Here is a 72089-nt window from a genome sequence, read left to right as displayed (position 1 = left end):
TTTAGTATTTTTGTGAAATTAAGGGTTTTGAGGTGATTTTATACGTCGGGACGTAAATTTTATCGGTGTGGGTTTTTCAACTAAAATACGAGCTTTTTGGCAACCCGGCTAATAAATTCACAACTAAATTAAAGAAAAACTTGGTTATTATTTTATTTAATCCTAATTAAAACTAATGGGCTTAAATTTTATGGCTTAATAGGCCTAAAGCCTACTTAGTAATTAAATTAGTATTTAATGTGTTAAGAGATCCCAAAACCCTACACTCTAGACACAACACACGGCCACACCTCTTCAAAAATTCAGAAACTCTTTCAAGCACACCACACACACACCTCACTGGCTGCCCACTTCTTTTGGAGGGGTTTTCGAAGGTTCTAGCATCAAACCAAGCCATCGTCGCGTCCCGTTCTTCGTCGTCAACGGTTTTTCGTGCGTATAAAACGCAAAGGCACACCTTAATCTCCTTTTTCTCATTCATTATATCATAATATTGTTTAAATTATGTGTGCATGAAAAGCTTGAAGTTCATATATGTATATATTAAGAATTTTCGAAACCCATCTTGTACATGCATTGGATTTGTGATTTTTATGCCACTTGTTGATGCTTCGATTCACGTCTCTTTCATACTAAGGGGCTGCCATGATCTAGGCCATGATTTACAAGGGTTTACACGTGAGTTAGGGTCCTGTAAGCGCACCACACACGCTGGAATTTGAAGCGCACCAAAGAAAACGTAAGTTGCTGTCATGGGAAGAACATGGGTTCGGTTAGGGGTCCTCACGACCGGGCTTGGTGCGGCTCTTGTCCAGGGGCTAGCCAGGGGCGTGGGGGAGACCAGGGAAGAGTCCTAGCCATGCTAGAACTCGAGAGGAGAGGCGGCGAAGAGTCCATCGCAGGAAGGACTCAACCCGAGAGAGTGGCACAAAGCTGCTGCATGTTTCGCACAGCTTCAGGGGTCCAGGGGCTCGATGCATGGGGCACGGGCTGGGCAAGGGTGGTTCACTAGGGTCCTAAGGAGGTGCACAACACAGTGGTTTGAGGCTAGGGTCGTTGGCTAGGGTCCCTAACACAACAAACAAGAGTCCACACGATTTAAAACTCTCGGCCATATTAGGTGTCACTTGGGCTGCTTCGTTTTTTGATTTTGGGCGGATATTTTGACAAACTTAGAGTCCAGTAGGGTACTTTGGCATGTTGGGCAAGTTTTGGTTCGACATGGCTCGGGAGTAACTCGTGAAAATCAAAATATGGCTCGGGGTCGAAGTTTAGGTGTCAAATAGGGTATTTAAAAGAAGAAAAATTGGAAAACGGCTCACGGGGGTCGAGTCATGGTCCATAAGGGCTAAAATAATATAAAAAGACTAATTTTAGAATTTAGGAATTTTATATTAAAGTTTGGTATTTTTCGGTATTAAAACACTGTCAAAAAAATTAAGAAAAGATAATTGAAAAAGTCTAACATTTAGCCAAATAAAATTATGAAAAAATTCACGTAAGCTTAAATAATTATTTGGGACATGTTAGAGTCATGAAATCAAGAAAAAAAAAAGTCAAAAAGGTAAAATTTTACGTCTAGGGGTAAAACGGTCTTTTTGCACCTAGAAAATTAGTAAACGTCATGGCAGTGCCCTAAATACTGTTTTTATGATATTATGATTATTTTTAAATGTTTATGAAATGCTTATGATTAAATTATGATTTTTTAAAAATGTCTATTTGATTTCTATGATTTAAGGAAGACATTTAAAAGACATGTTGCATGCTTGGTTTCAAAAATAAAATGTTATGTTATGCATGATTTTTATAAAGTGGTGAGAATATAAATGTTGAAGGAAGTGAAGTGATTGTGACTAATTCGTTAATGATGGCGACGTCGTGAGGGTTATGGTCCCAGTGGGAGCCCGACGATCGTGTTTCCATTATTACGAATATGAGGTTATGAGGTTTGAGGTAAGAATGGGAATATCGTGAGGGGAGAAGGCCCCAGAGGGAGCCCATTCATGGGAGAAGGCCCTAGAGGGAGCCCCGACGATCGTATTTCTATTCGATCATGATAGGCCAGGGCCCAATTGACCGGTGAGAGTGTTGCTGGTGTCCCCCGCCGCCCAGTACTGTGGTTTTATGTAGATGGATCCATCGTCATGTTATGTCATGTCAGGAAAGTCACAATTAACGATCTGAATTCAACAAAGGAAAAAGGAAAAAGAAAATGTTTATGATCATGTTAAAGGTTCTATGTCATGTCATGTTGAGGAAAAAGGAAAAAGTTAAGGTTTATGATTGCATGTCATGGAAAAGTATTTTATGAAAATGTTTATGTTTAAAGTTTTATGCATCATGAAAATATTTACGAAAATGTTTATGTTTATGCATCTTCATGAAAACGATATTTTAAGTACAAATATTTTTCACCGTTATATGTTGACTGTATTACGTATTACTCGTTATCAAGATTATGGTGTGTTGAGTCTTTAGACTCACTAGGTATGATGGATGCAGGTGGTATTGAGGGAGGACTTGATGGGTGATTTGACTGGACTGAAGGCGCACACAACCCGAGGATCAGCGCTTCTACTTTTTCCGCATTATGACTTTTGACTCATGCTTTATGATTAAAGATTTTTAAGATTATTTATTTATGCTTTTGAGAGATTTTTGAGAGGTTTAGTATGGGCTTTACTTTTCAAATTATTGCTTTTTAGGTTTGGTAAAATGTTTGACGATTTTATGCTTTAAAATATTTTCCTTTGGATTTTTAAATAGCAGTTGGATGTTTATTTTTAAAATGATGTCAAAAATATTTTATGGTCCGGCCGATGTTAAGTGAGGTTTAAAAAAAAAAAATTTCTAGTACTTTTAAAGCAATAAAAAGGGCAGGACGTTTCACGATCAGTTAGCTCAACTGGATCAGTTGCATTATTGGTTAGTGCAGATTCATCAAATACAACATGAGTCGATTCTTTTACATTTAAAGTATGCTTATTGAACACTCTGTAAGCCTTGATAACGGAATAATACCCAAGAAATATTCCTTTATCAGATTTAGCATCAAATGTTTAAAGATAATTTTTGCCATTATTGTGAATAAAACAATCGCAACCAAATATCTTGAAATAAGACACCACACTTTTCTGTCCATGCCAGATCTCATATGACGTTGTCAAATGATTTTTATTAATCATTGATATGTTCTGAGTATAGAACGCAGTATTTACTGCTTCTGCGCAAAATCTCTGAGATATACCGGAATCAGCAAGCATTGTTCTAGCTGCTTATTTAAGAGTACGATTTCTTCTTTCAGCTATACCTTTTTACTGAGAGGTTCAAGCTGCTGAGACAAAAACTCATGCTTGATTCCAGTATTTTCTAAAAATTGAGAAAGATGATTGACAAATTTAGTCCCTCGATCTGACCTTATTCTTTCAATTCCAACTGATTTCTCATTTAAAAGTCTTTTGAAAAGCTTAATCAGTTGTGTAGCAGTTTGGTCTTTTGTTTTGAGAAAAATAACCCAAGTAAATCTTGAAAAATCATCAATTATTACCAATGTGTATTTCATTCCCCCTCAACTCATGACTGGTATAGGACCAAAAAGTTCCATGTGCAACAGTTCTAAGCATCTGGAAGAAGATTTAATACCCTTATTTTTGAAAGAAGATCTTACTTGTTTACCAAACTGACATGCTGAATAAACTATATCTTTTGAAAAATCGATCTTAGGCATACCAGTCACAAGATCAGGATTCTCAGATGAGCGATGGATTTGAAATTTAAGTGGTTCAACCTTTTATGCCACATCCAATTCTTGGAAGAGTTTGAAGTTACAAAGCAAACTGGTGCATCAGGTTGATTAGTCCAACTTATTTTGTAAGTATTACCACATCGATTACCAGTTATGGTGGTGTCATCAGTTGAGTTCTTAACTGTGCAGGTGTGCTTGTTGAACAGAACTAAGAAATTATTATCACGTAACTGACTAATACTAATCAAGTTATATTTCAGATTGTCAACGATTATGTAACGCCCTCGACTGATTTCATAAAATAACAGCGGAAATTGAAATAATTTACTTAGAGGAAAGAAGGATTTAACAATTCTCTTGACATGAATACATTTTCAAAATATATACAATCAAAAGTATATACATGATCAATCAAAAGTTGCATTAAAATACAAAATATCATTTTTTATCATGTCAAAATGTTAACAAAATATCTTTCTTCCTTCCATCTCTTGTATGCATATGACCTCGGCTCCAATCAACGTCCCGGCTCGTCATTCTTATCCGCATCACATGAATAACTGGAAGGAGTATAAAAACTCAGCAAGTGAAACTCTTACATAACAATCTGTACATATCATACTCTGTAAAACATGACTTTGAAATCATTAAATACCATCTAACTCTTTAAACATGAATAATATAGTAGAACATGAACATAACAATGATATTTCTCTTTTCTCTGGTGGATTGATATTTCAATAGTATCTCTCTCTATGTATCTATATCCCATCGATGTAAATCGATTACTCTGTTGGGATATAAGCCTATGGTCGTTAATCAACTAATTGCATGCAATCTCTGACTATCTCTTTATCAATCTAATAAATCATTTGAACTCTCTCTTTGGCATTAAATCAAACACTTTGAAGACTCTTTCTCTTTTGCATTCCCTTTTTACATAATTGAGACATAAAAATGCCTCTAATATACAACAAAGTGTATCTATACATAACATGAATCAAATGGAAGGGAATAGCATATTAAAACCATTGAAATACAATACATATACTTCATGTGAGCACAAGAAACAAATTCCACTTACAACCAATAGAAACCTTGATTCTAATATCTTGGTACAATTCCTACAACAATAAACCATGAATTGAATCATCAAAAACTTAATAATCACAAACCCATACCATAAAACCAACACAATCAAACATTCCATGATTTCCCCCAGCACCATAAACCAAGAATAACTAAAGCCACAAGATTACCTTAGCTCCTTGAACCCAAAATGATCTTGTTCTCACTACAAATACCCAACAAGATGCTTGAATCAAGGAAATAGAAGAAATGAATTGAGAACCCCAGGTCTCCTTGAGCTGAAGAACCGAGAAGTGCAAGGAAAGAATGAGGGAAATGAACCAACTCTTGTATTATATCACTTAAATCTCGAAAACACGACTTCACTGTTCGTCGACCGCGGGTGCGCTAGTCTTCTTACCTGCGGGTGCGCTAGGCATGCTGAACAACTTCCAAATATCCAAAGGCGACGACCGCGGATGCGCTGCCCTTCCTACCGCGGGTGTACTGAAAGTTCTGCCCAAACACCGCGGGTGCACTGCATAATGGACCGCGGGTGCACTATCCTCTGTAGCTAACAATATACTCTTTGCAACTAAAATCGAATCACAACGTCGCTTCTCCTCATAATTTGACAACACTCTCAACATGAAAGTTGCACCACTATGTCTTATCTAATCACTACAATTGTCCTCATACCAATTGGCTCAACATACAAATTATCATGAATTAAATCGTAACGACACTACAATAAGACTACACACCATCTAAAATCAACAATACCATAAATTATAAATCCAAATTCTTAACATCTAAACTATACTTAAACTTAACCAAATAGTCCATAAACATAAGAAATCTTAAACCGTACCGTTCACCAAGCTTGGATATTACAATCTCCCCTCCTTAAAGGAATTTCGTCCCCGAAATTGATGTCACTGCGCAAGCAACTCAGGATACTTTCCTTTCATCTCATCCTCTGGTTCCCACGTGGATTCTTCAATCAATTGATTCCTCCAAAGGACTTTAACAATGCCAATCTCTTTGTTTCTCAATACTTTAACTTTGCGATCCAGAATCTGGACTGGAATCTCTAGGTACGTCAAATTCGACGTCAAATCCAATGGCTCGTGACGAAGAACATGGGAAGGATTCGCATTATACTTCCTGAGCATGGAGACATGAAAAACATTATGAACTCTATCAAGATCTGGTGGTAAGGCTAACCTGTAAGCTCGATCACCAACTCTGTCCAATATCTCAAATGGGCCAATAAACCTTGGACTCAACTTTCCCTTTTTGCCAAACCTCATAACACCTTTAGAGGTGCAATCTTCAAGAACACGTGATCGCTAATCTCAAACTGCAATGGCCTTCGCCGTACATCTGCATAACTCTTCTGTCTTGACTATGCTTGTCTTCATCCTCTCTCGAATAATAGCTACAACATCAGCTGTCTGTTGGACCAACTTTGGACCAAACATATTTCTCTCACCAATCTCGTCCCAATATAAGGGGGATCTACATTTTATGCCATAAAGTGCTTCATACGGTGCCATGCCAATCGTCGCTTGGTAGCTGTTATTGTACGTGAACTCAACCAGAGGCAATTTGGAATCTCAACTACCAGGATAGTCGATAGTACAAGCTCTGAGCATATCCTCTAAAATCTGAATAACTCTCTCTGATTGACCGTCGCTCTAGGGATGATATGCTGTACTGAATGCTAACCGTGTACCCAAGGCTCTGTGTAAACTCTTCCAAAACTCTGAAGTAAATCTAGGGTCACGATCAGACACGATCGACACAGGAACACCATGTAGTCTGACAATCTCTGCCATGTACTCTTCGGCATACTGGTTCATGGAATACGTTGTCTTAACTGGGAGAAAATGCGGTGACTTGGTCAGCCGATCAACGATAACCCAAATAGAATTATAGCTTTTCTGCGTTCTAGGAAGACCAATCACGAAGTCCATTGTAATGTGCTCCCATTTTCATTGAGGAATCAGCAATGAATGCAATGTCCCGAGCAGGTTTCTGATGCTCGATTTTCACCTGCTGACAAGTTAGACACTGAGAAATAAACATGGCAATATCCTTCTTCATACCTGGCCACCAATAGAGTCTACGATGATCCTGATACATCTTGGTACTACCTGGATGTATCGAATATGGCGCGGTATGGGCCTCTATCAAGACGTCTTGCCGAATATCATCACCAGTAGGAATACATATACGGCCTCTGAATGTCACCAAACCATCTTTATTCATCCCAAACTCTGAATTACCTCTCTCTTCTACTCTGGCTCTCATCTCTGTCAACTGTGCATCATTGGCCTGCTTTCTACGGATTCTGTCCGTCAATGTAGCCCGAATAACCAACGCTGAAAAGCGAGCAATGGTTCCCGGTACTACTAAAGCTATCTCTTCTCGTTGCAAGTCTTACAACAACGATTTCTGGATCATAGAACTCAAAGAGGAACTCGACTTACGGCTCAATGCATCCGCTACAACATTCGCCTTCCCAGGGTGGTAACTAATCGTCACATCATAATCTTTGACAAGCTCTAACCACCGTCTCTACCGCATATTGAGTTCTTTCTGGGAAAACAAGAACTTTAAACTCTTGTGGTCCGTGAAAATTTCACACTTTTCGCCATATAAATAGTGTCTCCACATTTTCAGGGCAAATACCACAGCTGCCAGTTCCAGATCATGCGTAGGATAATTTTTCTCGTAATATTTCAACTGACGAGAAGCATAAGCTATAACATTTCCACGTTGCATCAGTATTGCACCGAGGCCCTTCTTCGACGCATCGGTGTAAACAACAAAGTCTTCTGTACTACTAGGCAATGCAAGTACCGGAGCTGTCGTCAACCTATCTTTCAACTCTTGGAATCCACTTTGGCATTCATTGGACCACTCAAACTTCACAGTCTTCCTCATCAGATTTGTTAACGGCAGGGCAATTTTGGAAAAGTCTGAAATAAAACTGACGATAATAACTCGCCAAACCAAGAAAAATGCGTACCTCTAATACAGTGGTAGGGATAGGCCATGTAAAGGCCCGTATTTCGTATTCATATTTTTGCGGAATTATTAAAATTTTCTAAATAATTAATCATCTTGCCTCATTTATAAAATAAACATGTAAATAATTTTAACTTTAAAATAACAGTAGAAGTAAATAAAATTTTCTAGCAACAATTTAAAAATAATCCAACTGTAAACAACAATTTATAAATAATCTAACGTATTAAAACTGAGTTTGAATAATAAAAGATGCATAAACTAAATCATGAGGTCCTCGGGTTTACTACTACTGTCCCAAGATCGCTCATTGGTCTCAGCCCGCAGTCTCAGCCTCATCAATACCTACAACAATCAAGTCTAGTGAGTCTAAAGACACAACATGTATATATCGTGAATAACAAGTAATATATACCATAAAACCGCATGCAACGTAAAAATAAAGTATCGTAAAGCGTACGGTGAAAATCGTATCATGAATAATTATATCTACGTGCATATCTGAAAATCATACGTAAAAGCTTTGCTCAATAGAGCTCTGTCATAACATATCATAACTTTCTGGTAGAGATAATGTTTTAAGCAAGTGGCCCATAACATAACTGTAAGCGCCTGATCAGACTAAACCACAGTATACTGGGCGGTAGAGATCAATCACAGCCCTTGGACTGGATGTCCATACCCATACATAATCATAAACCGATCGTAAGTCACCGGGCGGAGAGGTCCTCAGTTGCGCCTACCGACTTCCAAACCCATAAGCATAAGGTGGCCACAAGACATATAGCATATATCTCAAAAATAAACATTTTATATTTTTATGCACGTAATATCATTATAACCTTATTTTTACCGATGAGTTGAATCGTTCCCAGGCTTGCTGCGACTTTATTCTAATATGTGACACATGCAATAAATCTTAACTTGACAAAAACTTAACAATAGAAAAAAAAACGAGACGATTCGGACCAACAACTTGATTTTTGACCAGGGCTTCGTACCAACCCGAACCAATATTAAACCGACGTTTAACCATGATTAAAAATACCCCAAACATACTGAAAAATATGCATAATAACTGTAAAACACGAAAATAGGTGAAAGAAATCCAAAAACATAAAACACTCTTTCGAGAGTCATTTTGGCACCTTTCACCGTAAATTCTCGTACGACCTTTAAACTCGACCAAATCACGAACGGCCAAAAACATGACTTTTCTAACTCATTAGGGTAGTTGGAGGAGTCCATGTCCATGCGCTAAAAGCCAACCAAGAACTCAAACCACCACTCAAACCACCACCAAAACCGTGACCCAAAGCTGCTGTCAAAATTCAGAAAATACAGCAGTGGCAGCTTGCTTGTTTGTGGAGCAAACTCTGAAAATAATGGCCAAGGGCTTGAACCACCGCCCAATAACTCTTACCAACATCCTAAGGCATGGCTTGGACCATGGCTAAGGGCTATAAGCCAACCACAATCCAAGGAAACACCTAGGACAATTACAGCATACCAACCGAGAGCTCCACTTGCTGCATAGTGTGTTGTATTGAACTGTTTTACTGTCTTGTCTCGTTCCAAGGGCCATTTTATTGACAATAGCTCGATCTAGAAATGATGGAGTGTTGTATGAACCATGGCTACAGGCTAGGAGCCAACCAGAATCCAAGCAACACACCCCAAAACCGAAACCCACTCACACAGAAAATGAAAAAAACCGAATTGCACTTGTGTTGTTGTTGTGAAATTCTGATGGATCCGTGTATCAAGCTTGGAAAGGACACCTTGGTCACGTCCTAGACATGTTAATGGAGTGTTCTAACCAGTGGCTAAAGTCCCTAGGACAGCCAAGATTCGAACACCCCTCAAACAACTCAAGGACAGAAAATTGTGACTCATATCTGCTGCTTATGTAAAGTTGCTTGTCATTGGTTCGTTCTTGAGTGTATGGACTGAAACAACTGACCCAAAAACACCCTAACACATTCTAAATTATGCCTAGAAGAAGCCATGTGTGCCTGGAACCTGAGCAACTCCCTGAAAGCAACAAAATACACCCAAACCGTGACATTGAAAACAATGAAGCCGAGAACTTTTGTGCAGATTTTTGCTTGGACATTTGCTGTCATTTTCGTGACGTTGTTTGAATCATGCATATATAATGGTTTAAAAATATCTATAGGACTTAATTGAAGAGAAAAGAAACAATATATACATACCTGGAAATTTGTTTTGACAAAACAAATCAAAACGACAACACGACGCGACGGGATCAGAGTTGAGGATTCTTTTCTTTCTTACTTTTCCTGCTGCTGTTCTTACGATTTTCTCAGCTGATTCTTCTGCTAATTTTCGAGCATATGGATGTAGGAAATGTAGGTAATGAGGGTGAATGATATAGGAGATGTTAAAGGTGCTATAATATGCATTTAGTTTGGGAGTTACAAGTCGAATTTGAATGGTTTTGCATTGGTTCTCATTCCTATGTTGTATCTGTTCTTATTCTTTTACTTCACAATTTCAGTAGCCTTTCTTCTGATTTTTTTCGAGTATATGGGATGAAGAAATGTTATGTAATGGAGGATTTAAAGGTACCATAATATGTATTAAGTTTAGGGAGGTTACAAGTGAATGCTTTGAATGAAATTTGAAATGCTTTCTTGTTGCCGTTGGGTATTGCTTCGAATCCTTGCTGCATTTTCTAGTTAATTTGCTAGGTAATTAGTTGAGGAAAATGAAGTGTAATATTGTTTTTAATTAGTGAATTAAAATGATCAAAGGAATGAACACATCATGAAGTCTCATTATAGGTACTTTGAACGGAAAAGTTACTACACCTTTGAATTGTATTGACCAAATTCCAACTTATTTTGAATGGTATTTTATGGTTTAAATTTGCATTTTAATTGTTTAAGATTTTAAACCTCCAATATATATATTGTAATGCATTAACCAATTAATTTAGTTTAGAGTCTTGCATGGCATTCATGACTTCAAATTTAAATGTTTAAAGGCTATGTTTACTTTCTTGAATATTTTATACCTAGATTAATTCACCTTCATTTGTTCACATATTTTAATTTAAGCCTTAATTAAATATTGAATCTAAAAGAATTTCTTGAACAACTTAGCTCGAATTAATTTAAATTAAATTTAAGAATATATTTCTTAGTATTAATCTTATTTCTAATTTCCAAACTCCGGTCCGACCTCGCGTATTTATCTTAAAAAAATAAAACTAAACATCTACTTTTAAAATAATTACAACATTTCATATTTATATAAAATATTCATTTTTAATTTAAATAGTAGCAATTATGCATGGCTTATACGTAATCTGATTTTCGGGTTCTACAACTCTCCCCCCTTAAAAGAATTTCGTCCCCGAAATTAAAACTTACCGAATAACTCGGGATAACGACTCCTCATCTCTGGCTCAGATTTCCACGTAGCTTCCTCCTCCGAATTATTCAGCCACTTGACTTTCACTGGCTTGACCATTTTGTTCCGAAGCCTTTTCTATTGGCTGTCTAGGATTTGCACTGGTCATTCCTCATAAGACAAGTTCGGAATGAGCTGTAACGGTTCAAATTTCAAGACATGCGATGGATTCGCCATATACTTCCTCAACATGGAGACGTGAAACACGTTGTGTACTCCGGCCAGATTCAGTAAAAGAGCAACACGATAAGCTAACGTAGCAACTCGGTCGAGGATCTCAAATGGTCCAATGAATCTCGGACTGAGCTTTCCTTTCTTCCCGAACCGCATGACGCCTTTCATCGGTGCTATCTTCACGAAAACATGGTCACCAACAGCAAACTCTAAATCTCTCCTTCTCTGATCCGCATAACTCTTCTGTCTACTCTGAGCAGTCCTCATCCTATCACGGATCTTGACTACTACATCAGCAGTCTGCTGCACAATCTCCGAACCCAATTCTGCTCTCTCCCCTACTTCATCCCAATGAATAGGCGATCTACACTTACGATCGTACAGTGCTTCATATGGCGCCATACCTATAGACGACTGAAAAATTTTGTTATAGGTAAACTCCACCAATGGCAACTTTGATTCCCAACTCCCGGAGAAATCGAGAACACATGCACGGAGAAGATCCTCCAAAATCTGGATAACTCGCTCGGACTGACCATCTGTCTGTGGGTGGAAAGCTGTGCTAAACAACAACTTCATACCCATAGCTGAATGCAGACTCTTCCAAAACGATGAAGTGAATCTATGATCTCGGTCAGACACTATAGAAACGGGAATACCATGAAGTCTGACGATCTTTCGGATATATAACTCTGCATATTGGATCATGGAGAAAGTCGTATTAATAGGCAAGAAATGAGCTGACTTCCTAAGACGATCAACAATCACCCATATAGCATTCGACCATCTGACTGACTTCGGTAGACCGACAACAAAGTCCATGGTGACATTCTCCCACTTCCGTTCAGGAATAGGAAGAGGCTTGAGCATGCCTGCTGGTCTCTGATGCTCCGCTTTCACTAGCTGACATGTCAGACACTCGGATACAAATCGTCTGATATCTCTCTTCATTCCTGGCCACCAATATAATAACTGCAGGTCTTTGCACATCTTCGTACTCCCAGGATGAATAGAGCACGACGACATATGGGCCTCAGCTAAAATATCTGCTCGAATAAAATCGCTGTTAGGAACCCATATTCTGTCTAGATATCTGACAATACCGTCTCTAACTGTGTACAAGATACTGCCCTTGGCTTCATCTCTCTGTCTCCACTTAGCCAACTGCTTGTCTGCTAACTGCCCACTGCGAATACGGTCTAGGAGAGAAGACTGGATCGTCAAAGTAGATAGACGTGGAACTCTACCTCGAGGATATGTCTCCAGATCAAACCTCTGCATCTCAAACTGAAGAGGTCTCGAAACCACCAAATGAGCCATCCCTGCGACTTTCCTGCTCAACGCGTCTGCAACTACATTGGCTTTGCCAGAATGATAGCTAATGTCACATTCATAGTCCTTCACTAGCTCCAACCAACGCCTCTGCCGCATATTCAACTCTTTCTGTGTAAAGAAGTATTTGAGAATTTTGTGGTCCGTGAAGATCTTGCACTTCTCTCCGTACAAATAATGCCTCCAAATCTTCAATGCAAATACTACGGCTGCCAACTCTAGATCATGGGTAGGATAATTCTTCTCATTAATCTTCAACTGACGAGAAGCATATGCTATCACCTTCCCATGCTGCATCAATACTGCGCCTAACCCGAGTTTCGAAGCATCGGTATACAGAACAAAATCTCCGGGTCCCGAAGGCATGGCCAACATCGGTGCTGAAATAAGCTTGCTTCAATGTATTAAAGCTCTTCTGACATTCCTCGCTCCACACATACTTAACATTCTTCTTCATCAATGACGTGAGTAGAACTGCGTTGGAGGAGAATCCCCAAATAAACTTCCGATAGTATCCTGCTAGCCCAAGGAAACTACGATCTATGATGCATTTTGTGGCACAACCCAATCTCTGACTGCTGCAACTTTCGCCGGGTCTACCTCAATACCGTTGCTAGAAACGACGTGGCCTAAGAACGCCACCTTCTCTAACCAGAACTCGCACTTGCTGAACATTGCGAATAAATTGTGCTTTTGTAGGGTCTTCAATACTGTGGTCAGATGTCTGCTGTGATCCTCTTGATTCTTTGAGTAGACGAGAATGTCGTCTATGAATACTATCACAAACTGATCAAGATACGGATGAAATACGCGATTCATGAGATCCATGAAGATCGCTAGCGCATTCGTCAAACCGAACGGCATCACAAGGAACTCGAAGTAGCCATAACGAGTCCTAAAAGAAGTCTTGAGAACATCAGCGTCTTTCACTCTCAACTGATGATAACCAGAACGCAGATCAATCTTGGAGATTACTGAAGCTCCCTGCAACTGATCAAATAAATCTTCAATCCTCGGGAGTGGGTATTTGTTCTTCACTGTAACTCTGTTCAACTCCCGGTAATCAATGCAGAGCCTCATCGAACCATCATTTTTCTTCACAAACAAGACCGGTGCGCCCCATGGCGAAAAGCTCGGGCGAATGAACTCTTTTTCAAGAAGTTCCTGAATCTGTTTCTTGAGTTTTGCCATCTCTGTCGGTGCTAATCGGTATGGTGCTTTCGATATCGGTGTGGTACCTGGCATAAGGTCAATAGAAAATTCCACATTTCGCACAGGTGGTAAACCAGAGACGTCATCAGGAAAAACGTCCAGAAAGTCCCGTACAATAGGAACATTGGATGCTGACTGTTTGGGCGTCTCGGGACAGATACAAGAGTAGCTAGAAATGCTCGGCACCCTCGATGCATGAGTTTCCTAGCCTGGACGCAAGATATCATACACTGTAAATTAAAATACCTGTCTGGCTCGAATAAGAATTGTTCCATCCCAGGCGGTCGGAGGAGAACAGATCTCCGCTGGAAATGAATCAAAACTCTGTTCCTCAATAGCCAGTCCATCTCCAGAATGATATCAAATTCTGGTCGGCAGAACGATAAGATCCGCATACATGAGATTACCATGAAGTTCAAGGTCTATATCTCGGATCACATTAGTAGTTGTCATCTCCTCTCCAGAAGGCAATGCTACTGAATACGCTATGTCTAGCCCAATTGTCTTGATCTTGAGAGAATTTGCAAAGGTTTTTGAAATGAATTAATGAGTAGCCCCTGAATCTATCAAGGCTTTCGTAGCTGAACCGGCTATAAAGATTCTCCCTGAAAGATTAGAATATTATGCTAAACCCAATAGTTTTACAAGAACTATGCTTATAGGCAGACAAAGGACAAAGTTCTTCTAACCTAAATTCCCGTAGCTAACACTGATTATAACATGCAATCCTATCATAAATTCTAAGTTCAAAATCTTAACCCAAAACATTAAACTTCAAATACAACTTAAAGATTTAGGATACCTGTCATGAGCATCGTCTCCGGGTTAGTCTCCGCAGCATGAAGAGCAAAAACTCTGCCTTGGGTAGGCAGATTCTTCTGAGGGCAATTATTCAATATGTGGTCAGTACTACCACATTTGTAACACTTTCCCGAACCATACATACAAGTCCCAGCATGACGACGCGAGCACTTGGCACAGACTGGATACTCCACTGTCCTCGGGACTGCTCTTCCCTGCTGTTGCTGCTGCGGCCCTCTGTTCGTAGGTGGCCTGTGGAACTGTCTCTTATTCTGGTGCTCCGGCTGAGGGGGACGGTGTGGTGCCTGAAATGGTCGTTTACCCTGGCGATCGTGCTCAATATCCTGCTGGTCCTGCTATGCAGCTAGAGCTCTTGAAACAGCAACATCACAGGTAGTAGGGCCTGCCACCCTTAACATCACGGCGCAAGATCGGCCGTAGACCATTCAGAAAATGCCTCAATTTAGCTCCAGCATCATTAGCAATTAGGGGTACAAAATGAAATCCCCTCTCGAACTTACAGATGAACTCCGTAACAGTTAAATCTCCCGGCCTCAGGGTCATGAACTCCGTGGTCAACCTCGAACGCACCTCTTCAATAAAATATTTAGAGTAGAATACCTCTGTGAAGCGCGCCCAGCTCAAAGTAGTCAAATCCAAAGCCACTGATGCTCCTTTCCACCATAGGCGAGCGTCTCCTCCGAACAGATAGGTCGCACATCGAACCCTATCTCCATCTTCAAGCCCCATAAACTCAAAAATAACCTCAAGGGACTTAATCCAGCCCTCGGAAGCCATAGGATCGGACGTCCCTAAGAACTCCTTTGGTCGCATCTTCATGAACCGCTCATAGATTGCTTCCGGTCCCGTTTGTCTGGCTCCCACTGTATTGTTCCCCGCAAACTGTGCGAAGAACTGAGTCTCCTAGCTAGCATCTGGGTATTCATGTCTGGTGGAGGGGGTGGTGGCAAATCTCTCTCCTCGTTCTCCCCTTGTCTCTGATCCTGACCGTCCTCATGACGGCGCTCATCATCACCTCTTGGGCGTCCAACACGGCGTCTAGGAGGCATGTTGTTCCATAATTATAACCCATACGTAACCAACATGCATAATTCACTATTTCTTTAAATTTAATTAAATAATGCATAATCGTAATCTTGACATAAAATCTTTCATGCAATCATTATGTAAAAATATTTCAAGCTTTAAAATAAATGCGTAATCGTAAAACTTACAGACCGAAGACGTGACTTCATGAGCTTCTCGAGAGCAGTAGTAGTACAACCCTTTACAAGATCATAGGCTCTGACACCAACTGTAAAGGCCCGTATTTCGTATTCATATTTTTGCGGAATTATTAAAAATTTTCTAAATAATTAATCATCTTGCCAAATTTATAAAATAAACATGTAAATAATTTTAACTTTAAAATAACAGCGGAAGTAAATAAAATTTTCTAGCAACAATTTAAAAATAATCCAACGTAAACAACAATTTATAAATAATCCAACGTATTAAAACTGAGTTTGAATAATAAAAGATGCATAAACTAAATCATGAGGTCCTCAGGGTTTACTACTGTTGTCCCAAGATCGCTCACTTGTCTCCGCCCGCAATCTCAGCCTCATCAATACCTACAACAATCAAGTCTAGTGAGTCTAAAGACTCAACATGTATATATCGTGAATAACAAGTAATATATACCATAAAACCGCATGCAATGTAAAAATAAAGTATCGTAAAGCGTACGGTGAAAATCGTATCATGAATAATTATATCTACGTGCATATCTGAAAATCATACGTAAAAGCTTTGCTCAATAGAGCTCTGTCATAACATATCATAATATTCTGGTAGAGATAATGTTTCTAAGCAAGTGGCCCATAACATAACGTAAAAGCCTGATCAGACTAAACCACAGTATACTGGGCGGTAGAGATCAATCACAGCCCTTGGACTGGATGTCCATACCAATACATAATCATAAACCGGTCATAAGTTATCGGGCGGAGAGGTCCTCGGTTGCGCCTACCGACTTCCAAACCCATAAGCATAAGGTGGCCACAAGACATATAGCATATATCTCAAAAATAAACAATTTATATATTTATGCACGTAATATCATTATAATCTTATTTTTACCGGATGAGTTGAATCGTTCCCAGGCTTGCTGCGACTTAATTCTAAGTATGTGACACATGCAATAAATCTTAACTTGACAAAAACTTAACAATAGAAAAAAAAAGAGACGATTCGGACCAACAACTTGATTTTTGACCATGGCTTTGTATCAACCCGAACCAACATTAAACCGACGTTTAACCATGATTAAAAATACCCCAAACATACTGAAAAATATGCATAATAACTGTAAAACACGAAAATAGGTGAAAGGAATCCAAAAACATAAAACACTCTTTCGAGAGTCCTTTTGGCACCTTTCACCGTAAATTCTCGTACGACCTCTAAACTCGACCAAATCACAAACGGCCAAAAACATGACTTTCCTAACTCATTAGGGTAGTGTCCAGTCCGAGTCCATGGGCTAAAATCCAACCAAGAACTCAAACCACCACCAAAACCGTGACCCAAAGCTGCTGTCAAAAAGCAGAAAATACAGCTGTGGAAGCTTGCTTGTTTGTGGAGCAAACTCTGAAAATAATGGCCAAGGGCTTGAACCACCGCCCAATGGACTCTTACCAACATCCTAAGGTATGGCTTGGACCATGGCTAAGGGCTAGAAGCCAACCACAATCCAAGGAAACACCTAGGACAATTACAGCATACCAACCGAGAGCACCACTTGCTGGATAGTGTGTTGTATTGAACCATTTTACTGTCTCGTCTCGTTCCAAGGGCCATTTTATCGACCATGGCTAGATATAGACATGATGGAGTGTTGTATAACCATGGCTACAGGCTAGGAGCCAACCATAATCCAAGCAACACACCCCAAAACCGAAACCCACTCACACAGAAAATGAAAAAAACCGAATTGCACTTGTGTTGTTGTTGTGAAATTCTGATGGATCCATGTACCAAGCTTGGAAAGGACACCTTGGTCACGTCCTAGACATGTTAAGGGAGTGTTCTAACCGTGGCTACAGTCCCTAGGACAGCCAAGATTCGAACACCCCTCAAACAACTCAAGGACAGAAAATTGTGACTCATATCTGCAGCTTATGTAAAGTTGCTGTCATTGCTTCGTTCTTGAGTGTATGGACTAAAACAACTGACCCAAAAACACCCTAACACATTCTAAATTATGCCTAGAAGCATCCATGTGTTCCTGGAACCGAGCAACTCCCTGAAAGCTACAAAACACACCCAAACCGTGACATTGAAAACAAAGATGCCGAGAACTTTTGTGCAGATTTTTGCTTGGACATTTGCTGTCATTTTCGTGACGTTGTTTGAATCATGCATATATAATGGTTTAAAAATATCTATAGGACTTGATTGAAGAGAAAAAAAAACAATTTATACATGCCTGGAAATTTGTTTTGACAAAACAAATCAAAACGACAACACGACGCGACGGGATCGGAGTTGAGGATTCTTTTCTTTCTTACTTTTCCTGCTGCTGTTCTTATGATTTTCTCAGCTGATTCTTCTTCTAATTTTCGAGCATATGGATGTAGGAAATGTAGGTAATGAGGGTGAATGATATAATAGATGTTAAAGGTGCTATAATATGCATTTAGTTTGGGAGTTACAAGTCGAATTTGAATGGTTTTGCATTGGTTCTCATTCCTATGCTGTATCTGTTCGTATTCTTTTACTTCACAATTTCAGTATTCTTTCTTCTGATTTTTTTCGAGTATATGGGATGAAGAAATGTTATGTAATGGAGGTGTTAAAGGTACCATAATATGTATTAAGTTTGGAAGGTTACAAGTGAATGCTTTGAATGAAATTTGAAATGCTTTCTTGTTGCCGTTGGGTATTGCTTCGAATCCTTGCTGCATTTTCTAGTTAATTTTCTAGGTAATTAGTTGAGGAAAATGAGGTGTAATATTGTTTTTAATTAGTGAATTAAAATGATCAAAGGAATGAACACACCATGAAGTCTCATTATAGGTATTTTGAAAGGAAAAGTTACTACACCTTTGAATTGTATTGACCAAATTCCAACTTATTTTAAATGGTATTTTATGGTTTAAATTTGCATTTTAATTGTTTAAGATTTTAAACCTCCAATATATATATTGTAATGCATTAACCAATTAATTTAGTTTAGAGTCTTGCATGGCATTCATGACTTCAAATTTAAATGTTTAAAGGCTATTTTTACTTTCTTGAATATTTTATACCTAGATTAATTCACCTTCATTTGTTCACATATTTTAATTTAAGCCTTAATTAAATATTGAACCTAAAAGAATTTATTTAACAACTTAGCTCAAATTAATTTAAATGAATCTTAAAACATTCTATTTCTTTAAATTAAATTATTCTTTTACTTAAATTAAATTTAAGAATATATTTCTTAGTATTAATCTTATTTCTAATTTCCAAACTCCGGTTCGACCTCGCGTATTTATCTTAAAAAAATAAAACTAAACATCTACTTTTAAAATAATTAGAACATTTCATATTTATATAAAATATTCATTTTTAATTTAAATAGTAGCAATTATGCATGGCTTATACGTAATCTGATTTTCGGGTTCTACAACTCTCCCCCCCTTAAAAGAATTTCGTCCCCGAAATTAAAACTTACTGAATAACTCGGGATAACGACTCCTCATCTCCGGCTCAGATTCCCACGTAGCTTCATCCTCCGAATGATTGAGCCACTTGACTTTCACTAGTTTGACCATTTTGTTCCGAAGCCTTTTATATTGGCTGTTTAGGATTTGCACTGGTCTTTCCTCATAAGACAAGTTCGGAGTGAGCTGTAACGGTTCAAATTTCAAGACATGCGATGGATTCCCCATATACTTCCTCAACATAGAGACGTGAAACACGTTGTGTACTCCGGCCAGATTCGGCGGAAGAGCAACACAATAAGCTAACGTCCCAACTCGGTCGAGGATCTCAAATGGTCCAATGAATCCCGAACTGAGCTTTCCTTTCTTCCCGAACCGCATGACGCCTTTCATCGGTGCTATCTTCACGAAAACATGGTCACCAACAGCAAACTCTAAATCTCTCATTCTCTGATCCGCATAACTCTTCTGTCTACTTTGAGCAGTCCTCATCCTTTCACGGATCTTGACTACTACATCAGTAGTCTGCTGCACAATCTCCGGACCCAATTCTGCTCTCTCCCCTACTTCATCCCAATGAATAGGCGATCTACACTTACGACCGTACAGTGCTTCATATGGCGCCATACCTATAGACGACTGAAAACTGTTGTTATAGGTAAACTCCACCAATGGCAACTTTGATTCCCAACTCCCGGAGAAATCGAGGACACATGCACGGAGAAGATCCTCCAAAATCTGGATAACTCTCTCGGACTGACTATCTGTCTGTCGGTGGAAAGTTGTGCTAAACAACAACTTCGTACCCATAGCTGAATGCAGACTCTTCCAAAACGATGAAGTGAATCTAGGATCCAGGTCAGACACTATAGAAACGGGAATACCATGAAGTCTGACGATCTCTCGGATATATAACTCTGCATACTGGATCATGGAGAAAGTCGTCTTAATAGGCAAGAAATGAGCTGACTTCGTAAGACGATCAACAATCACCCATATAGCATTCGACCCTCTGACTGACTTCGGCAGACCGACAACAAAGTCCATGGTGACATTCTCCCACTTCCATTCAGGAATAGGAAGAGGCTTGATCATGCCTGCTGGTCTCTGATGCTCCGCTTTCACTAGCTGACAGGTCAGACACTCGGATACAAATTGTCTGATATCTCTCTTCATTCCTGGCCACCAATATAATAATTGCAGGTCTTCGTACATCTTCGTACTCCCAGGATGAATAGAGTACGACGACATATGGGCCTCAGCTAAAATATCTGCTCGAATAAAATCGCTGTTAAGAACCCATAATCTGTCTAGATATCTGACAATACCGTCTCTAACTGTGTACAAGATACTGCCCTTGGCTTCATCTCTCTGTCTCCACTTAGCCAACTGCTCGTCTGCTAACTGCCCACTGCGAATACGGTCTAGGAGAGAAGACTGGATCGTCAAAGTAGATAGACGTGGAACTCTACCTCGAGGATATGTCTCCAGATCAAACCTCTGCATCTCAAACTGAAGAGGTCTCGAAACCACCAAATGAGCCATCGCTGCGACTTTCCTGCTCAACGCGTCTGCAACTACATTGGCTTTGCCAGGATGATAGCTAATGTCACAGTCATAGTACTTCACTAGCTCCAACCAACGCCTCTGCCGCATATTCAACTCTTTCTGTGTAAAGAAGTATTTGAGACTTTTGTGGTCGGTGTAGATCTGGCACTTCTCTCCGTACAAATAATGCCTCCAAATCTTCAATGAAAATACTACGGCTGCCAACTCTAGATCATGGGTAGGATAATTCTTCTCATGAATCTTCAACTGACGAGAAGCATATGCTATCACCTTCCCATGCTGCATCAATACTGCGCCTAACTCGAGTTTCGAAGCATCGGTATACAGAACAAAATCTCCGGGTCCTTGAAGGCATGGCCAACACCGGTGCTGAAATAAGAGCTTGCTTCAATGTATCGAAGCTCTTCTGACATTCCTCGCTCCACACATACTTAACATTCTTCTTCGTCAATGACGTGAGTGGAACTGCGATGGAGGAGAATCCCCGAATAAACTTTCCAATAGTATCCTGCTAGCCCAAGGAAACTACGGATCTATGATGCATTTTGTGGCACAACCCAATCTCTGACTGCTGCAACTTTCGCCGGGTCTACCTCAATACCGTTGCTAGAAACGACGTGGCCTAAGAACGCCACCTTCTCTAACCAGAACTCGCACTTGCTGAACTTTGCGAATAACTTGCGCTTTTGTAGGGTCTGCAATACTGTGGTCAGATGTCTGCTGTGATCATCTTGATTCTTTGAGTAGACGAGAATGTCGTCTATGAATACTATCACAAACTGATCAAGATACGGCTGAAATACGCGATTCATGAGATCCATGAAGATCGCTGGCGCATTCGTCAAACCGAACGGCATCACAAGGAACTCGAAGTAGCCATAACGAGTCCTAAAAGCAGTCTTGAGAACATCAGCGTCTTTCACTCTCAGCTGATGATAACCAGAACGCATATCAATCTTGTAGAATACTGAAGCTCTCTGCAACTGATCAAATAAATCTTCAATCCTCGGGAGTGGGTATTTATTCTTCATTGTAACTCTGTTCAACTCCCGGTAATCAATGCAGAGCCTCATCGAACCATCATTTTTCTTCACAAACAAGACCGGTGCGCCCCATGGCGAAAAGCTCGGGCGAATGAACTCTTTGTCAAAAAGTTCCTGAATCTGTTTCTGGAGTTCTGCCATCTCTGTCGGTGCTAATCGGTATGGCGCTTTCGATATCGGTGTTGTACCTGGCATAAGCTCAATAGAAAATTCCACCTTTCGCACAGGTGGTAAACCAGAGACGTCATCAGGAAAAACGTCTAGAAAGTCCCGGACAATAGGAACATCGGATGCTGACTGTTTGGCGTCTCGGGAACAGATACAAGAGTAGCTAGAAATGCTCGGCACCCTCGATGCATGAGTTTCCTAGCCTGGACGCAAGATATCATACGCGGTAAATTAAAATACCTGTCTGGCTCGAATAAGAATTGTTCCATCCCAGGTGGTCGGACGAGAACAGATCTCCGCTGGAAATCAATCAAAACTCTGTTCCTCAATAGCCAGTCCATCCCCAGAATGATATCAAATTCTGGCATCGGCAGAACGATAAGATCCGCATACACGAGATTACCATGAAGTTCAAGGTCTATATCTCGGATCACATTAGTAGCTGTCATCTTCTCTCCAGAAGGCAATGCTACTGAATACGCTATGTCTAGCCCAATTGTCTTGATCTTGAGAGAATTTGCAAAGGTTTCTGAAATGAATGAATGAGTAGCCCCTGAATCTATCAAGGCTTTCGTAGCTGAACCGGCTATAAAGATTCTCCCTGAAAGATTGGAATATTATGCTAAACCCAATAGTTTTACAAGAACTACGCTTATAGACAGACAAAGGTCAAAGTTCTTCTAACCTAAATTCTCGTAGCTAACACTGATTAGAACATGCAATCCTATCGTAAATTCTAAGTTCAAAATCTTAACCCAAAACATTAAACTTCAAATACAACTTAAAGATTTAGGATACCTGTCATGAGCATCGTCTCCGGGTTAGTCTCCGCAGCATGAAGAGCAAAAACTCTGCCTTGGGTAGGCAGATTCTACTGAGGGAAATTCTTCAATATGTGGTCAGTACTACCACATTTGTAACACTTTCCCGAACCATACATACAAGTCCTAGCATGATGACGTGAGCACTTGGCACAGACTGGATACTCTACTATACTCGGTACTGCTCTTCCCTGCTGTTGCTGCTGCGGCCCTCTGTTCCTGGGTGGCCCATGGAACTGTCTCTTATTCTGGTGCTGTGGCTGAGGGGGACGGTGTGGTGCCTGAAATGGTCGTTTACCCTGGCGATCGCGCTCAATATCCTGCTCGGTCCTGCTCTGCAGCTAGAGTTCTGGAAACAGCAACATTATAGGTAGTAGGTCCTGCCACCCTAACATCACGACGCAAGATCGGCCGTAGACCATTCAGAAAATGCCTCAATTTAGCTCCAGCATCATTAGCAATTAGGGGTACAAAATGACATCCCCTCTCGAACTTACGGATGAACTCCATAACAGTTAAATCTCCCTGCCTTAGGGTCATGAACTCCGTGGTCAACCTCGAACGCACCTCTTCAATAAAATATTTAGAGTAGAATACCTCTGTGAAGCGCGCCCAGCTCAAAATAGTCAAATCCAAAGCCACTGATCCTCCTTCCCACCATAGGCGAGCGTCTCCTCCGAACAGATAGGTCGCACATCGAACCCTATCTCCATCTTCAAGCCCCATAAACTCGAAAATAACCTCAAGGGACTTAATCCTGCCCTCGGCAGCCATAGGATCGGACATCCCTAAGAACTTCTTTGGTCGCATCTTCATGAACCGCTCATAGATTGCCTCCGGTCCCGTTTGTCTGGCTCCCACTGTAGTGTTCCCCGCAAACTGTGCGAAGAATTGAGTCATCCTAGCTAGCATCTGGGTATTCATATCTGGTGGAGGGGGTGGTGGCAAATCTCTCCCCTCGTTCTCCCCTTGTCTCTGATCCTCACCGTCCTCATGACGGCGCTCATCATCACCTCTCGGGCGTCCAACACGGCGTCTAGGAGGCATGCGGTTCCATAATTATAACCCACTACGTAACCAACATGCATAATTCCAATATTTCTTTAAATTTAATTAAATAATGCATAATCGTAATCTTGACATAAAATCTTTCATGCAATCATTATGTAAAAATATTTCAAGCTTTAAAATAAATGCGTAATCGTAAAACTTACAGACCGAAGACGTGACTTCATGAGCTTCTCGAGAGCAGTAGTAGTACAACCCTTTACAAGATCATAGGCTCTGACACCAACTGTAAAGGCCCGTATTTCGTATTCATATTTTTGCGGAATTATTAAAAATTTTCTAAATAATTAATCATCTTGCCTCATTTATAAAATAAACATGTAAATAATTTTAACTTTAAAATAACAGCGGAAGTAAATAAAATTTTCTAGCAACAATTTAAAAATAATCCAATGTAATCAACAATTTATAAATAATCCAACGTATTAAAACTGAGTTTGAATAATAAAAGATGCATAAACTAAATCATGAGGTCCTCGGGTTTACTACTGTTGTCCCAAGATCGCTCACTGGTCTCCGCCCGTAGTCTCAGCCTCATCACTACCTACAACAATCAAGTCTAGTGAGTCTAAAGACTCAACATGTATATATCAGTGAATAACAAGTAATATATACCATAATACCGCATGAAACGTAAAAATAAAAAATCGTAAAGCGTACGATGAAAATCGTATCATGAATAATTATATCTACGTGCATATCTGAAAATCATACGTAAAACCTTTGCTCAATAGAGCTCTGTCATAACATATCATAATTTTCTGGTAGAGATAATGTTTCTAAGCAAGTGGCCCATAACATAGCGTAAGCGTCTGATCAGACTAAACCACAGTATACTGGGCGGTAGAGATCAATCATAGCCCTTCGACTGGATGTCCATACCAATACATAATCATAAACCGGTCGTAAGTCACCGGGCGGAGAGGTCCTCGGTTGCGCCTACCGACTTCCAAACCCATAAGCATAAGGTGGCCACAAGACATATAGCATATATCTCAAAAATAAACATTTTATATTTTTATGCACGTAATATCATTATAACCTTATTTTTACCGGATGAGTTGAATCGTTCCCAGGCTTGCTGTGACTTAATTCTAATATGTGACACATGCAATAAATCTTAACTTGACAAAAACTTAACAATAGAAAAAAAACGAGACGATTCGGACCAACAACTTGATTTTTGACCATGGCTTCGTGCCAACCCGAACCAACATTAAACTGACATTTAACCATGATTATAAATACCCCAAACATACTGAAAAATATGCATAATAACTGTAAAACACGAAAATAGGTGAAAGGAATCAAAAAACATAAAACACTCTTTCGAGAGTCATTTTGGCACCTTTCACCGTAAATTCTCGTACGACCTCTAAACTCGACCAAATCACAAACGGCCAAAAACATGACTTTCCTAACTCATTAGGGTAGTGTCTAGTCCGAGGTAATGGGCTAAAAGCCAACCAAGAACTTAAACCACCACCAAAACCGTGACCCAAAGCTGCTGTCAAAAAGCAGAAAATACAGCTGTGGAAGCTTTCTTTTTTGTGGAGCAAACTCTGAAAATAATGGCCAAGGGCTTGAACCACCGCCAAAAGACTCTTACCAACATCCTAAGGCATGGCTTGGACCATGGCTAAGGGCTAGAAGCCAACCACAATCCAAGGAAACACCTAGGACAATACAGCATACCAACCGAGAGCACCACTTGCTGCATAGTGTGTTGTATTGAACCATTTTACTATCTTGTCTCGTTCCAAGGGCCATTTTATAGACCATGGCTCGATCTAGACATGATGGAGTGTTGTATGAACCATGGCTACAGGCTAGGAGCCAACCATAATCCAAGCAACACACCATAAAACCGAAACCCACTCACACAGAAAATGAAAAAAACCGAATTGCACTTGTGTTGTTGTTGTGAAATTCTGATGGATCCGTTTACCAAGCTTGGAAAGGACACCTTGGTCACGTCCTAGACATGCTAAGGGAGTGTTATAACCGTGGCTACAGTCCCTAGGACAGCCAAGATTCGAACACCCCTCAAACAACTCAAGGACAGAAAATTGTGACTCATTTCTGCAGCTTATGTAAAGTTGCTGTCATTGCTTCGTTCTTGAGTGTATGCACTGAAACAACTGACCCAAAAACACCCTAACACATTCTAAATTATGCCTAGAAGCAGCCATGTGTGCCTGTAACCGAGCAACTCCCTGAAAGCAACAAAACACACCCAAACCGTGACATTGAAAACAAAGAAGCCGCGAACTTTTGTGCAGATTTTTGCTTGGACATTTGCTGTCATTTTCGTGACGTTGTTTGAATCATGCATATATAATGGTTTAAAAATATCTATAGGACTTGATTGAAGAGAAAAGAAACAATATATACATGCCTGGAATTTGTTTTGACAAAACAAATCAAAACGACAACACGACGCGACGGGATCGGAGTTGAGGATTCTTTTCTTTTTTACTTTGCCTGCTGCTGTTCTTATGATTTTCTCAGCTGATTCTTCTTCTAATTTTCGAGCATATGGATGTAGGAAATGTAGGTAATGAGGATGAATGATATAGGAGATGCTAAAGGTGCTATAATATGCATTTAGTTTGGGAGTTACAAGTCGAATTTGAATGGTTTTGCATTGGTTCTCATTCCTATGATGTATCTGTTCTTATTCTTTTACTTCACAATTTCAGTAGCCTTTCTTCTGATTTTTTTCGAGTATATGGGATGAAGAAATGTTATGTAATGGAGGTGTTAAAGGTACCATAATATGTATTAAGTTTGGGAGGTTACAAGTGAATGCTTTGAATGAAATTTGAAATGCTTTCTTGTTGCCGTTGGGTATTGCTTCGAATCCTTGCTGCATTTTCTAGTTAATTTGCTAGGTAATTAGTTGAGGAAAATGAGGTGTAATATTGTTTTTAATTAGTGAATTAAAATGATCAAAGGAATGAACACACCATGAAGTCTCATTATAGGCACTTTGAAAGGAAAAGTTACTACACCTTTGAATTGTATTGACCAAATTCCAACTTATTTTGAATGGGGTATTTTATGGTTTAAATTTGCATTTTAATTGTTTAAGATTTTAAACCTCCAATATATATATTGTAATGCATTAACCAATTAATTTAGTTTAGAATCTTGCATGGCATTCATGACTTCAAATTTAAATGTTTAAAGGCTGTGTTTACTTTCTTGAATATTTTATACCTAGATTAATTCACCTTCATTTGTTCACATATTTTAATTTAAGCCTTAATTAAATATTGAACCTAAAAGAATTTATTTAACAACTTAGCTCGAATTAATTTAAATGAATCTTAACACATTCTATTTCTTTAAATTAAATTATTCTTTGACTTAAATTAAATTTAAGAATATATTTCTTAGTAATAATCTTATTTCTAATTTCCAAACTCCGGTCCGACCTTGCGTATTTATCTTAAAAAAATAAAACTAAACATCTACTTTTAAAATAATTAGAACATTTCATATTTATATAAAATATTCATTTTTAATTTAAATAGTTGCAACTATGCATTGCTTATACGTAATATGATTTTCGGGTTTTACAGGCCACTTCTGTAGCACCTCTATTTTTGCTGGATCAACAGCTAAACCATCCTTCGAGACAACATGACCTAAAAAAGAAATTTGCTCCAACCAGAACTCATATTTCTTCAACTTAGCATACAGCCTTTTCTCTCTCAACAACTGAAGAACAACTCTGAGGTGCTCTGCCTGAAGCTCTCTGGTCTTGAAAAAATCAATATATCATCGATGAAAACAATGACAAAGCTATCCAAATACGGCTTGAACACCCGGTTCATAAGATCCATGAAAACTGAAGGAGCATTAGTCAGACAGAACGACATAACAAGAAATTCGTAATGACCATACCTGGTCCGGAAAGCCGTCTTAGGGATATCAGACTCCCTAACTTTCAACTGATAATAGCCAGATCGCAGATTCAATCTTCGAAAACACTGTAGCCCCATGCAGCTGATCAAAAAGATCATCTATTCGTGGCAACGGATATTTATTCTTAATCGTCACTTTGTTGATTTCTCTGTAATCAATGCACAGCTGCAAAGACCCATCTTTCTTCTTGACGAAAAGAACCGGAGCTCCCCAAGATGAAGAACTTGGTCGTATGAAACCTTTATCTAATAGATCTTGCAATTGCAGTCTTCAATTCTTTCATCTCTGTCGGGGCCATTCTGTACGGAGCCTTAGAAATAGGAACCGTACCCGGAACTAGATCAATCACAAACTCTATATCTCTGTCCGGCGGTAAACCCGGTACATCATCCTCAAAAACATCAGAGAACTCTCTCACAACATCAATATAATCAATATTCAACTTCACAATTCTATCCATATCCATAATCGAAGCCAAAAACCCATCACAACCTCTAAACAACAACTTCTTAGCCTCAAGACATGAAATAAAAAGGATGGACCAGCGAAGTACCTGCACTGGCGAGCATACCTTCCTTATTATCATCATCTGCAAATTTCACAGTCTTGGCAACGCAATCAATCACTGCACGGTAAGTTGATAGCCAATCCATGTCAAGTATAATATCAAACGCAACCATCGGAATAACAATCAGATCGGCATAAACCACTCGCTCATCAATTTGAACATAACACGCATACATAATAGACGTCGGGCATAACACATCCCCAGAAGGCAATACAAAATTAAACTGGAGAGGAAGAACATAAGGAACTAAACCCAAAGATCTCAAAAATAGTTCAGACATAAAAGAATGAGTAGCACCTGTATCAATCAATGTCATAGCTACTCTGCCTGAAATTAAGATAGTGCTAGAGATCACAGAATAAGTATTAATACCTTCCTTCGTCATGGTTAAGATGCGACCCTGCACCTTCTCTTTACTCGAGCCTCTCGGACAGTCCTTGGCGATATGGCCTGCAGTACCACACCGGTAGCACATATGAGTACCAAACCTGGACTCACCCCTATGATGCCTACTGCACTTGGGACACAACGGCTTCTCTGGATCAAATGGGACTGTCGGTGCTTTAGAACTCGGCTCTATCTTGCCTTTCCCCTTGAAACTGCCTTTCCCTCATTGGCTCGAACCTTGACCCCTTTGAGCAATAGCCTGTTGCCTCGCCTGTCTCTCTCTAGCAATATCTTTCTCGTCTTGCTCGGCTAACAATGCTTTAGCCACAATCTCTTTAAATGTCACCACCTTAGACATATTGATGTCCCTCCTGATCTCTACTCGAAGTCCTCTAATGAAATGAGCACCCTTGTCTTTGTCATTGGAGGCAATATACGGGGAAAACAAACAACCTTCATCAAACATCAAAATGTACTCGTCAACATTCATACCTCCCTGACGAAGCTCTAAAAACTCACTCACCTTTCGAGCTCAAAGTGCATCCGGGAAATACTTGTCGTAGAAAAGATCCGTGAAATCTTGCCACTTCAATGCTGGAACATTAACACTTACCTTGGTAGCATTCCACCAAATACGTGCAACTTTAACTAGCACGAATACTGCACAACCAACTCTGTCCTTGTCTTCATACCTGAGATGATCAAATATCTCCTCAAGTGCTTTAATCCACTCTACAGCCACCAATGGATCAGTGCTTCCTGTAAACTCAGGCGGATCCATCCTCTTAAAAGCAGTAAAGATCCCATCAGTCCCAACCGCTTGAACCACTTGGCCTCTCCCTTGGCCTGTACCTTGCAAACGGAGCAACTGTTGAATCTGTTCACTGTGAACCTTGGCTTGCTCTTTCAGTAATTTGCCGAACTCGTCGAAAACTCTCGATGAGGAGCTTTCCTCACCCTCTGAAGATTTTCTCTTAGGAGGCATTAAATCCTACAATGTGCTCACATAGTACATATCAACCAATAACAATAAATAGATGTAGAAGAAGACATACCCGGACAGTTGAAAGTAGACGAAGTCATATGCATTGGTCCGAAGAACGTTGCTCTGATATCACTAAATGTAACGCCCTCGACTGATTTCATAAAATAACAGCGGAAATTGAAATAATTTACTTAGAGGAAAGAAGGATTTAAAAATTCTCTTGACATGAATACATTTTCAAAATATATACAATCAAAAGTATATACATGATCAATCAAGAGTTGCATCAAAATACAAAATATCATTTTTTATCATGTCAAAATGTTAACAAAATATCTTTCTTCCTTCCATCTCTTGTATGCATATGACATCGGCTCCAATCGACGTCCCGGCTCGTCACTCTTATCTGCATCACATGAATAACTGGAATGAGTATAAAAACTCAGCAAGTGAAACTCTTACATAACAATCTGTACATATCATACTCTGTAAAACATGAATTTGAAATCATTAAATACCATCTAATTCTTTAAACATGAATAATATAGTAGAACATGAACATAACGATGGTATTTCTCTTTTCTCTGGTGGATTAATATTTCAACAGTATCTCTGTCTCTGTACCTATATCCCATCGATGTAAATCGATTACTCTGTTGGGATATAAGCCTATGGTCGTTGATCAACTAATTGCATGCAATCTCTGACTATCTCTTTATCAATCCAATAAATCATTTGAACTCTCTCTTTGGCATTAAATTAAACACTTTGAAGACTCTTTCTCTTTTGCATTCCCTTTTTACATAATTGAGACATAAAAATGCTTCTAATATACAACAAAGTGTATCTATTCATACAATGAATCAAAAGGAAGGGAATAACATATTAAAACCATTGAAATACAATACATATACATCATGTGAGCACAAGAAAAGAATTACACTTACAACCAAAAGAAACGTTGATTCTAATCTCTTGGTACAATTCCTACAACAATAAACCATGAATTGAATTATCAACAACTTAATAATCACAAACCCATACCATAAAACCAACACAATCAAACATTTCATGGTTTCCCTCAACACCATAAACCAAGAATAACTAAAGCCACAAGATTACCTTAGCTCCTTGAACCCAAAATGATCTTGTTCTCACTACAAATACCCAACAAGATGCTTGAATCAAGGAAATAAAAGAAAGGAATTGAGAACCCTAGGTCTCCTTGAGCTGAAGAACCGAGAAGTGCAAGGAAAGAATGAGGGAAATGAACCAACTCTTGTATTATATCACTTAAATCTCGGAACACGACTTCACTGTTCATCGACCGCGGGTGCGCTACTCTTCTTACCGCAGGTACGCTAGGCATGCTGAACAACTTCCGAAAATCCAAAGGCGACGACCGTGGGTGCGCTGTCCTTCCTACCGTGGGTGCGCTGAAGGTTCTGCCCAAACACCGCGGGTGCACTTCATAATGGACCGCAGGTGCACTCTCCTCTGTAGCCAACAATATACTCTTTGCAACTAAAATCGAATCACAACGTCGCATCTTCTCATAATTTGACAACACTCTCAACATGAAAGTTGCACCACTATGTATTATCTAACCACTAAAATTGGCCTCATACCAATTGGATAAAAATACGAATTATCATGAATTAAATCGTAACGACACTACGATAAGACTACACACCATCTAAAATCAACAATACCATAAATCATAAATCCAAATTCTTAACATCTAAACTATACTTAAACATAACCAAATAGTCCATAAACATAAGAAATCTTAAACCGTACCGTTCACCAAGCTTGGATATTACAGATTAGGACATCATTAATAACAATATTACCATGGATAAGCTTACTCTTACTGAAACGTCTGCAAATTTTTTTTTTTATAAATCAGAAACTTGAAAATTACTAATTAAAAATAACTTAACATTTTCATAAATCATAATAATTTAACATTTGAAATTTCAAGTGCATAAAAATTCATAAATCGTTAACTAACTGAAAATCCTACGTCGACCTTTAAATAGATCAACTAACAATAAAGCATAAAATGTGTCTAATAAGATCATTAACAATAATGTTTTAAAGCTTTTATCTAAGAAGCTAATGTGGAATATAAATGTCCCTCAGGTGTGTACTGCCGCACTCGATCCACTCAAGTGTCAGCGTCTCCTCATAACATCAAATCCTGCAACATTCAAACCTAGTGAGTCTAATGACTTAGCACGTTCTAAACATGAGTAGCAAATAATACATATACAATCATAAAAATTAAAAATCATACTTTTATTTTAAATAGCTTTTGCATAAATAAATCGTACAACGTAAAATCATATAATCGTAAAGCTTTCAATTCTTTTATCATTTTAGGTGAAGTTAGATCCTTGAAAGTGACTAACATTTTATCCTCTGGTCTACTGATCAGTTTTCAGCTCCACATGGCCCATGGGGACGGGCACTAGGCACCACAATCGAAATACGATCTTCGGGCTTCCTCTGGGGCCTTTTCCCGTAAACGGGCTCTCTCTAGCCCTTTTTCCTCACGACATTCTCATAAAATTGTATGTTTACCGTTCCTTCTTAAAAAGAATCCCCCAAATATAATCTATCCTTTGTCACAGTCAATCAAAATATTTTTCTTTCTCTTTTTCTTTTTAAAGCATAAAATATCATGATTTTCAAAAAATAACATTTTTAACAGTAAAAATTGCACAGCTTTACCTTAAATCATGAAATATCATATATTTTACTATTTATTAAAGTTAAAGTCCATATAAAAATTGTATGGTGTCTTGGTCACTTGTTTACTTACCCAAAAATACCCATGCTTCTCATCAGATTTTCTGAAATCTCCACGTTACTCTCTTCTTCCATCAAATTCCAACACAGAAAACAGATTCTCTCAAAAACAGAAAATCCAGTTATCAGATTTTTTGAAACAAACCACCCGCAAATCTATCATGGTTGTTGCTTCCACCTCCACTTCCTCAACAAACCAACCCCACGCTGCTTTGTTTAATTTTCTCCCACTAATTAAAGTGGCACAGAACAGGACAACGACTTCCACAAACAATCATCTACACCCAATCGTCGCATAACTTGAAGCCGCAACCAGTTTCAATTTCTTTTGAAGAATAACCCACACCTAGGATCTGGTCCTGGTTCTGTTGCTGTCGCCTCTGCCGCTGAACCGGCTGGTGGGACGGATGGAGGGGTAATTCTCGGCAGTCGTCAAAGGAATTCCTGTCTCAATTTCTCACCAACCAAAGGTTCTTCATGTTTCATTTTTAAAATATTAACTGTAAAATGTGAATTTTTTCCGTTGCAATGGATGGCTAGCTGCTTGGTTCTTTTTGGGTCATAGTTTTTAAATTTTAATTTTGAGGGGCTGTTCTCCTGTGGGTGGATGCATTATCTGGGATATCTTTGAAGATGAAAACTGCTAATGTTTCATTTGGTATTTGGTCAGAAAAGAGTAGATTGAAACGGAAACGAAATAGTAACCAATATTGTATGCAGATTGTAGGATGTGTTGATGGAACTTGGAAGAACGATGAAGTGATCAATAATTGACTACTGTTATTTTGGAAATTTAAGTAACGCCCTCCATTTCTTTCCTATCCTCTCTGAAAAAGCCATTCAGAGAGGATAGGATGGAATTTGTGTGCGGTTGTACGTGAATATTAAATATAAATTGTGTTACATAAGTATGTTACAAGGTAACATTGTGCAAAGATTGACAAAGGTTTAAAATGTAAGTGTATTTTGTCAAACAATTGAAACGACATAATTATTGATAACATTAAATCGTACACAAAATTGAAATAAATTTGTGTGCGACGTTGTACGTTAATATTTGCACAATGTTTGTTTCTTTTATCTGTTAAGAAGGCTCGGAATTTTAATCCTGCCTTGAATTTACAGTGTTCCTGTGTAAAGGGAGTGAGTTAGAAGAATGTAATTTGTGTGCGACGTTGTACGTGATTATTAAGTATAAAATGTGTTATATAAGTATGTTAAGAGGTAACATTGTGCAAAGATTGAAGAAGGTTTAAAATAGTATGCATTATGTCGTTTCAATTGTCAAACCATTGAAACGACATAATTATTCACTAAACATTGAACAATTGAAATGTGATATAGAATGAGTTAGCTTTCCGAAAAAAATTAAAATAATGAAAATTTGGTGATTTTTGGTCAAGTTATGTGAAAAATTGCAAAGGCATGTAAACTAAAATTTTATGAGTTTTATAGACTAAGCAATTAGGCAAAAGTTTGATATTGTTAAGTTATTTGAATGAATTTATGATATTATTGTGGATGTAACTCACTGATAAAGCCTTGGTGTGAGGATCGTGGAGACGGGCTATCTTGGTGTATGACTCCATTTTCTGGATCTCTGAATACCATTTTCCTTAGATAATCACTACAACTCAACAAATTGACTTATTTATTCATTTCAGGTTTGCATATTGCCCAAAAATCTAATTATTAAATTCTCCTTTACGTACTAATGATTTTACTTTTATCTTTCTTTGTCAATCCATATTCAATTACACATTACGACATAATTTCTTTTAGATTTTTATATGAAATTTTTATTCATTCATTGGTGAAGCTGAAAGAGATCAACTTCAGATTTTATTATGAGTTCTTTCGTTATAAAATATTATCATAAAATACTCATTATTTAATTTTATCCCTACAGAATAGTGATCATAATGTCATATAATATTTTTTTAAATTATATATATAAAAACCTACTATTACATAGTTTATATCTTTTACTATTTTTTAAAATTGGACATGCTAGAGTTACTAAACGGTGTCTTGGTGATCTTTTTACCAAAATTTTGATTTTTATCCCTTTCTTTTTTTAGTAATGTTTTTACCACTTATGAGTGTTTTCTATTATTTTAATTTACCGTTTGAATTCTAAAATCCCGAAAATGTGACGCACATTTTGAATGTTAGTTTCGGTTTACCCCTTATGAATGTTTTCAAATTTATATTTGTAGATCAAGGTTTTAAATTTTGTCCAACTCTTTATTCTCTCAGGTTTTTTTCATCTTCATTATTCGGTGTTCTTAGATTCATTTGTGATAAGCGATGTCAATTTACTCTCATCCAATTAGCTGTATTTAACGACGCTCACAACTTGAAACTGCCTTAGGATACGCCACCTTTCATATGCATTCAAAACTGAACCAGACCTCGAGACCATTTTTTAATATTTTGACTACAATTTTGTACCATTTATCATGATTCTGCATTGCATATGTATTTTACATCTTTTTCAAAACAAAAATTTAAACTCTAAATTTCTGCTTCTCTAACGCTCTCTCTTTTACTATTTCTTCAAAACTTTCAATAAATTTAGTGTCAGATTAATGAAGATTATTTAAATAGTTTAGGCAATGTGTTCTTCACTCAGTAAATATTAGGTTATGCTTTATGTTGACTTTGATGTAATGAGAATATATTTCTCTTGCAGATATCTAAATATTGAAAAATGAAAGCCACGACTTCGGAAGATCATATATCAGACAACAATGTCAATAAAATGTTTTCTATATAAAATGACTGTCGCAAATCAACAACGAAGGTCTTCACAGGTATGCTATTTTTTCATACAAAATTTCAAGAAAACATTTTAATACTATATTGTGGAAAATTTTTAAAAATATTATTAAAATATTTATATTTTAAAAATCAATTTCATTCATGATCAATCAACATAATAATACAATAGCATTAATATATTTAATTTTTTATATCTTTCATATTTAGACAAAAATGATGATATATTGGCAAAATATAACCTCAAATAGTTGACGACATTGCCATGTACATACATGCAAAAATAATCATTAACCACTCCATTCTCGCTTTTGTTTTGAAATGTATTCCACTATTATTTTTTTATTTTCATAAGTACATTAACTATTTGTCTATAATTCTATGTAGGACATGAAAAATTCTAGCTCCAGCTCTTACATCATCGAAAGATGACAAATGCTAACGCATAACGAACGTGAAAGGATACATTCTATGACCCAACAACGACGACAATCTTACCTTGCTCGACATCGATCAAATTACCAAATTAGAAGAATGGAATTTACTTCCTCTATTTCTACTTCAAACCAGAATGGTATAATACGTAGTTCAAAAAATATTTACATGGTCTATAAGTGATACTTTTGATGAGTGGTAGATGCAAAAAAAACTTACAAAATGAATATATTGTTCAACAGATCAACAAATAAATTGGAGATTGGCTCAACATACCAGACGACAATCAATGAATGAGGATGCAAGGAACTTGGAATTGGCTAGCCATCGTACAAATTATCGAAGGAGACAAGATAATGAAAGATCATCAATTCCAGATGAGTCTAATCTTGGTAGTAGTGATTTTGTTGCACCAACTACAATGATTCAAGAATCAACTCATAACATCAGTGAAAATCGTAAGTATCTTTTACAATATTCGGAATTATATTCACAATGTAAGGTTAAACAATATTTTCTTGGCAAAACAACCATTAATTTACTTTGATGTATTGTACAAAATATCCCAAATAGTTCTCATTCTCAAATACTACTACGAAGTTTAAAAAAGCTCCATATCTATTGTTCATGACAGTTGTTGATGTGACTACAGTGCGACAAACATATCGCTCAAAGCCAATATGTGGGGATCCGGACGCTAATTCATTCCTTAATCGTCTTTAAGAATAATTCAAACAATTATAATAAATAGGGTTTAATTTTTTTTTTAAATACAAAGCGGAAACGTAATGTAATTCAATTCAAATTACATATTAAACATAATCATACAAATCTCGTAATGTCTACAAGAATTAACCTAAGTTCAACTATATGACAGTGCTGAATCCTAAGTTGCCTCAGAGCCCGGATCTCCACGCTATCTAGTCCAGCCTCGTTCTTTTCTTGACCCTGATCCTATCCCACTAGTTGCCATGCACTCATACAAACAAGTACAACAGCCGGATAACTCCGGATGAGAATTACATTCTCAGTATAAAACATGTATACATGCAATCATAAAAACAATATAAACGCATATAACAGATATTTCTAACATGTATCCAAATCAGAATATAAATCCATATCAAGAATAAATCCTATTCTAAACATGTACCATCATCAGGAACATAATTCATCATGTACCATATTCAGGAACATAATCCAAATAACTCAATATAAACTGTCAATTAGACTCATGACTCCACATTTTAGACTAGACTCAATCCTAGTCTAGGGATCCCGGTTCCAGATGTTAGCATTCCATATCGATCACCAATAATAGAAAAAATACCGATTCTATCCACATCGATATAGGTATCGATCACCAGTAATAGAAGAAGCTCGGATTCTATCCACATCGGTATAGTATAGATCACCAGTAATAGAATGAACTCCGATTCTATCCACATCGATATGATATCGACCATCAGTAATAGAAGAAGTTATGATTCTATCCACATCGATACGGGACCGATCACCAGTAATAGAAGAAGCTACAATTCTATCCACGTCGATAGCCAAACATCCGGTGACAGACTTTGGCACTATCGCCAATACACTATCTTGTGACATCGTGCAATGTACCCATGGCGATCCCGCCACTATCAGGCACTCCTGTCATAAGATTACTCGTCTAATACCTGCTATCTATAAATCAAGAGAACAAGTACATCAATCAAATCAATGCAATAAGGTAAAGTACGTGATTTAGGAAACTCGAGCCAAACCTCACTCGAGTTATGCAATCCCAACTCAACATTAATTTATACTTTTATCTTCTCGGTCCGACGAAGATGAAGTCCCGAATTCAACTCTGTCCATACCCAATCTGATAATGACAATCGAATAGATACAATATCAGTACATAACTCAGTTCAAAACCTGTTCTGATCAATACTCAAATCAAAACATAATCGGATCAATGCCAATCGACATATGATACCACAATGCCATCTAAATCAATACTGAATCTGATCAATATCAATCAACTGATGTTTCGACGGCATAATAATACAATCTCGATAACCCCGTCAATTTCAACATCACAGATATAATACCAGAACTCATAATTAATATCGGTAGAAATCAGAATCTCAACGATGATATAAATCTGATATCGATTCTCAATCAAATCGACTTCAAAATTCATAACAATTACATAAACAGTCTGTTCTTCATTCTGACTTCAAATATACGATGTCTATTGTATCAGAAACACCATATATGATTCCAATTCAATTCTGACAACATCATAATTTCAAATCGTATCTAAACGTAACAAAACTTACGTCCAGTTGTAGCCTGCGTTGATAGGAACACAGTACTGAAGTCGGATTACAATTCAGACGGGCGGATTGCTCGTAACTTAAATCTTCTATGAAGCTTCCCTCAGGTTTTCCTCTCTCAATTCTGAGGAACGAATTGCTTGTATATACATATATATATATACACGTTGCACCTAAAAAGACAAGTGGCTTGTTCTTGTTCTGCATGTCGCGCGCATATGCGCGCACAAGGTCGCGCATATGCGCCGGTAGTTCGAACCAGCATCTTTTGTCTGCTCGCGCATATGCGCTGATCAATTCCGCGCATATGCGCCGAACATTCTGTCCGTCACGCGCATGTGCGCCATCTACGTCGCGCATATGCGCCGAACTCTCTGGAGTTCTCCCTCGGCTCCTCGCATGGCTCGCGCATATGCGCGCACACTTTCCGCGCATATGCGCGAGACCTTCTGGTCACGCACCACCAGCACTTCACAATACAAAATCCAATTCCAACGTGTCCCATCTAAATCACATCAAGTAATCAATAAATCATTTCAGATTAATCTCAGATTACAGTAATTAAAATCTCGGGCCTTACATTTCTCCCCCTCTAAGATATGATTTCGTCCTCGAAATCACAAACAATCAATTCAGATAAAGAAGAAATGTATAATAGAGGTTAATTCAGGAAACTCATTCTATAAAATCATTTTGAAATCTTAATCTTATATCAGATTCTGTCTCTTTTAATGCCCTGCTAACTTTACCGTATTTCCAACAGCATAATAGTCTTCATTCTGAATTTTCATTCTTTCACGCATCCTTGATTTCAATCTGAAGAAGAATTCAAGAAGTATAATATCTTCATACTACTTAAGATCATTCTAATAAAATTAATTGCAAATACTGGCTATAAAACATCCGTATATACCAATCAATAGCTCCTCAACTCAATCTCGGCTTCAAATACCAACAGTCATCAACTGACGTTGGCATATTTCATATCAACTTCCGAGCTACCTTCCTTTGCTTCTGAATCAGTTTCATTTTCTTTATCAGATCTTTGATCCGGTCAAATCCAATCTCAGGCATCACCGCAGTATCATCCCCATACGAAGGAAATCCGCAGTTCTCACTGTACAATAGCTCGACTAGAGCTATCTCGATACTCATCTAATAGCTATTATTGTACAATAATTCATAAGGTGACAAGACATCAGGTAACTAGTTTTAAAATCCAGCACTACAGTTCCTGGATATCCTCCAGTATCTAGATAGTTCGCTTCCGACTACCCGTCAATCTATAAACCATAGATAAAAAATCATGCTATATATTCTACCAAAAGTATAAAATCAACCAAAATCACAGTATGATATAATTAACTCTGGCATTCAATACAATCTGACCCCGTTTCTGACATACCTCTCAGTCGTCTTGTCATATCTGTACGTCATCCTGTACAATATACATATGCAGATTTGAACAATCGTTCAATCATAACCACATCCTGGTACATTCTTGGCACGATTTCGGTAAGTCTATCACCAGATCCATAGAATTGTACTCCTATTTCTATTCAGGAATCGATAATCTGTATATTCAATCTCCTGGTTTCTATTTTTCTGTCCTCATCTGTCAGCGATTTAGACATTTCAATACAAATTTTGACATAACTGATTTCGTTTATTTACATCAAAACTGTCTGTTCGAATTATCATACATTTCCTGTTACCAGAATAATACTGAATCTACTATACTGTGTGCCTCTGACAATACCTGTTATTTCAAATTCGAAATATCTGGCACAAACAAATCAGCTAATTATATAAAATAAAGCATTACCTACCTGGTATTCTGATTGACACACTGTTCTGACTATCGAAATCAAGTTCTGAACAATCTGATCAAACTTCGGAACTGCTGTAATTTTCAACATCAGCTCTGAGCCAGCTTGAACGTTCTGAAGTTCTGCCATTATCAATGTCGTTTTTAGCCACTGATCACTGTCTCAACTGTGCTACAATCAATCAGTATACTATCTTCAGATATCACAGACTCTGAATACAATCTGTTGCAATCTGGATTCATTGCCAAACAATTCTGTATACAACAATCTCAGTTCACAGAATATTCAATACAAATTTCAACTGTTCAATTCAATCAATCATACGCTGCGAGTATATCAAAATATCATAGATAAAACGAGCATAAGGTCATCAAAACACTTCGGAACATAGGATTTATCAACCCATACATAGAACTGAAGTATTTCCCAGAGAAACACATAATCAGATGTAACTCTAACTCTCAGGCAGTAAATCTTCTAATTGACATTTCAATTCTTTCAATTCAATCAATATCATTCTGTACAGAAGTCTAAAATGAAATCCATACCTGATATCAAATCAAGGCTGAAGTCGCTCTCCCTGATATAAGACAAACCCGGAATTTCATCTGGAACGACTATAGCAACTCTCCTGCTACTGACAAATCATTCCCAGATAGGCTCAACTTCAGTAATCAACTGAATACATAAGGAATTACTCCATTCTTTTCGATAATCATCGAATCATACATAATACAGATATCAAGGAATTCAAAATCGAGAATCCTTACTGTATATCATTCTTTCATCGGCCATTTCAGGTCCGAATCTTACCATCTCCTGGCAAGAATCTATAATAGTTCTGTACTTGTTAGCATATTAATATCAATAATGTAGTCAGAATCAGATAACACAAATACAATACAATCTAATTCAATCTCATTCTCTTTTTACTGCAGTACATAATATATCACAGAATTCACTGATATCAATTCCTCTCCCCAAAAGGTACAAAGATCAATACTACAGTAACACAGACCCAGCAGGTACCACATATATCAATACAACTCAGTCAAAGATAATCGTAGGGAATGCATTAGTATATATCAATACATATGCAACATAATCATAAAATATTATTACGTGCCACTATATCATCACGTGTGTCCTGGGTCTGTTCCTCGATCACTACCACCAGATGATTCTGCTCCCTGAAATCTTTGGGAACCTCTATGTGGACAGACTTTACCAAAGTGTCCTGGTTGTCGACAAACATGACAACTATCAAGTACACCTCGGCATTGTTCTGTGGGATGCCTTCCTCCACAGGTTCTGCAATAAACTCCGGTGTAACTCGGGCTAGAACAACTGGAGCTAGATGAACCGCTCCCTAACTTCTTGAATTGTTTCTTTCGAGCTTTCAGCAAATCTTGCTTCCCACTCGTACTGCCATTATCCAATCGGAGAGGGAATTGTTGTGTCTGGGGTTGCATTGCACACAACCTTTCTTGTAGCCTAATCAGACTCGCCTCAGCTCTTTTTGCTTTATTCAAAGCATCAACAAACTGATGTGGTCGTTCTACCTTTATCAAGGCAATTATCTCAGAATTTAATCCATTGATGAACTGATCAGCTACAACTTCATCATTCCCAGCTATCTGAGGAACAAAACGCAGTAAAGTAGAGAATTTAGCAACATATTCTTCAATAATCAGTTGGCCCTGTTTCAAATTCTCAAACTCTGCTCTCTTGTCCTCTCGGTACGATCCTGAGAAGAATCTTCGATAAAATTCAGCTTTAAAGACTTTCCACGTAATCACCGTACCCCGCTGTTCTAATACTCTTTTGGTTGTAATCCACCAACTCCTAGCGACCTCGTGTAACTGATTGAGCACCAGTTTAATTCTCCATTCATTCGGATAATCAAGTGAATCAAACAGTATCTCTATATCATCTAACCAATTCTCACACTCCACTGGTGTCTCATTACCCTTCAGAATCGGCGGTTGAAACGACTGAAATTTCTTCAACTGTGTTTCCATCAAAGTTTCTGACACATCCATCTGATCAGTCGAAGTACTACCCAATTCTCGAATTCTTCTTGGAGGTATATCTGATTACCTCAAGGGTTAGTATCACATAAGATACATCGGCTTACCTTCTGATCAAGAATTGGTTCTGATTCATTTTCAAATCAAACACATTACCAAATCAACTCAGATATTCAGGTAACATGTATTTAGAAGCAGTAAAACATAATATCATGCTAGCATACACAATGTAAGTCAACATTATAATAAATCACATGCTAGTAATCAAAAGCAGGAAAGAAAACTCAATCTACCCCGCTCATTCTTCTCTATCTCAATCTAAGGAACTTACAGTTCTAGAACCTACTGTTCTGGAACCTAATGCTCTGATACCACCTGTTGTGGGGACCCGGACGCTAATTCATTCCTTAATCGTCTTTAAGAATAATTCAAACAATTATAATAAAAGGGTCTAAATTTTTTTTTAAAATACAAAGCGGAAACATAATGTAATTCAATTCAAATTACATATTAAACATAAACATACAAATCTTGTATTGTCTACAAGAATTCAACTAGGTTCAACTATATGACAGTGCTGAATCCTAAGTTGCCTCAGAGCCCGGATCTCCACGCTATCTAGCCCAACCTCGTTCTTTTCTTGGCCCTGATCCTATCCCACCTGTTGCCATGCACTCATACAAACAAAACAACAGCCGGATAACTCCGGTGAGAATTACATTCTCAGTATAAATCATGTATACATGAAATCATAAAAACAATATAAACGCATATAACAGTTATTTCTAACATGTATCCAAATCAGAATATAAATCCATATCAAGAACAAATCCTATTCTAAACATGTACCATCATCAGGAACATAATTCATCATGTACCATATTCAGGAACATAATCCACATAACTCAATATAAACTGTCAATTAGTCTCATGACTCCACATTTTAGACTAGACTCAATCCTAGTCTAGGGATCCCGGTTCCAGATGTTAGCATTCCATATCGATCACCAGTAATAGAAAAAATACCGATTCTATCCACATCGATATGGTATCGATCACCAGTAGTAGAAGAAGCTCGGATTCTATCCACATCGGTATAGTATCGATCACCAGTAATAGAAGGAACTCCGATTCTATCCACATCGATATGATATCGACCATCAGTAATAGAAGAAGTTACAATTCTATCCACATCGATACGGGACCGATCACCAGTAATAGAAGAAGCTACAATTCTATCCACATCGATAGCCAAACATCCGTTGACAGACTTTGGCACTATCGCCAATACACTATCTTGTGACATCGTGCAATGTGCCCGTGACGATCCCGCCACTATCAGGCACTTCTGTCACAAGATTACTCGTCTAATACCTGATATCTATAAATCAAGAGAACAAGTACATCAATCAAATCAATGCAATAAGGTAAAGTATGTTATTTAGGGAAACTCGAGCCAAACCTCACTCGAGTTGTGCAATCCCAACTCAACATTAATTTATACCTTTATCTTCTCGGTCCGACGAAGATGAAGTCCCGAATTCAACTCTGTCCATACCCAATCTGATAATGACAATCGAATAGATACAATATCAGTACATAACTCAGTTCAAAACCTGTTCTGATCAATACTCAGATCAAAACATAATCGGATCAATGCCAATCGACATATGATACCACAATACCATCTAAATCAATACCGAATCTGATCAATATCAATCAACTGATGTTTCGACGGCATAATAATACAATCTCGATAACCCCGTCAATTTCAACATTACAGATATAATACCAGAACTCATAATTAATATCGGTAGAAATCAGAATCTCAACGATGATATAAATCTGATATCGATTCTCAATCAAATCGACTCCAAAATTCATAACAATTACATAAAAAGTCTGTTCTTCATTCTGACATCAAATATACGATGTCTACTGTATCAGAAACACCATATAAGATTCCTATTGAATTCTGACAACATCATAATTTCAAATCGTATCTAAACGTAACAAAACTTACGTCCAGTTGTAGCCTGCGTTGATAGGAACACAGTACTGAAGTCGGATTACAATTCAGACGGACGGATTGCTCGTAACTTAAATCTTCTATGAAGCTTCCCTCAGCTTTTCCTCTCTCAATTATGAGGAACAAATTGCTTGTATATACATATATATATATATATATACACGTTGCACATAAAAAGACAAGTGTCTTGTTCTTGTTCTGCATGTCGCGCGCATATGCTCGCACGAGGTCGCGCATATGCGCCGGTAGTTCGAACCAGCATCTTTTGTCTGCTCGCGCATATGCGCTGATCAATTCCGCGCATATGCGCCGAACATTCTGCCCATCACGCGCATGTGCGCCATCTACATCGCGCATATGCGCCGAACTCTCTGGAGTTCTCCCTCGGCTCCTCGCATGGCTCGCGCATATGCGTGCACACTTTCCGCGCATATGCGCGAGACCTTCTGGTCACGCACCACCAGCACTTCACAATACAAAATCCAATTCCAATGTGTCCCATCTAAATCACATCAAGTAATCAATAAATCATTTCAGATTAATATCAGAATACAGTAATTAAAATCTCGGGCCTTACACAATATCTTTTCATACTTTGACATCAAATTACGAGCGTGGAAGTTCTAGCTCAAATCTACCAAGGCCAAATTCTGTTCATCAAGGTATTCTACTATATCCATATAAATAATCGATTGAAGATATATATTTTACACCTTTATCCATTATCGATGGGTTCAAATAAAAATAAATAATTTAATCAAAATATATTGACTTAATTGGTTTTAAATTGCTAAATAATTGATTCACCAAATTTTTATATTTCTGACATACATGTGTATATTTTTATAAAAAAAACATTTTATTGCTTCTGCCAGCAATTTCCTCTCTCACGTTATAAATTCAATATGTAATGACCTCAATGAGAGTCCATCAACTAGGTGATTGATTTTTATTTTTGTTTTAAATGTCAACATTTTTTGCATAAATATTTAATTATTTAAATGTTTCAGAAGTTAATTTAAAGCTCAAATAGGAAGCATCCTACATTAAATATATTTTTAAATATGTAAAACTAAATTTGAACACATTGTATATTTTTAAATATATTATTTCTTAGTTTTGTACAACAAAAATTAATTTATTTAAAATAAATACTCATATTTTTCAAAAATTCATATAAATAATAAAAATATTATTTCATAATTTCATTTAACATATAGGAGAAAACAAAAATTCTGAAATTTTTGCAATATACATTATACGTCATCATATATTTGGAAAATGAGTTACTTTTAAAAACAAAGTTTACAAATAGTTTAGAATAATAAATTTCTACTATATAATTTATTGGTTCACTCTTCCGGCAACAACTCTTTTTAAAATTGTTAGTTTGAAGATTAATTTGAAAATTTTTGCAGGAATCATTTTCGATGAAAAAATGTCACTACTAACATACAAAGATATGCACGTCCACGTCGATATCGTAACCTAGCAAGAAATTTCGGTGAAAGTGAGATAAATTATCGGTGGCAATTGTATGACCCAAGAATTTGTATACATTGCCAAGCTCTACTATTTCATGGTGAAACATCACAATTCTGCCGTAGAAATGGAAACACAAATTTGGATCATATCCTTTCTCCCATTGAATTGCAAGGGTTGTATGCTGCGGAAAACGACGAAGGCAGACATTTTCGGCGGTTCATAAGGGCTTACAATCATGTTTTCTCTTTTACATCAATGGGAGTCAATATAGATGAGTCCTTAACAACCGGTACACATGGAATTTACACATTTCGTGCCCAGGGATCAATATATCACTCTATTGGAAGTCTTCTACCAAATGAGAATTGTAGGCCACGGTACATGCAGATGTGGATTGTAGACACAGATCATGATATAGACAATAGACTTCATGAAAATCCAGAACTAAGGCGAGAATTGCTGCTTAAGATACAAAACATTCTTCATCAACACAATCCATTTGTGCACGTGTTTCGACAAATTGGCAAATGTGAAGATATACCTAATTTTAGGCTCATCATCAGGCAACAAAAACCTAATAAACATCAATATAATTTACTAACAACATCTCAAGTTGCAGCCGTCATTGTTGACAACGAGTGTCAAGAAACTTTGAGCAGTCGATATATTACTATACAAGGAATCGGTGGAAATCTTATCAGCATTCAAGATGTAGTTGGCTATTATGATCCTTTACAATTTCCCCTCCTTTTGCCATATTGTACATATGGTTGGGACTTAAATAGCCGAAATATCAACGGTACCCGATTAACATGCTTAAATTACTATGCATATATGCTACAGGTTAGTGAAAAAATATTGTACTTTATTCTTTATCTTTTTAATTAATAAAAGTTCAAACTTATAATTACATCAATTCTCATATAGTGTAAATTATCTTCTTATCCAGATACGAGAAAATTCACCATCTTTGATTCTTAGAGGAGGTCGTCTACTTCAACAATATGTGGTTGAAAATTATGTAAAGATTGAAACAAAAAGACTACGATGGATACGTTCAAATCAACGTGATATACGTTCATAACTTTACCAAGGATTGCAAGATTGTTTACATGGAGGTGAAAATAATGCAGGTACGATAACTTTCTGATTTGAATATTGTACGATAACTTAATGATTTGAATATTATTTTTCACACTATATGTTACAACTCACATCTTACACATATCTATCATATACATTATACAGGAAACGTTGGTACTAGAATCGTTTTGCCATCATCTTTCGGTGGTAGCCCACGTGATATGTACCAACGGTATCAAGATGCCATGACTTCGGTACAAACATATGGAAAACCAGATATAATGCTTACAATGACATGCAATCCGAATTGGAATGAGATGAAAAATCAACTACTTCCTGGGCAATCACCTCAAGACCGTCCAGATTTGATTACAAGGATATTTCGGTCAAAATTTGAGGAATTTGAGAAAGACATTGTGGATAGAGGGGTTTTAGGTAAGGTCCGCTCTTATTCGTACGTCATTGAGTATCAGAAAAGAGGGCTTCCTCATGTTCATATGTTGGTCATATTTGAAAATAATGACAAGTTGTGTACTCCCGACAACTTTGACTCAATTGTGCGTGCTGAAATACCTTTACAAACAGAAGAACCCAACTTACACAAAGCAGTTGTCCACCATATGATACATGGGCCCTATGGATCGATAAATCCTAATTGTCCATGCATGGTAAATGGTAAATGCAAGAAGAACTTTCCAAAGACATTTGTGGAATACACATCTCTAGGAAATGATTCATACCCTTTGTATCGAAGACGTGAAGGTGGCCAAGTATCAATTCCCAATAATGACGATTTTTTCATTGATAATGGTTTGGTTGTCCCTTACAATCTCTGGCTTTTATTAAAATATGATTGTCATATTAATGTTGAAGTATGTGGAGGAATTAAGTGTGTCAAGTACATATACAAGTACATCCATAAAGGTCCTGATCGGGTCGCACTAGAGTTACGAAATCGACAAAATTGTGATGAAATCCAACAGTACGTGGATGGAAGGTGGATTTGTGCGCCAGAATCATTGTGGCGAATTTTCTCATTTGAGTTCAGTAGGATGTATCCTTCAGTCATTAGGTTACAACTACATACACCAAACCAACATTTGATTTATTTTGACCCCCAACAACGAGTAAGTGATCTACTTGCAGATGATGACAACTTGAAGACTATGCTTACAGAATTTTTCAAAATAAATTGTGATCCTGACTTGACTGGAAAGTATTTATATCTAGAATTTCCACAATATTACACATGGATAAAATCTGAAAAAAATGGATTCGTCGAAGACGCAACAATAAAGTGGTTGGAAGAGTATATGTTGTGTCGCCATCTGAAGGTTAGAGGTTTTATCTTCGTATCCTTTTAAATCATGTCAGGGGCCCAGCATCTTTTGAAGATCTGATGACTGTGAATGGGATAACATATTCAACATTTAAGGAGTCTGCTCAAATGAGAGGACTTCTCAAACAGGATGATTATGTAATACAATGTCTGCAAGAAGCACGCTCTGTTAGAATGCCATCTTCATTGAGAAGGTTATTTATATCCATACTGGTGTTCTGTCAACCAACAATAGTTCGAGAACTCTAGGATGAGTTCCATCCTAGCATGTGTGAAGATTATGGCGGAGAAATTTCATCAAGTAACTTAATCATCAATAAGTTATTGCTTGAGATACGAAGGTTGTTGCATCAATACAAAATGAAACTTGATGATTTTGATTTGTCATCAATAAGTGCTGAGTTTTTAAAAGACGCACCACTACCAAGAATTATTGAGGTTGAGCTTTCTTATCATATTTCTGATGATGATCTGAGTTCTATTGAACGTTTGAATGCTCAACAGAGGATTGCGTTTGACACCGTCATAGAAAGTATTATGCATAACCAATCAAAACTTTTCTTCATTGATGGTCCTGGAGGCACTGGTAAGACTTTTTTATATCGCTCAATGTTGGCAAATTTAAGAAAAATGGGTAAAATTATAATTGCGGTAGCGACATCTGGAATAGCTGCGACATTGTTGCCAGGTGGAAGAACTGCACATTCACGTTTTCAAATTCCACTTAGACCAACCGCATCAAAAGTTGCAAAATGAAAAAACAGACAGAACTTGCAGATCTAATAAGGCGTGCATCAGCTATAGTATGAGACGAGGCTCCAATGGCAAGTCGCTATGCTTTTGAATCCGTCAGTAAGTGTTTCCAAGATATTATGGAAAATCAAATAGCATTTGGAGGGAAGACAATGGTTTTTGGTGGCGAATTTTGACAAGTATTACCGGTTGTTAAACGAGGATCGAAGGCAGAACAAATTGCTGCAAGTATTTGAAGGTCAACATTCTAGAATTGCGTAAAACTAATACACCTTCAACAAAATATGAGATCTGCTCAAGATATTGATTTCTCGCAATTTCTCTTGCGCATAGGTGATGGATTGCAACATACTGTAAACCGTGATTTCATAAAATTACCAGATTCAATTATCATACCATGGGAAAGTGAACAATCAATTCAGATGTTGATTGATTCTATTTTTCCTAATATGATAAATCATGTTAATGATGGAAACTATATGGTTGATAGAGCAATCATCACACCAAAAAATGTTGATGTGGACAATATTAATCAAATGCTCATTCTCAAATTTCCTGGAGAAAAAAAAGAGTATAGCTCTTGGAATAGTGTAGAAGACGACAATCAAAACCTTTTTCAAGAAGAATTTTTGAATTCCCTTAGTCAAAGCAGTTTGCCACCACATAAAATCATATTGAAAGAAGGAAGTCCCGTCATGCTCTTGAGAAATGTTGCGCCTGAACTTGGTCTATGCAATGGAACAAGATTATTATGTCGCAGTCTTGGAAGAAATTTTTTAGATGCTGAGATCATAACAGGCCCTCACAAAGGTACCAGATTTTTTCTACATAGAATGCCCTTGAAAAGTGAAGATAATTCCGGATTACCATTTGAGTTGACACATCGCCAGTTTCCCATAAAGATTAGTTTTGTTTTGAAAATAAACAAAGCACAGGGTCAAACAATCCCAAATATTGGCATATTTTTGCGTAACCATGTGTTCAGCCACGATCAGCTATATATGGCACTTTCGAGAGGAGTCTCACAAAATTCTACAAAATTTTTGTAAAAGATGGGAATTTAGAGCGTCAATCTGGTGTATTCACAAGAAACGTGGTTTTCAAAGACGTGTTGCTACCTAATACAGAATGATAAAGTGTAAGTAAGTCAACTCTCTTTATTGTAAATTTCTTAAAAATACATTATGTACAAATATTTACAATAATCGTGAAATACATGATATATGCTTCAATGTTAGAATTTGGGGAATGCTAATAAATTCAATTTATCTCTATCTCTGTTTTCTAACCATGCTTTTACCTTTATCAATGTTTATCTATTTCTCATCCTACATCTTATCACGTTTCCCAAATAACCATTTTTGTCATGGATATTACAATTTTTATATTTATTGAATCATTTTTAAAAAGTACTTGGTTAGTTTCTAATGGATAAACATATTATTTATGATTTTTGTTTGTTGGTTTAAGTTTATTTTTTTTTGTTGGTTTTGACTATGCTTTTTTCTCAAAAGATGAAGGATACTGGTTGCAAACAAATTATTTGTAGAAATGGCATACTCAATTCAATGGATCAGATCTACTCGCCCCCAACTTCTTCTGGTTTGTTTTTAACAATGAATAAATTTATGATCTACGATTTATTATGTTGCTTTATATTAGTAATCATATCAAATTCGTTTGTTTGTTTTGATATTGTAGGTGATAATATATTTATTACAAGCTTCACGGTCTTATGATCTAATATCTCGCATATTGTCAACATAGTCACTAAATCATTAACTTAAGTCTTCTTAAATATTGTTCTATTATAATTTTTTCAGACAAATTTAAATTTTGGTTGGTAGATTAAACTAAAATGTTTCAAGATCTAGTAGAGTTCCGTTCTCAAAATCTGAACTTTTATCTGGCACATTTGCATCTTTACTGATCTGGCATATTTGAATCTTTGCTGCATATGTATTTAAACCTGACGATTCATACATGGAAAACGTGGATGATGGAGGTAGGAATCCAACCAATAGTCTCCATAAATAGCCAACGCCATAAGTTATTAAAAATCTTAGTATTACAGTAATAAACTTGACCTTAGCATGTATTTACAAATTTATTATTTACATTGTTCTATCTACTTAAATTGTTGATTTCTATTTCAACTTAAGCAAAACATAATACGTGTCTTCCGGAAATGATTTAATTCTACCACTATTGCTAGAATTTGTCTTGTTCATCTTTGTTAAATAATCTACTTACAATATTTTGTTTTTTTGGCAAATAAAAGGAGTTTGTCAATTTCTATTTTATTTTCCATGTATTTATTGAAATCCTTGCAGTAGTTTATATTTTGTTATGTCATGTCAATTTTTTTTAGCACACTTTAATAGATTGCACTATTTCTTTTGTACATCTATGTTGTACTTGGGTGTGATTAGATAAAATGAATATTTTATTATATTACGCTAGAACTGGGAGTGTTTAACTTATGCATACAATGTGTAAAGATAAATTCAGTTTTAATTGTTTTTGTTCAATTTATTAGCTGAATTTAAGAGACAAATTTGAGGTTTTTATATTCAATAAATTTTAGTACGATGATGTTATGATATTTTTTGGAAAATCATTTGACTATTTGTTTAATTCTTTTACGTTGAAGTTTATCATTATTTCACATGAGATGATATTGCGGCTTCAAAAGAATAAACTTTTTTTTTTAATAAAACATATATCATGTAAGGTAACAAATTGAGTTCGACAGATTTATTTAAGCTTTAGAATCCATTGCATTTCATGATTCAAATACAAAATATTTCGGTGTCATGATGTTAATATCATGAATGTTTAATATATTAGCTCAATATATTCATGACACTCGCAACGCGTGTCCTTCGGTGGCTAGTTTTCATAAAAATCATCATATTAAATCATTTAACATGCGTTAAACCCTTCGGGACGCTGCCAACTTATTTCGTATTACCCATGTGTAAAATGATCTTTTTGCCCCTAGACGTATAATTTCTCGATTTTGACATTTTCTTACCTTTATTGACATGGGCTTATCCCAGATGAATATTTAAGCTTAAATCTAATTTTTTTTCAAAATGTTTTTAGCTTAAATTAATGGGTTTCAATTTAATTTCTTATTTAATTATTCGTAAAGCGTTTAATTCCCGAATTTATTCAAACTTTATTTTTTTCTTCCCAAATTTTAATCATAAACTTTTTATTACCTAAACTACCTTTGTGAGCCATGAACCACCCCTTTGGACCCATGAATCAAAACTTATCCCCTTAAAATTTGACCCTTTCATTAACCCACCGAGCCAACTCCTAGTTTTGTCGAGCCACGCCCGAGCCACCTTAAGCCAAACTCTAGCCAACCCTAGACCCTATTGGACAGCCCCGACCCCTGGAACTAGCCCCTTATCATGTTAAAACTCCCTGTACGTAGACCACTAGCTGCGCCGAGGCTTCCTAATCTTCCTAGGACTCCTAACCATCCTAGGGAGCTTGCAGCTACTTAACAACCGAACTCAACTGACTCTCACCAACCCTGAACCATGCTCAGACTTAACCGAACCCAGCAAAGCCCTTGAACCAGCGCCGCAGCCGCTACAACAAAAACAGCCGCGCGAGCCCGTACGAATGCGCTTTTAGTGTCCTAGCCTTACTAGGACTCTACCACCACAGCAGCCACCAAGTCCAGCACACCCTGGCCATCCCTAGACCCTACTGGACCCGCCTGGCTCACCACTAAGACAGCCGCGAACCCTTTTCCGCCCAGGTTGCACATGTGTGCATGGGGAGTGTCCTACTTCACTAGGACTTTTCCCCGGTCGCTTCTCTCGAGCCCTATCCACCCTTAGACCCCTCTTATCCCCAGTACATGACCCTGGCCAAGCCTCCAACTAGCCCTGGCCGAACCCTCAGCCTCCACGCTCATAGCCGCACCCCTTTGAAGCCATGCATGCGTATGTCTTCTTAGAAACCCTAGGCGATTTCAATCCCATCCCTCCTTCGATTCCAGCATGTATTTGATCCTTAGCGACTCTTTTCCCACCCCTAAAAACATCTCCTAATGGCAGCGTGTCCTTAGGAATCATAGCGTTTATAAAAAAAGCGTAAAATCATCATATTTTTTTTAAAATAAACGTTTTACCGTAAAAATAATCGGACACATATGTTTTCATGAATAAATGATTAATACATGAATATTATGATTTGAATGATGCTTCAAAAGAGTTTAATAGCATGCCTTTGTGTTTGAAAAGCTCAAATACGTGATCGTCGGCGAAGAAGGACGAACGGGCGATGAAGAACCCTAGCTTTTCCTCCTTGAAGATTTTCTAATTTTGTGTGGGCAATTGTGTGAAATTTTGGCTGATACAAGCTCTCAAAAAGACCTAGGATTGCATTTTTATAGTTTTAATTTTGCATGATAATAGGCTTAGGTTTTGGGCTTCCAAGTATAGGAGCAATTGAGCCTACTTAATTTAGTTAAATGGGGCCCAATAGCTCTTATTTAATAGTAAAATAAAAGTTTATAAAAACTAATTTCCAAAAATACTATTTTTGCTCTTTTAAAAACTCATCGTTTGCCTAAAACCGGCTTCCCGGTAAAATCGAGCTTGTCTCGTAAAATAATTCAAACTCTAAAATTTTTAGAAAAATTTAATCATTTTTAATCATCTTAAGAAGTCTTTAAAATATTTAGTGAAAAATTTTTATTCTTGTCTTGGTCGTCCTCGGTCTACATTTCCCACCCTATTATCGAATATTTGGATAAAATCCTTCAATTTCATGAAATCATGCCATACAATAATCTAATCATGCAATAATAACTTTAATAACATAATATGCATCAAGTAAGCATTAATTAAATAAAACAATAAAGAAATTCAAATAATTTGCATGGATGTGGTTTACGTATGTTGGTTTTTCGGACGTTACACTTACCCACAGTTCTCTATTTTGAGTTCTCTCAAAAATTGATGTTTGGATCAGAATATTTAATCAATTGGGATAGCAAATCAGCATCTCCTATCATTTGTCTAGAGCATCCACTGTTCAGATACCAAATAGATTCTTTTGTTGATGTTCTTGTTACCTGAAAGCACACACAATGAATAATTTTGGTACTCACATCTATTTGGGTCCAAAACCAATTAATCCTTTAGGGACCTAGACTTGGACCAATCTAACTGAATTTCTATTTGATGTGCTCCATATGATTTTTCCTGGCTTATGTGTGCTCGATGCGTTGTGTGCAGATGAATCAATATGATTTTTAACCTTTTTCAAGTAGTTGTTCATCCGGTATCTTTTCTAAAAAGGCTTATAATTATGATAATATGAATAGCCACTCTTAGAGTTCCGATTTTTATAGCTGAACTGTTTAGGTGTCCAGCTTCGAGAATCATTTGAACTCGTAGGGCTATATCTCATTCCATACTCTTAGCCTTGTTCTTGCTATCAGTTGGCTTCTCAACTGGTTTACTTGGTTATGAGGGTTCATGTATCATATTTGATTTTACAAAGTGAATATATTTTCCTTTGCACATATTCAACTTTGGCATAGTATCTCTAGTAGAAGATTCATCTTTGCTATTAAAGCCTAAACCAATTTTATCAATAACTGATTTTTATAAATCTTGTATTTTAGTCAACGTGACCGATTGAAAGATCGTTTGCTCAGCATCTTTGGGATGCTTCAAACAAAATATTCTCCAATGAGCTGCAATAGCTCCTGTTCTAAGAATATTAACACCGATGGATTAAATCGAGTTTAGTTTTAAAATCAAGCGGAAGAAACTCGAAGTAATCCTTCGTGAAAAGCACTGATATATTTAGAAAATATTTTAACTTATGTAAACTGACTAACTGAAATAAGACAGATTAGTTTTTGCATTCTTCAGTTCAGTTACGGTGACAACTGAACTGACGAATACTCCAACTGATCAAAACAGTTTGAAAATAATAGTTAATCAGTTAATACACAAGATATGTTTATGGATGTTCGGAGACTTTAACTGCTCCTACGTCACCCCTTCTATCTCCAAGGATAGGATCTACTAGAAGACTTTGATTTATACAACTACTTGTACAAACCCACTCAGCTAGGACTTACAGTGCTGCCTAAACTGAACTCCTAGCTACGACTGAAGGCAGCACCTTCCAGCCAACACTTCTTTAACGTCTATGTGTCAAAGACTACATACATAAGTTTAACGTCTTTGTGCAAGGCTGTTTTTGAATGTTTTGAGAGTGTTTTTGTGTGTGAGAACTGAACAAGGATGTTCTCACGCACTGAGGGAAATACGCTTCTAATCTAAGCTGATATATCTGTGAAGAGTTCCCTCGACTAGGCTGAATGCCTCTCTCTTTAAGCTGATATGACTTTGAAGCGTGCCCTTTCTTTTCTCTCTTGTGTTGTGTGTGTGGAGTCTTCACTGGTCTTCTCTTTAAATAGGCAGGAAAACTGATCGTACAGTGAGACTCATTGGTTGTATCCGTTGCATCTTGAATTTGTTTCTTGGACTTTGTGTCTCGACTTTTCGACTGTACTTCTGAAACGTTTTGTCTTTGATGCACTGATGCAACGTCCATTATTGTCCTTTGACTGGATAATGGCTTTGTACCTTTACGTACATCTGGATTCCACTTGAGAGAGTTTGTCTTTATCCATAACTGAAAGATTCTAACTGATGCTTCGAACTGGTCAGTTGAACTTGTCTTTCAGTTGGGCTGGTGAAATCAGTTGACTCGTCAGTTGAACTAATTTCACATTTGTTCAGTTGGATTGATCAGTTGGGTTTCTTCATCAGTTGAACACTCCTTCAGCTGGCCAGGCTTCTGAGATTTTCCTGCCGAATTACCTATCAACTGGACAATCAGCTGGACTGTTCAATTGACGTAATCAGTTAGACTGATTCATTTTGTGCGATCAGTTGGGTCTTTAGTTTTGCGATGTAAACATCTCGTAGGTGATCCTAGATGCTGCACTCTAACGTAGATCATTAGTAACATAATTAACAGGTTTTGTTATCACCAAAATCAAGATTGCGAACTTGAAAAGTTCTAACAATCTCCCCCTTTTTGATGATTACAAAACCTGACAGTTAAGCGCAATATATTCAGTTCAAAGATTAGCAAGCTCAAATATTATTAAAGGCTCCCCCTTTATAAATGAATTTTATGAAATTAAAATAAACAAAAACTCCATCTCCAAAACTGAGTTAAAACTTTTTAAAAAAGATGGACAAAATTAAGAAACTATTTTTTAGTTGATGAAAAGGAAAGAGTTTTTCGTAACAACTGAGTTTTAAAACTGATTGATAGTATTTTTAGATTGAGAGAAAGACAAGAAGCTCCCCCTCAGAAACTGAATAAAAACCTGTATCTAAAAGATATTTATATAGTCATTCATTCAGAGATTATAATCATTCAAGTAATGTAGACAAGAGATTCGGAAATATCCATTAAGTTACAGTAAAACACAGCTGAACAAATACGATGTTTATTTAATGAAATTTCCTTGTATTTACATTTGAGTACATATTTCAGTTGAACAAGAAAGATTACTACAATGGTAGCATATTTTAAACAACATCAGATATTAGTTGGTTTGTGTGACAGAATTGGATATACCATCAACTGGTTGCTTGACTGCTTGAACTGCTGCATTGGTTGTGAGTTTATCTTGCTAGAGAAACGAGTTAAACTGCTTGAACTTGAATTTTTAGCAGACTAACTGGTCGAGCAGACTCTGACTTAACTCAATTGGAATGCAGCTGGTGATTTTAATCATCCAACGTCCCAGCATGGATGAGTTTCATCTGAAGAACAGCTGACCTGGTAGGCTTGCAACTGAAGACTTGTTCAAGGAGCGATTTAGCTGTGCATCTTTGCAGATGATTCTCAGTCCCCTGCAGGCTAATTAAAAACCCCTAGTAAAGAGTCTAAAGAAGTGGCTGCAATATTAGTCACTGAGCCAATCCTCTCAACTCTTTACCAAAGAGCGACATATAAATATTTTCAAATAGTTTTGAAAATCGTATGAGATACTTTTAAATAGCTTTAACACTATTTTAAAGTGAGATTTTAAAACACAATTTTGTTCAAATGTTCTTCTTAGAACAACCTGCTCTGATACCAATTGAAGGATCATTTGCTTAGCATCTTTGGGATGCTTCAAACAAAATATTCTCCAATGAGCTGCAATAGCTCCTGTTCCAAGAATATTAACACCGATGAATTAAATCGAGTTTGGTTTTAAAACCCAGCGGAAGAAACTCGAAGTAATCCTTCGTGAAGATTACTGATATATTTAGAAAAAATTTTAACTTATGTAAACTGACTAACTGAAATAAGACAGATTAGTTTTTGCATTCTTCAGTTCTGTTACGGTGACAACTGAACTAACGAATTCTCCAACTGATCAAAACAGTTTGAAAACAATAGTTAATCAGTTAAATACACATGATATGTTTATGCATGTTCGGAGACTTCAACTGCTCCTACGTCACCCGTTCTATCTCCACGGATAGGATCTACTAGAAGACTTTGATTTATAGAACTATTTGTACAAACCCACTAAGCTAGGACTTACACTACTACCTAAACTGAACTCCTAGCTACGACTTAAGGCAGCACCTTCCAGCCAACACTTCTTTAACGTCTATGTGTCAAAGACTACATACACAAGTTTAACGTCTTTGTGCATTACTGTTTTTGAATGTTTTGAGAGTGTTTGTATGTGTGAGAACTGAACAAAGATGTTCTCACACACTGAGGGAAATACGCTTCTAATCTAAGCTGATATATCTGTGAAGAGTTCCCTCGACTAGGCTGAATGCCTCTCTCTTTAAGCTGATATGACTTTGAAGCGTGCCCTTTCTTTTCTCTCTTGTGTTGTGTGTGTGGAGTCTTCACTGGTCTTCTCTTTAAATAGGCAGGAAAACTGATCGTACAGTGAGACACATTGGTTGTATCCGTTGCATCTTGAATTTGTTTCTTGGACTTTGTGTCTCGACTTTTCGACTGTACTTCTGAAACGTTTTGTCTTTAATGCACTGATGCAACGTCCATTATTGTCCTTTGACTGGATAATGGCTTTGTACCTTTACGTTCATCTGGATTCCACTTGAGAGAGTTTGTCTTTATTCATAACTGAAAGATTCTAACTGATGCTTCGAACTGGTCAGTTGAACTGATCTTTCAGTTGGGCTGGTGAAATCAGTTGACTCGTCAGTGGAACTGATTTCACATTTGTTCATTTGGACTGATCAGTTGGGTTTCTTCATCAGTTGAACACTCCTTCGGATGGCCAGACTTCTGAGGTTTTCCTACTGAATTACCTATCAACTGGACAATCAGCTCGACTGCTCAATTGACGTAATCAGTTAGACTGATTCATTTTGTGCGATCAATTGGGTCTTTAGTTTTGCAATGTAAACATCTCGTAGATGATCCTAGATGCTGCACACTAAGGTAGATCATTAGTAACATAATTAACAGGTTTTGTTATCACCAAAATCAAGATTGCGAACTTGAAAAGTTCCAACACCGATGACTTATTCTAAGCTTGAATCAGATCAGTTTGTCTTGTATTTTCAAATCGATCTGATTCATCACTATCAGTTTCTACCCATTTGGATTTGCTTTCTTCAGCTATCAGGACTTCATTCTCTTGTGCTCAAATGGTTTCTTTCCTTTATCAGTTGAATATCGATTGTCCTTCTTTGTCTTAGGACAGTCAGCAATAAAGTGTCCACTTTTGACACAGTTGTAGCAAACATTTGGTTCTTTTTTCGAGATGTTCCTGTGATATTGTCCTTGAAATGAGCCTTGATTCCTTCTCATGAATCTTCCAAATTTCTTTACGAATAGTTACATACCATCACTGCTTAGCTGTTCTACAGACTTTTCAGTTCAACCAGATGGTTTAGATTTTAAGGCGCTGAGAGTAGTTGTGACTGGTGGAGTTGATGATTCTTCTTCTCTCGTCTGTAGTTCAAATTCGTATGCTTTGAGATCTACAAATATATCTTGTAACTCCACTTTTTTGAGATATTTGGATTCTCTCATTGCATTTTTTTTCACATCCCATTCTTAAGAAGTTCACGAACCACTTTCAATGCAACTTCTTTATTTGAATACACCTTCCCTTTTGCATTCAATTCATTTATGATGTTGCTGACTCGTTCATCAAACTTGTTTATAGATTCTCCAGTCTTCATTTTTATGTTATCAAACTTTTGTACAGCTACTGATAGTGTGTTTTCCTTTGTTTGCTCATTGCCCTCGCACAACTGAATAAGCTTTTCCCAAATTTCTTTAGCAGTCTTGCGCATCTTTATTTTGCTGAAGGTATTTTTGTCCAGTATTTTGTACAAAGTATCCTTGGCCACATTATCCAAGTTTGCTTTCTTTTTGTCTTCAGCTATCCACTCTTCACGTTGTTTTTCGATACGATGAGGTGCTCCATCAGTTAGAGCAACAGCTGTGTTAGCTTTCATAATCTTCATTGGTCAATCAATTATAACGTACCACATGTCGTTATCTTGTGCAGCTAAATGAGCCCGCATTCTGATTTTCCAATAATCGAATTCTTCTCTTGAGAACAAAGGAATTTTGTTGAATGAAGACATGGTGTTGGAACATTTCATGTTCGCAATATTGATTTTGATGTTAAAAGAACTTGTTTATTTGTTTCTAATGAGTTTACCTAAGTGCGCAAAAACTGAAACTGATCAGGCTTCGAACTGATCAGTTACCAAGCTTAAACTCAAGCTATCTAGACGCAAACTGAAAATGCCAACTGATTGATCGAACTGAACCACTAAAAATGAAGTATAGTGAGCAGTTCAACTGACTATCTAGTCGATAGGTGGTTCAGTAGAAGACATTCAGAATCCCGGCCAGTTGATGAAGTGTTCAACTAATGAAGAGCCCAACTGACCGGTTCAACTGAATCAGTGAAATCAATTTGGCTGACGAGTCAACTGATTTCACCGCACCAGTTCAAGACCAGTTCAACTGACCAGTTCAGAACATCAATTAGGAGCGAACCATTTTGAAGATACCACAAGCTTAATCCAGCTGTGCACAAAGGTACAAAAGCTATTGTATGATCAAGGTACAATAAGAGACGTTGCAGCAGCCTTAAATCCAAATGTTCCATATGTCTATTTGGGAGAAAAAATTCAAACTGCAACAGATTCACTCACTGAGTCTCACTGTACGTTGAGACCAATGCCTTTAAATAGAAGCTGAAGATCAATGAAGACAATGAATGATGAGTGATGATGAAAAATAAAATACAGAGAGTGCACGCATAATGCTTATCAGCTTTGAAGAAGCAATCAGCCCAGAGGGAACACTTCAATGTGTTATCATCTTAGTCTTAAAAGCATATTTCACTCAGTGTGTGAGAACACTTTCGGGTAGTTTTCAGATATCATCACGCAAACACACACGCCACCACTCAAATTCCTTCTTGTACAAAGACTTAAAACATGTGTATGTAGTCCTTGACACACAGACGTCCAACCAAGTCTGATTCGAGTCGTATCTCCCGAATTCACATGAATTATACCTTTCTTGTCGTTGGAATAATTCCAAGTCTTGAAGTAGGGATATCGAACCTGTCAATCCAAATCTGAAATGACAATCATATAAATACCATATCAGTATATAACTCAATTCAAGACCTGTTCTGATCAATACTCAAATCGGTATATAATATGATCCATATCTGAACAAGGTACAATCTAATTCACATCAATGATATCACGATACAATCGAAATCATTACTGAATCTGATCAATATCAATCTACTGATGTTTCGACGGCATAACAATACAGTCACGATAACCTCGTCTATCTCCACATCACAGATATAATACCAGAATTCAGTACAACTCATAATCTGAATAATAACACAACTCTGATATATAATCTCAACTAAATCAACTATGAAATTCATAACAATTTCATAAACAGTCTATTCTTTAATCTGACTTCATTTATACAATGTCCACTGTAGCAGAAACATCATATCTGATTCATATTCAATTCTGACAATATCATAAATTCAAATCATGTCTAAAGGTAACGGAACTTACGTCCAGTTGTAGCCTGCGTCGATAGGAACACAGTACTGAAGTCGGATTCAAAAACAGACGGACAAATTTCTCACAAAAGGCATAAGAATATTTCAATTCTTTCTTGCACTTCCCTCGGCTCTTTCTTTCCTTCATTCTCATGGATTTGCATGTAGGTATATATATATATACACGTTCCTTAGGTAGAAGGCAAGTGGCTTAATCTTCATACTGCACGTCGCACCGCGGGTGCGCTCACTTTTGCACCGCGGGTGCGCTCCATGTATTGATATGCATCAATTTTCCCCGAAGCTTGGACCGCGGGTGCGCTCTGTCTTTTAACGCGGGTGCGCTGACCCTACTGGTACAACACCGCGGGTGCGGTCTGTCTAGCACCGCGGGTGCACTCAATCTCCAGTAGCAACTTTCATACCCTACTGTCCATACACCGCGGGTGCGGTATATTTCCAAGCGCAGGTACGGTCTCCCTATCTTCAAAAACTCTAACTTTCTGTCCACCTACCGCGGTTGCGGTAGAAAAGGAAGTACGGGGGCGGTGTCTCATCAATGCAATATTTCATAATCTCATTTAGTGACTCTCATTACATATCATGCATACTCATATCTTTCGAATATCACGTCAATGAAGACTAGTAAATCTCAAGCCTTACATATCTCCCCCTCTTAGATCTGAGTTCGTCCTGAAACTCGCAAGTAATCAATTCAGACATATCAGAAAGAATGTATACAGAGTTTAAATCAGAAACTCATCTCAAAGAATCCATTCTAAAATCTTAATATCATGACAAGTTTTGTCTTTCAGATAGTCTCTTTTATGCCTGTCAACTTACTATATTTTCAATAATAGAATAGTCTTTATTCTGAAATATCTTTCTTGTACGGATCTGTGATTCTAAATTGGAATAATAATTCAAGAGCATAATATCATAATACCCTTAGAAATAACTCTGACAGAATCAATCTCACAATACTGGCTATACAACATCCGTATATACCAATCAATGGCTCATGCCAAATCAATATCATCAGCTGTTATTAAATCTGTTTATCCCAGTCAAGGATATATTAAATCTTCGGCCCCAAATACCAATCGTCACCATTCGACGTCGGCATATTAAGTCTGTCTAGTCTGAGCTATCTTCATTCTCTTCTGAATTAGCTACATTTCCTTTGTCATATCTCTGACCGTATCAAATCTTATCTCAGGTATCTCCGAGATATTATTCTTATACCAAAGAAATCTGCAGTACTCACTGTACATTGTATCGTCTGTAACTATTTCATTATCCATCTAGTTATCTGATAACTATGATCGTACAATAATTCACACAGCGACAATATGTCATATCAACTGGTGCTAGCATCCAGCACTGCCACTTCCTGGATATCTCTCAATATCCGGATAGTACACTCTGGCTATCTGTCAGTCGTTGGATAATATATGAATGAGTTCATGGTATATTCTGCCACAATTACAAACTCAATCAAAATCCAAAATCTAATATAATCTACTCCCACATTCTGATCAATCTGACCATTTCTTTGACATCGATCTTTGTCATCTGGTCATGTTTGTACGTCATCTTGTACAAACTAGTAGATATGAATTGAACAATCTGTCAATCACAATCATATCATATCACAATCTGGAAGGTATTATTGTGATCTCATTACGAAATTCATCGAATTATACTCCCCATGTCTAGTCAGAAATATACCAATTCTGTAATAACTCTTATGATTTCTATCTTTCTATCTTCATTTATTGGAGATTCAGACATTTCCGTACAAATTCTGCCAACATTTCAGTACAAATTCTGTCACAACTGATTTAATCTGTTTATGTCAAAACTATCTGTTCGAATATCATACATTCTCAGTCATCAAAATGAAAACTGAATCCACTACGGTGCGTTTCGGACACTACCTGTCATTTCAGATTCGAACTATTTGGTACAAACCATCAGTTAATAATATATATTAAAAAAAAATACCTACCTGGTATTCGGTTCTGATTGTCGATGTCAAATTCTGTTGTACAATTCTGAAACATTTGACATCACAAGATAATCATTCTCATACCGTAAAATCACATATCTGTCACTCTGATCGATGCTCTGTTCTGATTATTGAAATTAAGCTCTGAACATTCTGATTATATTTCTGATCTACGGAAATCTCGAATTCAACTCTGATTCGGATTGAACTGTATATAATCTCAACGGTTCACATTGATCTGTAGCAAATACAGCTGTAGAAATATAACAATACTCAGGCAGACACAAAATAACAATCGTATACAAAAATCTGTCAATTCAGACCAAACATAAGTTTCTGACATTTCTGCTCTTTTTGATATCGGTATTATTCTTATCTACTGATCATGATCTCAACTGTGTCAAAATCAATCGGTATACTAACTTCAGATATCGCATATTCTGAATACAATCTATTTCAAGCAGGATTCATATCTGAATAATTTCTGTATACAATAATCACAGTTCTAAAAGTATTCAATACAATCTTAAGATATTCGATTCAGTCAATCAAATGCTGTAAGTATATCAAAACATCATAGATACAATGAGCATGAAATCATCATAATATTTCTGAACATACTGAAACATGCCAAAGAGAAACATAAAATCAGATGTAACTCCTGGTCGGTACTCTTCTACTGATCTTTCAATTCTTTCAGTGTCATTCTGTACATTCAATATCATTCTGTACTGAATTCTAAAACACAACCAGTACCTGGTATGAATTCAATTCTGAAATCTATCTTCCTAATACAAAACAATTCTGGAATCTTATCTAGCAGACATCAGCCAACTCGTACATCACTGGAAAATCTGCCAATGCTAGGCTCGATTTCAGTATGTCTACTGAATACATAAGGATGCCATCTGCTCCTTTCTGTAATAATCGAGTCATTGACAATACAGATATCCAAGGAATTCTAGATCTATAATCCTTACCGAGGAATTTCTACTCATCATTCCTATCTGGTCTGAATCTTATATTTTTCTGGCAGGAATCTACAATAGTTCTGTACTTGTTCAGCATATTAATATCAATAATGCGGTCAAATCAGAAATACAAGTACATCATAATCTAACTCGACCTTATTCTCATCTTACTGTAGTATACAATATTTCACAGAAATCTCTGATATCAATCTTTCTTTCCCATTAAGTAAGGGAATTAATACTACAGTACAATCAGACTCAACAATACAGCATATCTCAATGCAACTCAGTCAAAGATAATCGTAGGAAATGCATTAGTATATATCAATACCTATGCAATATAATCATAAAAAAAAACAGTACCTGCCACTATATCATCAGGTGTGTCCTGGGTCTGTTCCTCGGTCTTCTGCTTCCTAAAATCTTCGGGAACTTCTCTGAGGACAAACTCTAGCAAAGTGTCCCGGCTGTCTACAAATATGGCAACTACCAGTCACTCCCTGGCATTGCTCTGTGGAATGTCTCCCTCCGCAAATTGTGCAATACACTCCAGTATAACTTGGGCTGGAACCACTGGAGCTAGATGAACCGCTCAGTCCGCTCCTTAACTTCTTAAACTGTTTCTTTCGAGCTTTCAGCAAATCTTGCTTTCCACTCGTGCTGCCGCGTTCAAATCGGAGAGGGGATTTCTTTGTCTGGGGTTGCATCTCACACACCCTTTTTAGTTGTCTAATCAGACTCGCCTCCGCTCTCTTCGCTCTACTCATGGCATCAACAAAATGGTAAGGTCGCTGCATATTCATCAATGCAACTATCTCCGAGTTCAATCCTCTGATGAACTGATCCGCTATAGCTTCATCATTCCCAATTATATTAGGAGCACAACGCAGTAGAGTAGAGAATTTAGCAACATATTCTTCAATATTCAGTTGACCTTGTCTCAAATTCTCAAACTCTGCTTTCTTGTCCTCCCGGTACGAAACTGAGAAAAATCTTCGATAAAATTCAGTTCTGAATATTTCCCACGAAATCACTGTACCTCTCTGTTCTAGCATTCTTTTACTTGTAATCCACAAACTTCTGGCAGTCTCTCGTAACTGGTGGAATATCAGTTTAATTCTCTGCTCATCTGAATAATCAAGTAAATCAAACAGTATTTCTATGTCATCAAACCAGTTCTCACAATCTTCAGACGTCTCGACACCACTCAGAATCGACGGCTGAAATAACTGAAATTCTTCCAACTGTATTTTCATCTGAGTTTCTGATACATCTATCTGTTCAGTCGAAGTACTACCCCTTTCTGGAATTCTCCGTGGAGGTATATCTGCTTATCGAAACATTAGTACTCAAACACTACAAATCTGTTCCAATCTTTCTCTGATCATCTTACTGCTGATCATGAATCAGATCTGATTCATACTCAATAATACATATTACCAATTCAAATCAGATAATTAGATAACATGTATTTAAAGCAGTAAAGCATAATGTCATGCTAGCACACACAATGTAAGTCAACATTAAAATAAATCTCATGCTAGCAATCACATGCAAGGAAAGAAAACTCACTCTACCCCGCTCATTCTATTCTATCTCAGTCTAAAGGATCTATCGCTCTGATACGACCTGTTGTGGGGACCCGGACGCTAATCATCTTCTTAATCATCTTTGGGATTTAATTATCAATTAAGATAAACAGGGTCTAAAAAATTTTTCTTTTTAAAATATAAGTGCGGAACGTAATGGAATTTAACTAATATACATCTCAGCATAAAAGTACAATAATGTACAACAATTATTCAAACTAGTCTAAGGTTCAACTACTAGTTTCCAGTATTAAACCAAGTCTACATCCAAGTCCGGAATCACCACTCTAATCACCCTGATCCTGTCCCACCTGTTGTCATGCACACATACAAAACAAGACAACAGCCGGATACTCCGGTGAGAATAATCCCAGTATAAAACATGTATACATGCATATACACAATATAAATCATAAAGCATATTATCATGCTTAAAATTCATAACAATAGGTTTCATAGTCTAGGAAACCAAATCAAAATAAGCATGCAGTAACATTGGATTCCATAATCTCTGAAATCAAAATAAAATAAGCATGCAACTCAATTCAATTCATATCTTGACTCGACTCGACTCGACTCTAACTCTAGGGATCCCGGTGTGAATAAGACGTCACTGTCTGTCACCTACCCTCCCAATCGGGGTAACTGTACGTCTTATTCCTAGACTTCGGTACTGTCTGTATCGAATGTGTACAATCGGAGTGAATCTGTTCTGAAGCGTCGATACCACCGAACATCTAGTTTGGCAAGTCTGCCAATGACTCTCCTATTTCAATGCGTGAATATATATCTATAAACAAGACACAATCATAATCAAATATAAATAATAAATCTAGTATGTGATTTAGGGAAACTCCAACCAAGTCTGATTCGAGTCGTATCTCCCGAATTCACATGAATTATACCTTTCTTGTCGTTGGAATAATTCCAAGTCTCGAAGTAGGGATATCGAACCTGTCAATCCAAATCTGAAATGACAATCATATAAATACCATATCAGTATATAACTCAATTCAAGACCTGTTCTGATCAATACTCAAATCGGTATATAATCTGATCCATATCTGAACAAGGTACAATCTAGTTCATATCAATGATATCACGATACAATCGAAATCATTACTGAATCTGATCAATATCAATCTACTGATGTTTCGACGGCATAACAATACAGTCACGATAACCTCGTCTATCTCCACATCACAGATATAATACCAGAATTCAGTACAACTCATAATCTGAATAATAACACAACTCTGATATAGAATCTCAACTAAATCAACTATGAAATTCATAACAATTTCATAAACAGTCTATTCTTTAATCTGACTTCATTTATACAATGTCCACTGTAGCAGAAACATCATATCTGATTCATATTCAATTCTGAAAATATCATAAATTCAAATCATGTCTAAACGTAATGAAACTTACGTCCAGTTGTAGCCTGCGTCGATAGGAACATAGTACTGAAGTCGGATTCAAAAACAGACGGACGAATTTCTCAAAAAAGGCGTAATAATATTTCAATTCTTTCTTGCACTTCCCTCAGCTCTTTCTTCTCTTCATTCTCATGGATTTGCATGTAGGTATATATATATATGTATACACGTTCCTTAGGTAGAAGGCAAGTGGCTTAATCTTCATACTGCACGTAGCACCGCGGGTGCGCTCACTTTTGCGCCGCGGGTGCGCTCCATGTATTGATATGCATCAACTTTCCCCGAAGCTTGGACCGCGGGTGCGCTCTGTCTTTTAACACGGGTGCGCTGACCCTACTAGTACAACACCGCGGGTGCGGTCTGTCTAGCACCACGGGTGCGCTCAATCTCTAGTAGCAACTTTCATACCCTACTGCCCATACACCGCGGGTAAGGTATATTTCCAAGCGCAGGTGCGGTCTCCATATCTTCAAAAACTCTAACTTTCTGTCCACCTACCGCGGTTGCGGTAGAAAAGGAAGTACGGGGGACGGTGTCTCATCAATGCAATATTTCATAATCTCATTTAGTGCCTCTCATTACATGTCATGCATACTCATATCTTCCGAATATCACATCAATGAAGACTAATAAATCTCAAGCCTTACAAAACTCGATTTAATTCATCGATGTGCACATTCTTAGAACACGAGATATTGCAGATCATCACGTTTTTAGAGAATTCTTTCGATCCAATAATTGGTATCAGAGCTAGTTGTTCTAATAAGGACATTTGAAAACTGATTTTTTTAAAATGTGTCTAAAATGTTTTTAAAATGGTTTTCAAAACCTTCTGATAATATTTTATATGTTTGCTGTGCTATTTTTTTGTTTAGTTGTTTGCAGGATTTTTGAGTTCAACTGACAGCAGGATAGCTAAATTGATCAACAGACAAGATTTTAGTTGCCAGCTTACCAGTTCAACTAATCATCAGACAAAACACAACTACCAGCTGAAACTGATGAGTTAAGTGGAGCTTAATCATTAGAAGTGCTGCCGCTCATTGCCATATCAGATCCTAGTAGTTGATCATTGCAGTTCAGCATCAGTTGAGTCCACTTTGCATCAGTTAGATCAGTAAGCCAGCACAGAGATCAAGTCCAAGGCAATTAGCTGTTCTTATGGCAAAAGAAACTCAAAATCGATGCAGCATTCCAAGAATTCTAGGTGACCAATTTTTGGTACACTCAGTTCGATTTTATATAAACTGACTGATACTTGATGTTATTTGACATTTGCTAAGTGTAGTAGCAAGTCCCTTACATAAGATGGTGTGCTTTATATTAATACAAGGGACGTGTAATGGATTAAATTAACTGCTTCCAGTTAATGGATTATATTTTCATGTAGCTGATTCTTCCAGTTTATATGTTGCCTTAACTGCTAAAGTGTTTATTTCTTAAACTTCTTTTTAAAATCGCGCAACAATTATATTTTTGAGAAGGAGTTTTTGATTCAGTTCTTGAAGGGGGAGCTATTCTTTAAAACTGATTTTAAATTTGTTATCCCTCAAACAGAAAAATTGTTTTCAAATCGTTTTATTTAGTTGTTGAGGGGGATCTTTTCTTTCTTATATCCCTCGAGCTAAAAGTTCTTTTAGTCGCTTTAATGTTTTTAAACGTTTTTTATTCTCACAAATGGGGATATTTATTAACTGTTTAAATTTATTTTAAATAGTTTTAACTATTCAAGTTTTGTGATCATCAAAAAGGGGGAGATTGTTAGAACATTTCATGTTCACAAACTAGATTTTGATGTTAACAAAACTTGTTTATTTGTTTCTAATGAGTTTAGCTAAGTGCGCAGAAACTGAAACTGATCAGGCTTTGAACTGATCAGTTACCAAGCTTGAACTGAAGCTATCGAGACGCAAACTGAAAGTGCTAACTTATTTGAATCAAACTGAACCAGTACAACTGAAGTATCAAGAGCAGTTCAACTGATTGTCAATGTTATAGGTGGTTCAGCAGAAGACATTCAGAAGCCTGGCCAGCTGATGAAGTGTTCAACTGATGAAGAGCCTAATTGACCAGTTCAACTGAATCAGTGAAATCAGTTCAGCTGATGAGTCAACTGATTTCACCGCACCAGTTCAAGACTAGTTCAACTGACCAGTTCAGAATATCAGTTAGGAGCGAACCAGTTTGCAGATACGACAAGCTTAATCCAGCTGTGCACAAAGGTACAAAAACTATTATACGATCCAGATACAATAAGAGACGTTGCAGCAGTGCTTAAAGCCAAATGTTCCAGATATCTATTTGGGGAACAAATTCAAGTTGTAACGGATTCATTCACTGAGTCTCACTGTACGTTCAGCCAAACGCCTTTAAATAGAAGCCAAAGCTCAGTTAAGACGATGATGAGTGATGATGAGAAGAGAAAATACAGAGAGGGCACGCATAATGCTTATCAGCTTTGAAGAAGCAATCAGCCCAGAGGGAACACTTCAACGTGTTATCAGCTTAGTCTTAGAATCATATTTCCCTCAGTGTGTGAAAACACTTTCGGGTAGTTTTGAGAGATCAGTTCAAAAACACACACCACCACTCAAATTCCGTCTTGCCCAAAGACATAAAACATGTGTATGTAGTCTTTGACACATAGACTTTAAAACATGTGTTGGCTAGAAGGTGATGCCTTTAGTCTAGACTATGAGTTCAGTTAGGCAGTGGGTAAGTCCTAAGTTGGGTGGATTTGTACAAGGTGTTGTATAAATCAAAGCCTTCTAGTGGTACCAACCCGAGGAGATTGAAGGGGTGACGTAGGAGCAGTTCAGTCTCCGAACATCCATAAATATATCTTGTGTACTCTAAATGTTAACCCTTAGCTTTAAACTAATTTCTTTTGTTCGAGTATCTAACAGTTCAGTTCTCAACATAACTGAACTAATATATGCGAGAACTGACCCCCCTTATCATCAGTTAATCAGTTACACGAGATCAAAAGCTTTAACCGATCAGTTTTCTTAACGAAGGATTACTTCGAGTATTTTCCGATTGGTTTCTAACCAAACTCGATTTAATTCATCGATGTACACATTCTTAGAACATGTGCTATTGCAGCTCATCATGTTTTTAGGGGATTTTCCCTATCCAACACATGGTGATCAGACGTATGAATAGTAATATTCAGAAACAAGATTGAAATCGCTCTGATAGCACTTGTTAGGATCGGTTATAAGTGTCGAAGTATTTAGAAGGGGTGAGGTTGAACAAACACTTAAATATATTTGACTCTTTTTCGATAAAGGTGAATCAGCTTAGTAATCAACTGAGTTCAAGAATCTTTTAGTCGATGTCAATCAGTTAACTAGTATAAATGCAGGAAATAAACTGACTGACAGATTGAATACTCAAGGAATTTCTGAAATAAAGAACACAAAAATTTTTACGGATGTTCGGAGACTTCAAATACTCCTACGTCAGCCCTTATATCACAAGGATATGATATTCACTAAAAGACTTTGATTTATTACAGAAACTGTAATAACCTACTTCAATTTGGTCTTAAAACTACCAAACTGAAACTCTTCCGTATCTTTACAATTTATCAATATACAACTGATTTTCTTATTCAGCACAACTGATCATACGAGATCGAATACAACAATGTAATGTGATAGTGCTTTTGCTCAGATGATAGTCTGAAAACTATGAATTCTTATGTGAGTTTTTCTGTCTGAATAACGTAGCTGAACTTGTAAGATTGAATTCAAAAAATTACTCAGAATATTTTTTCGCGAAAGTTATTTATAGGCTTTGCTTCCAACGATAACATTGAATGCATTTAAATGACTTATATCCGTTGATTTGTCCTTTCTGAATGTGTCAACATTCTTCTGACAATAGTACACTGTGACATTCTGATTTGCGGTGTTCCCACTACGAGTTACATACTGCTTTCGTACCAATTGTCGGTTGTTGTCTATGCTCTTAACTGATGACGTGTTAAACTGATTATTAGTTGACTATATAGCTGATCAGTTGAGTTGTCTGTATAACTGATCGGTCTTAACTGATAGTTCAATTATCTTAACTGATATAGTTCAGTTAGCTTTGATCAATTTGATTGCTTCCGATTATTTTGCACATTAATTATCAAATCGGGCAACTTCAGTTTAAGACCGAATTAATTCAGTTTAGTCGATCAGTTTTGGAATTTTCAAAAGCTTATTTGTCAAACTTCAAAATTTAAATTCCAACACATATGCGTCTAGACAGCTGAAGGTTCATTCGAAGAATTACCTGTCTCATGACCTCGAGTTTGCAGCAGTAGTATTTACTCTAAAGGTCTGGAGACATTACTTATAGAGGGAGAAGTGCAAGATTTTCAATGATCATAAAAGCTTGAAGTACTTCTTCAACCAGAAAGAGTTGAACGTGAGGCAGTGGAGATGGTTAGAGCTGGTGAAGGATTAAAACTGCAATATTAGCTACCATCCATGAAAGGCTAATGTGGTCGTTTACGCTTTGAGTAGAAATATAGTAGTTATCGCTAAATTGATAGTTTAGAGACCATTGCAAGTAGAGATTTAGCTATTCGAGCTTGCAATGTATGTTAGGAGCGAGGCTCCTAATATTTCTACTGTGACAGTTCAGTCTACCCTGAGGATAGAAATCGTGAAGGTCAGTCTTCCAATGAGCAATTAAAGAAATGGAGACTGAGAGATGAATCTAGGGATCAGAAGCTGTATTTGGAGGAGGATGGCGTATTTCGATATCGAGATCGACTTTGGGTTCCTAGTGGTGATTCACTGAGAGAGGTCTTTATGAAAGAAGCCCACAATACTCCGTACTTCATTCTTCTTGGAAGTATGAAGATGTATAAGGATTTGCAATCATTATATTGGTGGTCGGGCATGAAACAGGATATCTTGCGTTTTGTGTCCGAGTGTTTGACATACCAGCAAGTTAAGGCAGAACACGAGAGGCCAGGTGGGAAGCTTAAGCCACTTTCTAT

At 37.2% G+C, this 72089-nt stretch overlaps 2 protein-coding genes and 2 long non-coding RNA genes across 6 annotated transcripts; 3 read left to right on the top strand and 1 right to left on the bottom strand.

Annotated features, from left to right (window-relative positions):
* Positions 1-36042: 36042 nt before the first annotated feature.
* Positions 36043-36775, top strand: LOC142518923 (uncharacterized). Its single transcript, XR_012813673.1, has 3 exons — positions 36043-36232; positions 36336-36551; positions 36728-36775. It is a non-coding gene; the product is annotated as an uncharacterized LOC142518923 (long non-coding RNA).
* An 8108-nt stretch (positions 36776-44883) lies between these two features.
* Positions 44884-48638, top strand: LOC142544258 (uncharacterized). Of its 3 annotated transcripts, none has more exons than XM_075651324.1 (3): positions 44884-44967; positions 46740-46923; positions 47039-48638. In XM_075651324.1, exon 3 carries the CDS (start codon positions 47095-47097, stop codon positions 48235-48237), a length of 1143 nt encoding a protein of 380 aa, XP_075507439.1. In that variant the 5' UTR covers positions 44884-44967; positions 46740-46923; positions 47039-47094; the 3' UTR covers positions 48238-48638. The 3 variants fall into 3 exon arrangements, with proteins under 3 accessions (XP_075507439.1, XP_075507436.1, XP_075507443.1); XM_075651321.1 differs by lacking the exon at positions 44884-44967 and adding an exon at positions 45751-46633; XM_075651328.1 differs by lacking the exon at positions 44884-44967 and adding an exon at positions 45751-46633 and having other exon boundaries at positions 47039-47675.
* Positions 48639-49227: 589 nt separating this feature from the next.
* On the top strand, positions 49228-51645 carry LOC142518917 (uncharacterized). The gene is made up of 3 exons (XR_012813671.1): positions 49228-50107; positions 50480-50567; positions 50667-51645. It is a non-coding gene; the product is annotated as an uncharacterized LOC142518917 (long non-coding RNA).
* Positions 51646-59059: 7414 nt separating this feature from the next.
* On the bottom strand, positions 59060-59488 carry LOC142509684 (uncharacterized). Its single transcript, XM_075619579.1, has one exon. It carries the CDS (start codon positions 59486-59488, stop codon positions 59060-59062), a length of 429 nt encoding a protein of 142 aa, XP_075475694.1.
* Positions 59489-72089: the final 12601 nt, after the last annotated feature.

Source organism: Primulina tabacum, chromosome 1 (genome assembly GCF_025594145.1).
Source record: "Primulina tabacum isolate GXHZ01 chromosome 1, ASM2559414v2, whole genome shotgun sequence".
NCBI lineage: Eukaryota > Viridiplantae > Streptophyta > Magnoliopsida > Lamiales > Gesneriaceae > Primulina > Primulina tabacum.
The sequence above is the reverse complement of the archived record's forward strand: the minus strand, read 5'-3'. Positions and strand labels throughout refer to the sequence as shown.

Coding starts and splice junctions, on each gene's coding strand:
- LOC142544258 (XM_075651324.1), top strand. CDS start 47,095: ATGTACCAACGGTATCAAGATGCCATGACTTCGGTACAAACATATGGA.
- LOC142509684 (XM_075619579.1), bottom strand. CDS start 59,488: ATGAAGATTATGAAAGCTAACACAGCTGTTGCTCTAACTGATGGAGCA.